The sequence below is a fragment of the Miscanthus floridulus genome, chromosome 8, assembly GCF_019320115.1.
Source record: "Miscanthus floridulus cultivar M001 chromosome 8, ASM1932011v1, whole genome shotgun sequence".
Lineage (NCBI taxonomy): Eukaryota > Viridiplantae > Streptophyta > Magnoliopsida > Poales > Poaceae > Miscanthus > Miscanthus floridulus.
In genome coordinates this window covers 59,445,871-59,517,959 of record NC_089587.1, presented here as the reverse complement: position 1 = coordinate 59,517,959, position 72,089 = coordinate 59,445,871, and the positions used below count along the sequence as shown (strand labels likewise).

Below are 72,089 nucleotides of genomic sequence, written 5' to 3'. Positions count from 1 at the left end.
TACCCTCAACTACTTATGGTTTGTTAACCCCTGTTGTAGGTTCTGACTTGTGCTGCTAGTTGAGGTCATGTTAGTGGGCTCGACATGGTCTAGACATCTCTTCTACCTTAGATGCTCTACCTAAGTCGCTTCCGCAATTCTACTCACATTTTGGAACTTAAGTTAAGTTTGACTTAAATAGGTTTTGTAAACTATTGTTATAAGTCTTTCGCACTCCGATGTAAGTTATTTTTGTACCAAGTGTGTAATGTTATGGTAACTCCATGTTGATCATGTATGAGTTGTAAAATGTGGATGATTCAGGTTTCCCGAGGACACCTGATAGAATACCAAAGTTATATGGCTATCGTGTGCAGACGTCAGAGGTCTTTAGGACAATGGCATGTGCATGTGAGCCTTATAATTTGGGTGGTTCTACCACAGCTGGTATCGGAGCTCATACAGTGGATCTGCTACAACATTACTCTTGAAAACTTCAAAAGGATTTTGCAATTAAAAGTTTTTGAAAGAAACTAATTAAAAATGCTCTTCTAACTAGCAACATATCATGTGCAAACCAACCAACCTATGCAAACTTGGAAACTACTGATTAGGACCACTACATGCTGATCCAATAGATGGGGTGAGGGGGCTTAAGCGCAAAAAAAAGGATGGAGGGTGGGGGGCTTAAGCGCAAAAAAAATCCCACCTCTCACCCCATTCATTGGATTAGTATCTAGTGGTCCTGATTGGTAGTTTCCAAGTTTGCACGGGTTGGTTGGTTTGCACCTGATACGTTGCCCGTCTAACTTCCCTTATGCTTATTGTCGATGTCTCATGGAGATTTTTTGATGACTCAAGTAGAAGGCATCGGAAGGTTTTCAGCTCTTCTTCAGGAAGTCAGGTGGAAAATCAACTTCTCTGATAAATCGGAGTACGCCAACTTCAGTGAAAATAGCATATAAAGTATCGCCCTATGTATAAAATGAGTGTGCTGGCAGTTCTATGTTAAATTATGAGTTTGTGAGTGAGAGGTTATGTAAATGATGGCACCTATGTAAACTAACTCAATAAAGTTATGTATGGGAAGGGTTTACATTTTGCGTTATTTACATTTCAACTTACTATTCTATAACGTCGCACCTATGATAAGGTAAGAAGGTAAGTAACATCGGTTGCATGATGTGGAGATGTAGCCCTCCCTCCATAGATGTGATTCTAGACATCGGCCGCATGATGTGGAGATGTAGCTCTCTTGCCAGTGATGTGAATCTAGACGCTTCCGTCAAGAAGTGGCCTACTTGAGGACATTATGTATGGCAACATACAGAGTGTAAGCATCTACCATGTGATTGTGGTCATGGTCGCATAGCCAGGGTGTGTTTACCCGTGCATGTCCCATAAAGCAAAGGTACGGGAAGTGAATACATGCTAGTCATGTATGCAGCGTTGTCCATGCAGTGTTAATCGCATGAGTGCCACTTCTATATCAAGTGGTGATGTATGTTGGGGTGGGCTATGATGCAATGATTTTCTGTAGGTATACTAACTTGCGAGTAAGAGAGTGTTGAGTGAGCTTATAATAGTAAGAGTGGCTCGTATGTATGTGCCATCATGTATGTTCTTCTTGTTTTGTTTTTGGTGAGGTCGTTCTGTCAAACATAGGATGAACATGCACAAAATCATTCGTATAAGGTTGAAATATAATGGTGTTTAAAAACTCCCTCCTTCCATTCAAGAATGACTAGTAATTATTATAGCGGTTTTATCCCGATAAATCTTGTCATGTACCAGGTTTTTTTCAATAAATTTTCATTTGATAATCTTTGCTCCATAAGTTCCAAATCCTTGGGAACTTCTGGATGCACTTAATTTACTATGCCAACTCAATATGAAAACCAAGGACTAATCCTTGACTCCTCAACTTGTGCTTGTCATGTCTTGGTTTCTTCTGCCATGACACGTGCTATTTCCTTGACTTCGCTACTATAATTGTGCCCTATGATGGTGCCATGGTCCATGATTTATGGTGCCACATCGGAACCTAGGGTTTCTTGTGTCATCCGGGCACACATGATTCTGCTGGGCGCACGCTGGTATCGAGGTTTGTGGTCAAGATCCATTATAGCCCCACAGTTGATGTGCTCTCCCTCATTGCAACTCTCTTTTGAGGATTCAAGTCGGTGCTTCTCCTGAAACTCCTCAATCCCTTATTAGTAGCAGCCTTCCTTCGATCTCGGTTGTAATTCATGAACCAACCCTTGTTGTTTTATGAACTTCTTTCAAGTCAATGTGTTTGACACATTTCCTTTTCCATTACTCAACTCAAGGCTTTTGGCATTCTATAATCTTGGGACGAGATTTCTTTAAGGGGGGAGGATTGTAACACCCTAGGTGTTAAAAGGCTAATTAAAAGCTTGATCATGCCATCATGAAGCATAATCATCAAGCATTGTGTCATAAATGCATTTCATGTTGCAATAATAGCTTTCATATGTTGCATATATGATGTTTCATATGTTGCATGAAATGTTAACAACATTAATGATTAAGGGTTTTCTGAATTTATATATGTGAATTTGCTTAAACAAATAAAATTTTGTTAATATACACTTTGTTGTTTAAAGTATGCTCATGAATATAGAAGCAAAATAATGAAATGTTTTCAAGTCAAATATGTTAAATTTGAGCACCAAAAATTTAATTAATGCTAGTTTCCATACTCATTTTGATGGCTAAGTCCCTGCACATCAGTTAATAAGTTCAATATTTAGAGATTTAATAAATGAATTTTTATAAATAAAAGTGTTGCAAGTTTTGTTTTGTTGATTGGTGTGATGTTTGGGCTTTGTTAATGTGTAATTGGTTAAGATTATTGGTTATTGGTTGACCACTAATTCAAGAACCAAACTTAGATAATCAAAACAATTTTTGAAAAAATTGAAACTGAATTTAGTTTTAGTTTCATTATACCTGTGTTCAACATTCCAAATCTCAAAATTCTATGATCTTATGGGGTTGATCCTTAAAGCAATGTTGGAGAGCTCACATCAGAGAACAACTTTTGTTACTGGAGTTGATCAAGTTCCTGCATGGAATCGAGACGAAAATGGAGGAGAATATGGATGTTTCAGTCTGCTACAATAAACTCGACGAGCTGCCTACTGTCGCGTCACCACCATGCACGATTTGGCCACGCCTTCATGGTGTTTCCCACGTGGATGCCTACGTGTCGAGCTCACGAAGGCGCTATCAAGGTCACGACGTTGCCCTAGCCTATAAAAGCTAAGCGCCGGCCATTGTTTCTTCTTTTCGTCCTCTCTGCCGCCATCGCGTTCCTCCAGTCGCCGGTGAAATTCATCGCCGACGTAGCATCTCAGCCCAATTGCTCGTGCTCAAAGCTTCTACTGCTCCTTGCTCTCCTCCTTGACCCGCTAGCGTCGTCTCTCTCGGCTAGAATCCACCATGCGCCAGATTCTCACTACGGCCGTGCCGCCATGGCCGTCGCATGCTCCTTAATGTGGTCAGCTGTCTCGGGTTGCTCTCTCGTTCTCTTTTCCTTTGCGATGTGTTCTTCATGGCCCCTTGATGCCATTTGGCTAGCTCGTTGCTTCGTTCTTCCTCAGGTTTCACCAGAGCGTAGCTTGCCGCAGCGTCCGTCACTGCAAGTCCGCCGACGTGCGTGGCTAGTCTTTCACGGTTGCGTACGGGCATGGAGATGCCCCAACACCTCTCCCTCGCCACCGACGAGCATCAAACGGCTAGAAATCGAGCCTCTCTGTGGCACCTACTCTGCTCAAATCGCAACCAGGGACTTCGCGCAACAATAGAAACTTTTCCAGGGGGTTTTCTGCATAAACTGTGACCTATATGAATAGTGCACTATAGGGTTTCTTTTTCCTTTTTGTTCTTTCAGCTGAAACTCTTGAATTTCATAACTAAATATAGAAGCATGATAAAAATATGAAACATTTTGTGTAGCCTCTTCATGTTGTGATATATCTAGGAAAAATATGAAATAGTGAAAACAAATAGTTTCTACATGCTTTAAAATTTACTCTTTCAATTAATAAATGGACCATCCATGATTTTTATAGGTTAAAATAATTATTTTTTAATCTTGAAACTTTTTTATATGCTTTACATGCTAATATATACTCTGATAAAAAGTTTGGTGCTGTTTTTATAATTCTTATTTGGTTAATTAATTTAAGTGTGTTTAAATGCCTTTTATGGATTAATAAAAATAACAAAATGGTTTCTATAAATTCCTAAATGACTTTGTTATGATTTTGGGGTTGTTTGTGGACCTTGGAACACTCAAACCCCTGTTGTTCCTTGGCAATGGAATTACTTGCTTGACATGTTTTGAATCAACATGTTATATAATAAATAAAATGGTTTAATTAAATGTTTAGTTTTATAATTCTTTATAATGATCATGAGTTAAGGAAAATGTAACCACTTCTTGTTGGTCCATGCTAAGTTAATCCTTCCATGATAAATAACTAATTAACTTGTTAGTTAAATAAATAAAAATGCTTTGTGAAGTATAACCCTAGTTGTACCGCGAAGGAAAGTTGTATTCAACTTCCTTAGATTAGTTTAAGTTCTGCTATGCACTTGAATGTCTTTCATCATACATCATGGCATGTAATCCATCATGTTAAGCAAAGCATCATTTATTACGTGTAGTATACGAGAGTGAGAAGGCTCGTGTCAATCAAGTTTTGAAGGAGGTCCATCCACCAGTGGTGTTGGTGTTAAGTCTAACTATTGTGATTCTCTGTGGAACTAACCTTCTCTGCAACACAGGCAAGCCTCGGTGCATACCACCCTTCTCTAGTATTTATAAATCTTTATTACACTTTTAGTCTAGTGAGATGTGCATTATGTAATTAGGAGTTGGTCGAATATCGTTGCTGCATGATTACCTTGATAATTAGGTATCTTTAGTTATACCCTGCTAGTATGAATAGGTCGGTACCTCTTATGCTTAGTAATGCTTAGACTTTGTTAGAAGTCGAATGATGGTTTCATCGTTCGAGAGAAACATGTTTACCTTACTCTTCTCGGCTCTGTCGATGGATCATGAGAATACCATGATTATGTTAATGTTTAAATTAAGACCAGGAGGGAAGCTTGCATCATGAAATGATTTAGTGTAGTGCTCCGCCTGTGTCGATTGAGGACCGTTCGTTGTAGACCTATCATGTTCGAGACCTTACAGTACTAGCCACATACTTCGGTAAGCCCAAGACCTCGGCTATTCCATTATTTGAAAAGGTAACTGCGCACTAGGAGTGGGAGATGGCGAGAGTAGCATGTACCCACCTTACGAAAACATCATGGATGACGTAGGACGGTGGAGTACTGTATTCTTGGGTAGCGCAGACCAGTTCATGTTTTGGAGGATCCGAGTGAAGGTTGATATATGTAGGTCTTGGACATACATATGTCATGTGGTAAGGAAACCCTAGCTAGGACAAATCGATTCGATTCACCATGCTTCTCTAGTGGGCATAGCATTGTTTATTTGGGAGGAATCCAGGACAGCACTGTTCTGAGTACTTGTTCTTGGTGTACAAAGGGTGGTTTAGAGCATAATGAACTACTCGCATCCTCTGCCTCTCTAGTGGGCATAGCATGTACAACTTTCTATAAGGGATGAGATCATAGACGGGGTAAACATCTTCTGAGGCGGTGAAAAATCGACTAATCCAATAGACAATGTCTATGCCGGTTAGAATTGCCCACTCCCTCAAATGTTAACTGATGGAAAGCTACATATTGTTCCATGTGTGCAGTTCTCTTTCTCTGATAACAATACTATATTATCTAAGTCCGTTGGGTGAGTGGTGAATGTGATAGCTGACTCTGTCGGCTCAGCATTTTCAACAATCATTATTTATGGAGATCTTCGTATCCAAACGATAATAGTTATATGGGTTGTAACCTAATGCAACCTCTTGAGTAAAAACACATGGAACGTACCAAATGACAAGTCCGCATTGGAAATCATTACTGAAGAAGGATGATAGCGAGGCCTGGAGGACAACGAAAGTTGCAAGTATACACCAACTGGAAAAACAGTACACTACCAAACATGTTGAGCACAATTTGCCTTCATGGTGCAGTGGCACAGTAAGTTGGGTTGACTTGCACTGTAGCAAAATTAGCCTGGTTAGACTACTTTTGACATTGAGGCTTCCTGTAACATCTAGTCCCGACATACATGGCCCCAGCCCACTCTTCCTAGGAGTGATCCGACCCGCGTAGCAACCCACTTGAACTTTCATCCTCGCTTCGTTCAAAACGGTTAACTGAAGGTTACTACGAGTCCCTGGCCCTGGTATTTAAGTTGATCCGGCGAATTCAGAGTTTCCAGCATGGTACTAAACTTTGGGTGCATAGTGTTTTCGCGGTGCTACAGTAACCCGTGAACAGTACCGGCGAAATCGATCGCCCCCTTTTCGGATGAATAGTGCTCGGTCTACAGTACCCGGAGTTCGGATGCTGCAGTAACCGGCCCATGTTCTGCTGCAGTGTCACCGGCCCATACTAGATTAATTTTGGGCCCACTTTGGCCCATTAGGATGTTACACTTCCTTTCTAATGTCAATCAACAACTGAAAATCATAATCTAAAATCTGTTGTTTGACACTTTTCAAATTGTTTTCGACTCGCAAAGGCACAAATTGACTTGTAGAACACCTTAACTGCTCAAGCATTGTTGATATGAGAGGGCAAAAGCAAGGAACAAATAGGCGCAAGAAGTTCTCTCTAGGGCATCTAAAGGATTATCTAACGGCAAAACATTGACCATGTTGCTAATCTTGACATCAATTACAAACACAACCTTCTAACAGGAGGGATGATAGCAGTCAACAGAGAAATCATAGATTCTGTACACCTTGGTTTTTAGTTAATATCTCACAAACTACTGCCCCATTCTACACGAATTTTGGTAGGCATGTATACCCACGAGTCCTCTAACAACTGACCAAAATTCAGCTCAAACGGACACTGTTTGACTATCCAAACGAATCATCTACCAAAACTGCTCTGTCCTAAAATTTTTTAGCATCCCCAAACTAGCAAAATATCTCTCAACTTTGATGCTTTACACAACCAATGCTCAAACCAACTTCAGACATTGAAGTACCCCAAGCGAAGAATGATCTCACCAAGTTTTGTGATGATCCAACCATGTTTGTGCCTCTAATCGTCGGCTTAAAGATAACTGGTTTGGTGCCATGAAATTTAGACATATTTCATGTTCTTCTTTTTATTTGCATCACATATAATGGAGTGTGTTCCGCACTCTCTAACTCTTCCTATAGAAGCAATAGTAGCTTCTCACTGAGGATGGAGGCTAGGATTTTTTCCTACATGCCTCTTACGAAACAACCTCAACCGCTGATTTAGACACCAACTCAAGATACAAAAGCACTAGACTTGTGGGTTGTTTTTGTAGGGCACAATGCATACTACATGTAGAGGGGCAGTCTGGCAAAGATAAGGGACCGTTTCTAACTACCCTTCTATGCTTCATCTAATAGAGTCCTGAACAAATCCTTTGATAGCACCATATACATAACGATTTTGACCGAAACTAGGGACATGCTTTCTCTAGCTCTTTACTTAGTTGATACAGCATCTTGCACTTCCTGTGTGATTGTCCAAGATGGAATTGACTTGATGACATAGCGTCTGGAGAAGAAAGCAGTATTTGCATTGTTGATCGGCTTTGTTGTTTCTTCGCTTAACATTGTTCTATGAGACATAGCCTTCAGGGCTACCAAAGAGTCATTACCTAGCTAGAGATTAACTTTTCTACTAGTAACTGATTAATTGTCTCTCAACACTTAAAAAGCTTCAAAACTTCCTTTTTGATGGCAACAATCATAGTGGATGCGCAAACTGACAATCAATATCAAAGTTAGCAGAAAAGGGTCACATCGAAGAAGGTCGGTTGATCATCTTGCACATAAAGATCAAGACTTGGACAGAAAGCTCATAAGCACCAGGTGACCTATTATAGGACATAATATCCTAGCCCATTTATCATCCGACTAATAACTTGTCCAACTTTAAGTATTGTGTACCTTTCTGATCTAACGTGGATGACATAAGTTGCTCACTAGATGATCGACATCATTACAGGGACAACCAAGTAGAATCACTCGTCTACCACCTCTTGTAGTCTATTAATGTTTATGTCGATGACATGTTCTTCAAAGGTTATCTTCTTTGCTACTTCAGAAGGAAGCTTTACTACTTTTGGTCTGATATATGGACCTTCTGATAGGATTAGGAGAGATAATCGAGGAAAAGCTCACGACGAGATGACACATCGACATAGTTCCATAATGGATCATGATTAGAAACCTCGATACCAACGCGCACCCAGCAACACAACCATGTGCCAGTCGGCCACAAGGAGGCCCTAGGTTCAATCGTGGCACCGTCAGTCATTAACCAAGACACCATTATCAAACCTACAACCTACAAGAAATCTCACATGGCACAAATTGGGTTGCATAGGAGCAAGCACTATGCGAAGGAGGGATAGCAAGCAAAGGTAGTCATAAGGTTATGAGTCAACAAGGAGTGGTCCAAGGTAAAGACATGGCACATGAGAAACATAAATTAACTAACGAAGACAACTGAGCGTGAGACTCTGGCGTAAATTTTCCATGCATGCCTTGTTTTTACCAAGGAGATTACTAGATAAAAGAGTAATACGAGATGCGGTCTTGTTGGGCAGCAATATGAGATCAAGACCGATAAACATTCAGAGACTTGAGATATTTGGAGACAAAACAAATGAGATTCGAGGGACAGAGCCGATACACTGACTAGGGATTAGTTAATAAAGCAATGACATGATCTACTACGAAAAGGTTCCAAAGCCAGGGCAATAGAGATTAGCGTTGCACCAGACCATCTTTAGGATAAGGGCAGAGATATCTGTCAGGGATTTTTGGGTAGGGTCAAGACATCCATGACATATGCAAGCATTTAATGGAACTAAGCTTGGGCTCATGGGTCAAGCCAAAGGCATAGACACACAAACATTCAAGGGCTCACAATCGCACACATAGGCTCAAGCTCCTAAGCAAGGGAATCTACTTGGAGACAACCATGAGATTAACATAACTTGAGTGTTGTTCTAGGATAAGGTTGTTCACACTCACATGCTTACCGAGGACAAAAAGGGTGACAACTATGGTACCACCTAGATCACAACACATTCACACATACATCAAGGTAATACCTAGAAAGCAAGCAACCACATGTCTAAAGAACTAATGTGAAGATAACTTGAAAGGAAGAACCTGACATTATATTTAAAAGAAAAGCATGTGCAGGCTTCTAACAAGGTATCACTACTAGTTTTAGTTTTTGAAAGGGTGAAGTTTTTGCTAACTACTAACTTGTCATCTATTTCCTTTGGAAGCAAACATACAAGATATTCAAGCTAATCACACACTAACTTCAAGCACAACTATTCAAGCGGCATGGAACAAGGCATTTTGCCTAGCTTCACACAGGGAAGATAGTAACATCACATTAACCACAAGTTACTTATTATTAGAACAAAAGTGAGGGAAGCATATTTATGCACAAGCACAATCATGATGCATGACCGTCCTATTCATCCTCACAAAATTACCAGCCTAAGGTGGCAATCATGTTCTATTTTGGTGGCATAACACTTACTCTCTCGACATATAGCTAGTCATCGGCTACATTCAATCTACACATTTGTGGTTAGCGTACCTGCAGAAGAATTTCATTTTAGCCCAACCCCACAATTATATATATGCGGAAATGAAAATCTGGTCTCTAAGTTGTAAGCTAAATACTTCCATATATATATACCCAACATATATATACTTTCGTACCAAAGCTACCCATATGTAAATTCATCCATACATACATATAAATATGCATATACAGTCGTATCAAAACTAACCCACAATTAAATACCTCAATATATATAGGATATATATACTTTAGTATCAAAGCTACCTCTCCCCTTTGATCGCACGCTCATATCTTGCGGTCATGCCACTCACAACTCACCTTCTTACCTGGGCGTAGGGGTATATTGATCCATACATTACCACTCAAGTGAATGGCATCCATACAATAACACGTCGTATGGACGACGAAATCAAAATTGCAAGAAAGTGAACCCGCCATAGTTAGTGTTAGTTTACTTAGCCACCTAGTAGTCCTTAATTGGGATTAACTTGAAGTTGTCACTAGCATAGTTTTGCAAATTTGCCTGTAGCTAAAGTTTTAGTCCAAATAGGCTTTTAAAATCAAAACTTTGTTTTTTTAAAACTATGTACATGATAGTATTATGCTTAATCTTACTCCGATACTAGCTGTGACAGAACTGCCCAATTCATACAAGCGCAAGTACGGCTGCCCCCGTTTAACACGTAGACGCACACATACTTTCACTTATATAAACCCGGTAGTCCGATGAGTGTCACGAAGGACCTCAGTAAATCAACATCACAACCAAGATCTCACGATTAAGCAAATACACATCATATACATGGAGTTGCAGTAGAAATAATGTTTATAATGAGTTCACAAATAATAATACAAGTTTGGGTTTCAAAACCGATTAGTGAAAACAACATAGCTTTCAAATGATTACAATAATATAAGTTCTAAATATATTGCTAGCATACATGACATACTCTAACAAAAGCATATAGATAAGAACACTATATAGAGTCACCGAGCCCACCGGTGGTTAGCCACCATCTTCAGCAGGTCGAGAACTTCACCTGCAATATGGTGGGATAAACCCTGAGTACTCGAATGTACTCAGCTAGACTTACCGTCATAAACCAAAAATAAAGTGACACCAAGGATCATGCAAGGCTTTATAAGTGGAGCTGGCTTGACAACATTTTGCATAAAAAGCCACTAGTTGAGCTATACATTTTATAATTTGATTCCAAGTTAATTGTAGCTATTCATCTCTAGATTAGCATCTAACCTGTGTCAAACATGTGATGTATGATTATGTAGCATAACAATAATAACCATAGCCAGTGTAACATTCCCATGTTCATCATAACCATCAAATTTCATAGTTCAATTACTACGATGTCGGAGCTAGTCGAGTTTCTCATTATCCGAGAGAGACGACAATTCGAATCGGTTGCAACTAGCTGGGTAGTTATTCCTAACACAAACCCAGACATACATATGCCAAAGTAGTCTTAGGTCACCTTTGGTACAACTCAGGTCCAATTCATGGGTTTGATCAGCGCCGCACAATCAGGGACACTACCGGATGCTAGGTCGATCAGGACTCTAACCTGCCCTTGGCCTCACACTGGCTCCCCGCACATCCTTACTACCTCTAGTGTGCGCACTCTAATAGAACGAGGCTCGACCTGAGTTGAGCTACTTAGCTTCATGGTCGGAATGAGTTATTCGGCCAGCTAAGTGAGAGGCATGTGTTCAATCTCGGTAGAAGTGCCAGCAACGGTACAGTCCTTAATCGACACAGACAGGATCATCATAGCCAACCCAACACCATTGCATATGAAATCCCGCCCAATCTCCACTTAGATTACATCCCATGGTTATTTTTCCATGATAGCAAATATAACCAATCGTGCTTCGGTATCCACCTATATCTCATAGGTGACAGGAAATCACCTGACTTCTACCGGTCTAAGCATGACTAAGCATATATTCGATCCTGGACCTACACAGGGTTCAAGGTATATGTCTGGACAAGAAAATTATATACATCAAGAGTTTCCAATCAACTCCTATAACCTAATGCATCAAACATAAAAGGACTCAAGTTAATATTTGTAAAACATAGGAGGCTTAGAATGCTCCGGGGCTTGCCTAGGATCCGACACAAGTCAGTTTAGTTAGCCTACACCATCTTAGTGGCATCTCTGCTCTAGGCATGCACTCCAGGGGTCCTTCCATCTTCGGGATAGGTCCACCAAATACCATCTTCGGGTTTGGCTCCAACATCATGTCCTTTGGTTCCCTGCATGGTTCATCTAGCATACCTAAATGAGATGCAAGATACAAGTGAATGAATGCGAAGAATGGTAACATAAGATGCATCATATAAAAGTATTCAAGGCAAGTATAAGGTTATACCTCAAGACATATGCACTTGGAGAGCAAGTCATTTAACTAACTATCACTCAAGTCTAGCATAGGGATAACAAGCATAACAAGCATGGCACACCAGTTAACTCAAGTCAAACTATCACAAGCATTTAACAATCAAGAACTAATTAAGCCTAGCATCACATAAGAACTAGGGCTGCGGTGAACGATACCAACATAATTAAAGCTCTAGCAAAACATGCATCAAGATCATTTTGTGTCAACATGCATATATGACCATTTATTAGTTGCGTGCTTGACCAACATTATATAACACATTTATAAGATACCTCAGGTAGGTCAATTTAACTCTAGTAGGGTCATGAGCTAATACTAACAAGCATACAAAACAATGCAAAGTGAAGCAAACAACTTTAGGTACATGCTCAGATTCTGGGCAGCAACATAATAGCCACTTGTTTCAACCATAACTAGAGCTATAGGCATCTGTAACACCCTAAAATTTACATTGTTTTAAAATAGTAAATTTGATTTATTTATGTTATTTTGTGTGCATTCAAATATAGGAAAAATAATATTTTTGGTGAAATTAAAATAAATAATAAGGAATAGATACAAGTTGAGGCATTCATGCTGCTGCACATTGTTTTTGTAGTGATTAGCTTTGACTAAAATTTGAATTGAATTCAAATTTACCTTGAAAATGAGATTTGAAAAATTTATTTATAAAAAGAAAAAGGAAATTTCTTTCTCTCCACTCCCTTCCTCGGTTTCGGCCTGCAGGCCCTTTCTTCCGCGGCCCGTTCACCCTCCTCTCCCCTTCCCCGCTCAGCCCAGCCGCCGCTCTCGGCCCAGCAGCCGCGTGCCTCAGCGTCGCCAGCCCAGCAGCCGCGCCCAGCCCAGCAGCCATGCCTGCGCCCGCACCAGGCAACCGCCCACGCCCCGCGTCCAACCGCTGACCGCCCGGGCCCGCTTGTCGGCGCCGTCTTCACCCCCGCGCTCCTTGGAACCGCCCGGCCAGGCCGCATGCCGCAACCGCCCCACTCCGCGTCGAGGGAGCGTGCCCCTCCCTCGTGCCCGGCCGCTTTAAATCGGCACCGAGCCGTCTCCGCCCCTCCCTGCTGCCCCCCGCTCTCACTTTCGCGTTTGCTGTGCACCGAGGAAGCCCGCAGCCGTCGCCCCGAGGTCTCCGAGCTCCGTCGACCGCCCCTCCACGCGGACAGCCTCCTCCGAGCCGCCTCCGTCTCCTTTTTCCCCTTGGTGAGCTTCGCCGTCCTCCCCTCTATCTCCCGGTATCTCTTTTTCTCGTTTTTTTGGCTTCCCGAGCCTTGGCCGCGAGCTCCGCGGGCCATGGTCGCTGGCCATGGCGGCCACCGCGCTAGCCCCCGTTTCCGGCCGCCGCAACGGCATGGCCGCGACCCCCCCTTCTCCCCCCGAGCTCACGGGTGCCCTCGGTGGTCAATTTGGTGAACCCTAGCCCCTAATCTGCACGCGACCGAGTCCTTCACGCCGCCGGCCATGGCGCCTGGCCGCCGGTGTTACTGTTCCGGCCGGCCGACCCCCCTAGGCCGATCCTAGCCGCCCATCGCGAGATCAACGGCCAGGAATAGAAGATACCCCTTTGCGGGTGATTTTGCATAAGAGCCCCTGGACTTTTCTAAGTCTTAACCCGCAGCCCAAAACGTATTTTCCCCGAATGCGCAATCTCGATTAGAAAGCGTAAACTCCACGGCTTAAGTCAAAAGTACGCTTTCAGAATTTACAGAAATGCCATTTGAACTGTTTCGCTTATAAAATTGTCGTTTTAGCTCCGAATTGATCCATTCAAATCGCGTTAGCTTCGTAATTTCATAAGCTACATGTTGGAGCTACTGTTAGTCAAGTTTAGAACTTTTTAATTTCATGATTAGATTTAATTAAATATATGGCTATAGGAAAAACCCGTTTAAATCATAACTTTCGTATTTTAGCTCTGTTTTTCGTGAACTTCGCATTAACGTGATCGTAGCGAGACGTAGAATAGTTTTACAAACTTTTTATCTTGATTTCAATACTATTGGTGTACTGTTCTAATGATAGGAATGTTTGCTTTGCATGAATGCTTTTGGAATGTTGTATGTTGCTGTGTTGGTCGCGTTTAGACGGTGAGAAAAACGTTGGAGACCCAGAACTCTTCGATGACCAGCAGGACCAGCACGAGTTTGTGAACCAAGGCAAGTATAACATGGGCCTTCCTTGATGTCCTATTTCACTTTAATCAATTACTCATTTGCATGTGTCTAATTTTGATACCCGTAAGGACATCCTAGTGATTGTTATCCTGTTCCTTGTCTCCTATGGGTTAAATGCATATGGGTAGATTGCTAGTGCTCTAACTGAACTTGATATACATGTTGATGAATAATACTATGGAACAAAGTGAGTAACATGATTTATAACGACTGTTCCATAGGGCAAAAGTGCAAATGATCTTTGTTCATGTTGCTCCCGGCCCTCCATAAGGACTTATCTGTCGGCAAAAGCTGGGACTGATAGTGCAACCGGGAGAGTCATATGGCTCTGACTTTAGCTCAGTAATAGTATCTTTCCTAACTAGTTAGCGGTTACCTTTTTGGCGCAAATGGGGCTTGCCACTTTGGGTATAGGGCTGCCTCTGTTCCTATGAGTATAGCCGCGATGGATTTGTGCCATAGGAAAGAGGGGTCCCTACATCTGCCTGCCAAGGAAACCTAGCGGCCCTAACTTGTTAGGGAAACCTATGAAATGGCTTCATAGTGTACCCTGCCCGCTCACCTTGGTAGTGACATGGGAGTAATTAACCCGGGCATATGGGGATCACGACTCGCGGTGAATGTGCACCACCTCTGCAGAGTGTAACAAACTATTATAACAGCTGTGCTCACGGTCACGAGCGGCCCGGAAAACTCACAGAATAACTGGATACTTGATGATGATCATTTAAGTTGTTCTTTGATGGATATATGATACACTTGACTCTGATAATTGTTCATATGGGATTAAATGGGAGCTTAAGCATGACTTGATAATATCTGATAATAAAAGCTTGACGTACTAAAAATGCTAACTGCAGTAAACCAGAGTCAACCCTTTTTGAGCTTCATAACCCAATGTTAGCTTGTTAAGTACGGGATGTACTTACACTTGTTTATTTTCTTTATTTGGATAAAAATCCCGGATGGGTAACAGATGACAACGGGTATGAGGATTTCTCGGAGGATTATTAGGCTTGTGGTCAACCAGTTGACCTTCCTTGTGATGACGGCCACGAGAGTTTTATTATCTTTTTATTATTCCACTGTGATGTATAAGACTAAGTTTTATTATAACTCTGATGTATGAGACACCGTGATGATACTTTATGTAATTTGTCAGCTTGTGTGTGTGATTGATTCCTGGGCACACATGAGTTTTGATGCATTCAATTTTATCCTTAAAATTGGGTGTGACAAATTGGTATCAGAGCCAGGTTGACTGTAGGACGCAAGCCTAGTTAGAAAATGGTCGTTTTAGCATCTTTGCTCCTCTGGTTTCTTGCTTACTGACTTATCCTTGTTATTTTATTAAAATGTTTATGCTTTTCATACCTTAATCTATTATTTAAAATTGTTGATTCTAATTTCATCTCACTTTAAATCTATAGATGTCTCATAATCCGAAGACTGCTCGACTCAGCACCGCCGGCTATCGTGCCATGTTCACCCCGCGTGCCCCACAGGCGGAGAGGGAGATTGTGATCATCTCCGACGATGAGGAGATGGCTACACCGATGCCTACCTCTACTCCTACACCAGTCGCCATGCCCGTCTACCCTGTGGTAGCTACACCTGTGGAGTCGACGGCTACTTCCCCTACACCTGCACCCTCCCCAGCTACCCCCGTGGAGGACGATGAGATTGGTTGGAAGTGCAAGTACTACTTCAAGCCAGCTCCAGAGACAGCCTACTACCACACTCTCCTCACCCACGTGCTGGACGACTACTTCCCCGACTTGCACGCCTCCATCAGCTACCACTGCGCCGAGTAAAAGCACCCACTAGAGGCTACCTTCTGGAAGGTAGAGCTGGTGATCACCGCATGGAATGATATCATCAATGGACATGAGGTGGAGACTGTCCACAGTGCCCCTGCCAGGAGAGCCCATGCTTTGGATGGCATGGAGGATGCAGCACAGAATGCCTACATCCACTACCATGGTCGTCGCTTCGAGGCCATGAGGGAGGATCGCTTCAGGTTCCTTCCTCGAAATGATCATGAGGGTGTTTGGCAAGTTTTGGCTCCACCAGAGAATGACCCAACTCTGGAGGCAACGGTGCAGCATGTCCACGCTATACAGGGAGTGGATGATGAGGTCAAAGGAGAACTACGTGCATCTCAGAGGGCGCAGAGACATCTTCAGAAATAAGTGGATGAACTTAGAGCACAACTGGGACAGCCATCCATCTACAAGAAGAAGCGTCGTTCCTTTACCATGATTGACACCGCTCCATAGGTGTTAGGTGCCTTGATCTAGATTATCATGTCGTTAGTTCGTGTCCTTATTTAGTCTTGTTGGTCTTGTGAACTTGGTTGATTAGATGTTTGATTTGTGAACTTGGTTGATTTGGTATTTTGCTTGATTTCTGGAAGTTTGTGGGCATGTCCACAACTTCCTTAGAAGGGAACTTTAAATTTAGAATGAAATCTTAATGCAGATGTTTCGTTTTATCTTATCTCTGCTGTGCTGATTTCTGGAGCAGCCTGTGTTCTTTATCTGGTATCTCGAAATCTAGGATGATAAAAATTCTGAAATTTTTGTGGAGATAACTAGACCTCTGTATCTTTCAAGTGTCTTTGGACTCACATCAATAGCTGTTCAGGTTTGGGAGATCTAGCTGACACAAGTTGATGTTCCTGCGCTGTCTGGAACTCAGAACAGTTTCGGTTTAGCTCTACTTTTTACTATGTGTGAGTCCGAATCTGTAAAAGTGGTCTAAATGAAAGTTGTAGCTGATGTCCTAAGCTTTCTAACGAATCTTTGTGCACCTCTGTTGGATCTCTGAAACTCGAGTTATAACCGTTTTACTGAACTGCTGAATTTGAACATTGTCCAGAAAATTCTCAGCATTGTTTCTTATCTTTTGTAAGCTCTCTATAATTAGAAAAAAATCCCTAAATTTTGCACATTTGTTGGAAAACAGATGGCCACAAGAGGAGGAAGAGGCAGAGGCCGTGGTCGTGGGCGTGATGCTCTTATAAATCCACCACCGCCACCTGTGACCATGGAACAGATATTGGGAATGCAAGCGCAGCTGATGCAAGCTATGATGCAACGCTTGGACAATGAACCTGCAAGAGGGCCACCGCCCGTCCAGGTTAGAGATAAGCGTGGAGAGTTTATGAAAGGTCGTCCACCGGTGTTCACCCATGCCACAGACCCTATGGAGGCCGATGATTGGTTGCGTGCTGTGGAGAAACAACTGAACATAGCACAATGCAACGACCTTGAGAAGGTGTTGTACGCCTCTGGGCAACTCCAAGGAGCTGCTCAGGATTGGTGGGAATCATTCTAGTTTGGACGTCCTAACAATGCTCCTGCTATCACTTGGCAGGAATTCAAGGACAGTTTCCGGTCATACCATATTCCTGATGGACTAGTGGAACTGAAGCAGGAAGAATTCAGATCTCTCAAGCAAGGATCAATGACTGTGGCGGAATATCGGGACAAGTTCGCACAACTATCACGCTACGCTCCTAATGATGTAGTGAATGACAAAGATAAGCAACGTCGTTTCCTCAAGGGACTCTATGATAGGCTACAACTCCAGCTGATGTCTAATACTTATCCTAACTTCCAGTCTTTGGTGAATCGCGCAATCGTGATTGATGATAAGCGCAAGGAAATGGAAGCTAAGAAGAGAAGGCTCCAAGGGCAAGCTTCTGGAAGCAACACTCGCCCACGTGCTTATCCCCAGCAAGGTTTCCAGCAGAGGAATCAAGGACCAACTCACCAGGGAAACCGTGGTCAGTATCCTCAGCGGAACCAGTTCCAGCAACGCCCTTAGTATCAGCAACAGTTTGGAAATCAGCGTCCCCCGCAACAGACTAGCAATCCTGCAACACGCCAGGGAGTGCCTAATAATGCTCCTGTGAAGAGTGGTGCACCCAACAATCCCAATGCCTGTTACCGATGTGGAGAAGTAGGTCACTATGCTCATTAGTGTCCTAAGAAGCAGAACCAACAAGCACCTCAGAACCAGACCAACAATCAGAAGTTCAACGCCCGACCACCTCTCACAGCGAAGGTGAACTATGTGTCATCGGATGCAGCTCAGGAGACGCCTGAGGTCATGTTGGGTACGTTCAGCGTCAACTCTGTTTCTGCTACCGTACTTTTTGATTCTGGTGCTTCGCATTCTTTTATCTCCCAAGCTTTTGTTAGAATGCATAGCATACCTTTGTGTGCCATGAAAAATCCTATACTAGCGAATTCCCCAGGAGGTAGTATGCCCACTTCTTATTGGAGCCCCTCAACTAGCATTTCCTTAAGGGGGGTAGACTTCAAGGTGAAACCTATCGTGTTGAGAACAGCGGGAATTGATCTTATCCTGGGAATGGATTGGATGAAACAACACCGGGCAGTGATTCAGTGTTAGGAGAAATCTGTGGTTGTGACATCACTCAATGGGGATAGAATCTGTGTAGAAGTAGTAGTGCAAGCTCAGCCTACAGCCATAGTGAATCAGCTAGATGGTGAAGTCAATGAACAAGATCGTGTCGTGGAGGAATTCCCGGATGTCTTCCCTGATGACTTGCCAGGTATGCCACCTGACCGAGACATTGAATTCATTATTGAATTATTACCTGGAACTGCACCAATAGCTAAACGTCCATATAGAATGGGAGTTAATGAATTAGAAGAGCTTAAAAAACAACTAAAAGAGTTGCAAGAAAAAGGTTTCATACGCCCCAGTTCTTCCCCGTGGGGGGCACCTGTGATCTTTGTGGATAAGAAGGATGGTAGTCAACGGATGTGTGTGGATTACCGCTCACTTAATGAGGTTACCATCAAGAATAAATACCCTTTGCCTAGGATTGATGATTTATTTGATCAGTTGAGAGGAGCGCATGTGTTCTCCAAGATTGATCTCTGATCTGGTTATCATCAGCTTAAGATTCGGAACTTGGATATACCCAAGACAGCATTCACTACACGGTATGGATTGTATGAGTACACCGTTATGTCTTTTGGATTGACCAATGCCCCTGCATACTTCATGTATTTGATGAATAAGGTGTTCATGGAGTTTCTAGATAAATTTGTGGTAGTATTCATAGATGACATACTAATATTCTCCAAGACTAAAGAAGAACATGCGGAACACATAAGGATGGTCTTGCAGAAGCTTAGAGAGCATAAGTTGTACGCTAAGTAGAGCAAGTGTGAGTTTTGGTTAAAGGAGGTCTCTTTTCTGGGTCATGTTGTCTCCAATGGTGGAATAGCAGTGGATCCAGGCAAAGTGCAAGATGTACTGAATTGGAAACCACCAACTACTGTAAGTGAGATTCGTAGCTTTTTGGGATTAGCTGGTTATTACCGAAGGTTCATTGAAGGTTTTTCCAAGCTAGCCAAGCCCATGACAGCTCTGTTGGAAAAGAGTGCTAAGTATGTATGGTCGGATAAATGCCAGGCAAATTTTGAAGAGCTAAAGAAGAGATTGACTACAGCTCCAGTATTAATTTTGCCCAATTTAAACAAGAACTTCTCTATATATTGTGATGCATCCCGTTTGGGTCTTGGATGTGTGCTTATGCAAGAAGGAAGAGTGGTTGCATATGCATCTAGACAACTAAGGAAGCATGAGTTGAATTATCCTACTCATGACTTGGAATTGGCAGCTGTGATTTATGCTTTAAAGATCTGGAGACATTATCTGATTGGACATAAGAGTGATATCTATACTGATCATAAGAGTTTGAAATATATCTTCACCCAGTCAGATCTGAATCTAAGACAACGTCGTTGGTTGGAATTGATCAAAGACTATGATTTGGAAGTGCATTATCACCCGGGAAAGGCAAACGTTGTAGCTGATGCACTTAGCAGAAAGAGCTATGCCAATGGAATTTAGACAACATCTATGTCAGTAGAGTTGTGTGCTGAAATGGAGTATCTCAACTTGAGCCTGGTCACTAATGCAATGGAATTGGTGATAGAGCCTACATTGGAGCAGGAGATACGCAAAGGACAATTGGAGGATGAAAAACTTAAGGAGATAGCAGAGAATGTAGTGCTTGGAAAGGCACCCGGATTCAGAATGGATGAGAATGGAACTCTTTGGTTCAGAAAAAGGATATGTGTACCGGAAGTGAAAGCTATCCGAGATGCAATTCTACAAGAGGCCCATGAGTCTGCTTATTCTATACATCCCGGAAGTACCAAGATGTACTTGGATCTCAAAGAAAAGTATTGGTGGTATGGTTTGAAGAGAGATGTGGCAGAATATGTGGCTTTGTGTGACACTTGTCAAAGAGTGAAAGCTGAGCATCAAAGACCTACAGGGTTACTACAACCAATGAAGATCCCTGAATGGAAATGGGAAGAAGTTGGTATGGATTTTATTGTAGGACTGCCCCACACTCAAAGAGATTATGATTCAATATGAGTAATAGTGGATTGACTTACCAAGGTTGCTCACTTTTTACCAGTCAAGACTACCTATAATGGTGCAAGATTAGCAGAGTTATACATGGAAAGAATAGTGTGCTTACATGGTGTTCCCAAGAAAATTGTGTCGGATAGAGGCACCCAATTTACATCGCAATTCTGGCATAAAGTACATAGATCTTTGGGAACAAAGTTGAATTTTAGTTCTGCTTACCACCCGCAAACTAATGGACAGATGGAAAGGATCAACCAGATTTTGGAAGATATGTTGAGAGCCTGTGCACTTTAGTATGGTGATAGTTGGGATAAGAGTCTGCCTTACGCAGAGTTCTCATACAACAACAGTTATCAAAAGAGCCTCAAGATGGCACCTTTCGAGGCGTTGTATGGACGTAAGTGTAGAACACCTTTGTTCTAGAATCAGACTGGAGAAACTCAAGTGTTTGGTCCCGATGTCCTTAGAGACGTGGAAGAACAAGTGAGAATGATTAGAGACAATTTGAGAGTAGCTCAGTCTCGACAGAAAAGTTACGCTGATACCCGCAGAAGAGAGCTGACATTCGAGATTGATGATTATGTGTACCTGAAAGTGTCACCAATGAGAAGTGTGAGAAGATTCAATATGAAGGGAAAATTAGCACCAAGGTATATAGGACCTTTTAAGATCATAGAGAGACGTGGAGAAGTAGCTTATCAGTTGGAACTGCCTGAGAGCTTGTCTGGTGTGCACGACGTGTTCCATGTTTCCCAGTTGAAAAAGTGTCTGAGGGTACCAGAAGAACAAATTCCTTTGGAAGAACTTGTTGTCAAGGAAGATCTTACTTATGAAGAGTATCCGATAAAGATTTTGGAAACTGCTGAAAGAGTTACGAGAAGCCGAACAGTAAAGATGTGCAAGGTGCAGTGGAATCGTTATACAGAGGATGAGGCTACTTGGGAAAGAGAAGAGGATCTGAGAAAGACTTATCCCCAACTGTTTGAGTAAGCAATCACCCAAATCTCGAGGACGAGATTCATCTTAAGGGGGGTAGAATTGTAACACCCTAAAATTTACATTGTTTTAAAATAGTAAATTTGATTTATTTATGTTATTTTGTGTGCATTCAAATATAGGAAAAATAATATTTTTGGTGAAATTAAAATAAATAATAAGGAATAGATACAAGTTGAGGCATTCATGCTGCTGCACATTGTTTTTGTAGTGATTAGCTTTGACTAAAATTTGAATTGAATTCAAATTTACCTTGAAAATGAGATTTGAAAATTTTATTTATAAAAAGAAAAAGGAAATTTCTTTCTCTCCACTCCCTTCCTCGGTTTCGGCCTGCAGGCCCTTTCTTCCGTGGCCCATTCACCCTCCTCTCCCCTTCCCCGCTCAGCCCAGCCACCGCTCTCGGCCCAGCAGCCGCGCGCCTCGGCGTCGCCAGCCTAGCAGCCGCGCCCAGCCCAGCAGCCGTGCCTGCGCCCGCACCAGGCAACCGCCCATGCCCCGCGCCCAGCCGCTGACCGCCCGGGCCCACTTGTCGGTGCCGTCTTCACCCCCGCGCTCCTCGAAACCGCCCGGCCAGGCCGCATGCCGCAACCGCCCCACTCCGCGTCGTGGGAGCGTGCCCCTCCCTCGCGCCCGGCCGCTTTAAATCAGCACCGAGCCGTCTCCGCCCCTCCCTGCTGCCCCCCGCTCTCACTTTCGCGTTTGCCGTGCACCGAGGAAGCCCGCAGCCGTTGCCCCGAGGTCTCCGAGCTCCGTCGACCGCCCCTCCGCGCGGACAGCCTCCTCCGAGCCGCCTCCGTCTCCTTTTTCCCCTTGGTGAGCTTCGCCGTCCTCCCCTCTATCTCCCAGTATCTCTTTTTCTCGTTTTTGTTGGCTTCCCGAGCCTTGGCCACGAGCTCCGCGGGCCATGGTCGCCGGCCATGGCGGCCACCGTGCTAGCCCCCGTTTCCGGCCGCCGCAACGGCATGGCCGCGACCCCCCCCTTCTCCCCCCGAGCTCACGAGTGCCCTCGGTGGTCAATTTGGTGAACCCTAGCCCCTAATCCGCGCGCGACCGAGTCCTTCGCGCCGCCGGCCATGGCGCCTGGCCGTCGGTGTTACTGTTCCGGCCGGCCGACCCCCCCCCAGGCCGATCCTAGACGCCCATCGCGAGATCAACGGCCAGGAATAGAAGATACCCCTTCGCGGGTGATTTTGCATAAGAGCCCCTAGACTTTTCTAAGTCTTAACCCGCAGCCCAAAACGTATTTTCCCCGAATGCGCAATCTCGATTAGAAAGCGTAAACTCCACGGCTTAAGTCAAAAGTACGCTTTCAGAATTTACAGAAATGCCATTTGAACTGTTTCGCTTATAAAATTGTCGTTTTAGCTCCGAATTGATCCATTCAAATCGCGTTAGCTTCGTAATTTCATAAGCTACATGTTGGAGCTACTGTTAGTCAAGTTTAAAACTTTTTAATTTCATGATTAGATTTAATTAAATATATGGCTATAGGAAAAACCCGTTTAAATCATAACTTTCGCATTTTAGCTCTGTTTTTCGTGAACTTCGCGTTGACGTGATCATAGCGAGACGTAGAATAGTTTTACAAACTTTTTATCTTGATTTCAATACTATTGGTGTACTGTTCTAATGATAGGAATGTTTGCTTTGCATGAATGCTTTTGGAATGTTGTATGTTGCTGTGTTGGTCGCGTTCAGACGGTGAGGAAAACGTTGGAGACCCAGAACTCTTCGACGACCAGCAGGACCAGCACGAGTTTGTGAACCAAGGCAAGTATAACATGGGTCTTCCTTGATGTCCTATTTCACTTTAATCAATTACTCATTTGCATGTGTCTAATTTTGATACCCGTAAGGACATCCTAGTGATTGTTATCCTGTTCCTTGTCTCCTATGGGTTAAATGCATATGGGTAGATTGCTAGTGCTCTAACTGAACTTGATATACATGTTGATGAATAATACTATGGAACAAAGTGAGTAACATGATTTATAACGACTGTTCCATAGGGCAAAAGTGCAAATGACCTTTGTTCATGTTGCTCCCAGCCCTCCATAAGGACTTATCTATCGGCAAAAGCTGGGACTGACAGTGCAACCGGGAGAGTCATATGGCTCTGACTTTAGCTCAGTAATAGGATCTTTCCTAACTAGTTAGCGGTTACCTTTTTGGCGCAAATGGGGCTTGCCACTTTGGGTATAGGGCTGCCTCTGTTCCTATGAGTATAGCCGCGATGGATTTGTGCCATAGGAAAGGGGGGTCCCTACATCTACCTGCCAAGGCCCTAACTTGTTAGGGAAACCTATGAAATGGCTTCATAGTGTACCCTGCCCGCTCACCTTGGTAGTGACATGGGAGTAATTAACCCGGGCATATGGGGATCACGACTCGCGGTGAATGTGCACCACCTCTGCAGAGTGTAACAAACTGTTATAACAGCCGTGCTCACGGTCACGAGCGGCCCGGAAAACTCACAGAATAACTGGATACTTGATGATGATCATTTAAGTTGTTCTTTGATGGATATATGATACACTTGACTCTGATAATTGTTCATATGGGATTAAATGGGAGCTTAAGCATGACTTGATAATATCTGATAATAAAAGCTTGACGTACTAAAAATGCTAACTGCAGTAAACCAGAGTCAACCCTTTTTGAGCTTCATAACCCCATGTTAGCTTGTTAAGTACGGGATGTACTTACACTTGTTTATTTTCTTTATTTGGATAAAAATCCTGGATGGGTAACAGATGACAACGGGTATGAGGATTTCCCGGAGGATTATTAGGCTTGTGGTCAACCAGTTGACCTTCCCTGTGATGACGGCCACGAGAGTTTTATTATCTTTTTATTATTCTGCTGTGATGTATAAGACTAAGTTTTATTATAACTCTGATGTATGAGACACCGTGATGATACTTTATGTAATTTGTCAGCTTGTGTGTGTGATTGATTCCTGGGCACACATGAGTTTTGGTGCATTCAATTTTATCCTTAAAATTGGGTGTGACAGCATCAAACGAGGTGATCCTAGACTTTCTGGAAAGCTTAGGAAATTGTATACAACTTTGTTATTTACACCTAGAGCTAATTCAAAGGTTAACAAGGGTGAAAAACACTAACAAGTCGATCTTCTCAAACTAGGACAGAAAACTGACATAAACTTCATAAATGCATAACTAGAGTTTTAATCATCCAACAAACATGATTCTTAACTTTATGCAAATATTATTAAGTTATATATAACTTTTTTATTATCATCTGAATATGGTTCTACAGCTAACAAGGTTAAACAATACCAAGAAGGCATCTCTATCCAGATTTGGACAGAAATTTGTCGTTCCACTTTGAACAGCTATAACTAGAGTTCTAGATCACCAAAAAGAGTGTGCTCTAACATTTTGGAAAGCTTGCGAAAAGCAATACAACTTATTTATTATCCTCAAGAGGTGATTCAAAGTTTATCTAAGTCAAACAACACAACCTTTTAGATTTGAACAGAGCATATGCAAAAGCTGATAGCAAACTTATAAAATCTATAACTCCTAAACCATCAGGACTAAAATCATAAAATTTTAGGACAATTATGATAAGAAAATTATCTATAACTTTTTGTATTCAACATATCTACAGCAGAGATACAACTATATGTATTTACCATTTATGTTGTTAACAACTAATATTTTGTTGCTATATATGCAGCTCCATGTAACTCCTAACTATAACCAAGAAATCACATTACCTAGCACCAATGATTAGAAGTATTACATGGCATAAACACAAGCATCTACTAACAAACTTTTATTATCTTTTCTATATATAAAAACCTATATATTAATTATAGGTGATGTTGCAAACATCTCATTTGGATCTCAAATTTTTATGAGAGATAGATGATGACAAAAAATGATTATTGTATAAATCTTACATGCTCAGGTTAAAAGACAAATTGCTAATACAAGAAAACATGTGAGAGCAAGATAAATCTAAAACACACTATTTTATGAAAACACATAGCCATATTATATGTTATTATGGTAGCACAAAATCATACAAAGGTAGAGGAACAACATTTTTCATTTTTACACCTTCATAAAAATTATAACTTATTTAAAACCATTTATCAAGCACTAAACAAGTTAAATTAATAACTCAGTGACACATGAACTAATAAACCTGAACTTTTTACCACAGCACACATATAACATCAATAGCCTACTATAAAAATTTCACATCATTTGGAGCACCACAACTATATATATGAATTTATTCCTAGAAAACCCTAATGTACAATGATAATTATGTGCAGTAAAAACTTTCTACTAAAACATATGATATTATGGAACTAATGCATAGAGCTACTCACAAAGATTTCAAAACATGTTCATTTTCTATTTTATGATTTTTTCTGCAATTTACTACAAATTTTCAAAGTTTTAGCCGATTTATATGCATATAAGAAAAAATAAAAGGAAAAACACTTTTGCATCTGGAACCCTGGACTTTCCTCCAATCAGGCAAGCCCGGATCTAAAAACTCTTCTCTTTAGCACTTTTGCATCTGGAATCACAAAAGAGTTTCTATTTCCTTTTTCACTCCCTTCTCTTCTTCTTCATCACAGAGCCAAGCAGGGGATCGACGAGGAGGAGGCCAATTGGGTCAACGGGGAGCTCGTTGGCTGCGGCAGCGGCATCCCCAGGGCCATGCGCACCCATGGAGGGACGTAGCTCGGGCGAAGATGGCCTGACGAGGCCGGGCCACGAGCAGCAACGGCTCCAAGCCATAGGGTCCGGCGTCCGGAGGAAAATGGCAACGAGCGGCCATGGCGAGGAGTGCAGAAGGTGAGGCATGCCAAGGGAAAGGAGGTGTGGCTGCTAGTTGGGTGGAGGGAAGATGGAGGAGGTAGGAGCAGCGGTGGTGCAGCAGCTCCACTCGCCGGCAATGGCGGCCATGGCGAGTGAAACAGAGAGGGAGAGAGTGTGAAAGGGGGAGACAGAGAATGAGAGCAAGAGGAGAAAGGGAGGGCGCTCAGCTTCTCCAAATCAATGAATGTGGGCCATGTGGCGATCATGCGGGCAGCGAGGGCACCACGCGGCGTTGAGACCCTGCGCATGGTCGGCCATGACGAGCTCCAGTTCGAAATCAGCTAAAGAGCTGATAATACCACCTCAAAAATATGACTGAAACTCCATATTTTCCCCTTCATATCTCTCAAATTATTTAGTGATTTGTTCAACCAATTGCACCATGTGATAGAGCTACATGAGTACTACAACTTTGATTAAAAGAGTTTGGTCCAAATCAAAATGGATTGCGAGTATTAATTCCCAAAGTGGGGTACTTGCAAACTGTAAACTGAAAAAGTTCAGTCCCAGACTTAGTCGATTTTTGTAACCTGATAAATAGCATTGGATTCAAACTTTGGTCCACTATTTGGCTATGCTAGAGGCCGAACTAGGTCTTGATACTTAAACAAAAGTTGTTCTACTTAAACTAAACTACAACTTTGCTTAAAGGATCTAGGATTGGTTCAGCTTAGTTTGAAAGATACAAGGCTCCAAAATGGGGTACATGAAACTGAAATTCGGAGTTCAGACATTTAGTCCAGTCAGGAACAAAACAGTGCGAAGTTCTGTTTTTGAAATTCAATTTGAACATCCAAACGAGCACCAAAAGTGATGAGAAGTGTTTAGTTGTTTCCTCTACATAGTGTACTCCAACTCATATTAAAGAATCCAGTTGGGTTACCATATGAATTTGGAAGATAAAAATGTCACAACATGTCAACTCGTTGTTGCTGATCAGGGACTTAGATTTCTGAGAGCCCAAAAGAGCACTACATTCAAACTTGAGACCACTGTTTGAGCCACTTAGGAGTTGAATCAGGGCTTGGTCTAAAAATAAAGTTTGTTGTACTCCACTCAAAGTTCAACTTTTATTAAATGTCAAACTTCATATCTGGTCCTAAAATCATAGTTTTGTCTTAGTCAAAGTAGCACCTCGTTAAACCCTGGAATTAGGATTTTCGACCAATTGAGGCATTTTCTTGACATTTACTCAACACGAACCCTTCATGAATTTTGTTTTGGAGTTCAATTAGAGTCATTTGGTCAAGGTATCAAGGTTTGGTTGACATCCCATATTCCCATTCACCTGATGAAGCAATTCAAGAAAGGTTATAACTTATCATTTTATGTGACTTTTTTATTCCAAACTTCATGAAACTTTTCTAAAGTTCACTATGGATGCATGTTGATGCAATGTACATGAAATAAGCATGTTTAACATTACTCATGCCTAATCTTAACAAGGGTCCAAATGTAAGCAAAGGTGTGTTGTCCAAGTTTAAGTTAGACTCAATTTCATAGATTTGACCTCAACACCTTCATCATCACTTCAAAATTATGAACTAGAGATCATGATCATTGCTTGACATATCCTACTTAAGTCCAAATCTACTGCTTAACTTGTGACTAACAACCGAGGTGTTATAGTTCTACCACAAAACCCTAACTGAATGTTCTGAATCTAGTTTTAATCTACCTCTATTTTTCTCTCTTGATCTCTCTAACCAATTAGAACTAGGAGATGGCGTTTAAAGCAAAGATGGAGAGCAGATTAAGGTGAACAACTTTTGTTTTTGGAGCTTAGCGAGTTGCCACATGAAATCGGAAGAAAATGAAGGAAGAAGGGTTGTACTCACTTCTATCTTAGGTACTTCACTTAAGTTACTTCCATAGTTCTACTCAACTTTTAGAACTCAAGTGTTACTTAAAGGTACATAACATGTTTTGTAACCTAATGTTGTAAATCTTCCGCAACTCTGATGTATAAATTTTTTGTTTCAATGTTGTAATGTTGTGGTAACTCCATTGTGGATCCTGTATGAGTTGTAAAATATGGATGATTCATGGTTCTCCAAGGACACCGGGCAGACTACCAGATTATCTAGCTTTCGTGTACAGTAGTCAGAGGTCTTCAGGACAATGATGGGTACACGTGGGCTAGCATAATTTGGGTGGTTCTACCATAGAAAGCTACAGCGGTATCCGTGCGCTTAGGATTTATCTGTGTGTATTAATTTATACCAACAGTAGCCATTAAAAATGTTAGATTTCTACTAAACACTGTATGATCTGATGATAGGGCTTAGTGACTGGCACATCATCTAGTGATCCTTGCATATGCATATTTTTGTCCAATGATTATTAGCTGCTCTCCTAGGTCTATATATATATATATATATATATATATATATATATATATATATATATATATATATATATATATATATATATATATATATATATGGGTTCAACAACTCTTTTGGGTCTCTCTTTGACTAGGTCGTCACATACATATATCTAAAAAGCTATTTGGGAGATTGGAGAGCATTTGCATGTCAAGTTTAATGATTTGCTAGTTGGAGTGGTGATTTTGCGTGCATGTCTTTAGGTTCTTTGCTTGGGATCAGTTCAGGTGAAGGTTGAGGTTTATTATATTACTTTTGGTCTTTGCCACCACCTAGATGACTCAGAGGTGTTCTTGGTGACCTTCCATTGGAGGAGATTGTTGGAAGACTCTAGGATGATTTTGCTTGGTTTATGACTCACCAATCCAGAGTGGAGAATGGGTACGGTACTCCTAGATCTTGAGCCTTTTGTGAATCAAGGGAGTCTAATCACCCTTAGTAGGTGATCCAGCTTACATTAGATTGTAGCAAGAATACCACAAAAAAAATTAGTTGTCTCTTGTCCATTTACTTGCTGCACTTATATTCGTGTCAATATTGTAGTGTGCTTGAAGTTCTTGGCCACAACTAGACTTGGTTTTGTTTTAGTGTGAGCTCGACGCAGGATCAAAAAATGAGAGTTGAATCACCCAGGGGCTAGGGAAGGGCAGCCGGTAGCGCCCCTGCCCACTCATCGGCAATTCGGGGGGAGCGATCATTGTCAACCACAGCCACGCGTGATCACCACCCGAATGCAACACTCGTATATACTAATAAAGTACCCGAATTAATTATATACGAGCATACTAGATAGTAGCAACACTACCAGATAATAGACTTTCGGTTTTTGGCTTTAGTACTGGCCAGAATTTGGTCTAGGAGTAATAGGAGATTTAGTCCCGGTTGGAACAACCAATCGGGACTAGAATCCCCTGCTCAATGGATAGTTTAGCAGGCTTTTGCAGCAGAGACATTTAGTCCGTGTCTATGATACAAACTAGGAATAAAGGTCACCTTTCAATCTCGGTTGGATCCACCAACCGGGACCAAAGGTCCCGCTGGCCTTTTATCCCGAGTTTTGGCTCCAACCGAGACTAGAGGTTGATCCTTTAATCCCGGTAGACTCCACCAACCGGAATTAAAGGTCCCACCTATATATACCCGCTTCTAGTGTCTATGGGGGTATAACCCTAGGTACCCACGGCAAAGGACATGGGCCACACCACTAGGACAGGTCCAACCCATAAGAAGAAGGTGTGTGATGCAAGACACTGATCGGCATGCATCACACGGTTTTAGGAAGAAATCTTGGAGATAGAGAAGGATCTATTCGGATATGATAGATATCGTATTCCTTGTAAATACATACCATATACCTGAATAGATCTAGATTTAACCGACTTGTAACCCTGCCCTCTAGACTATAAAAGGCGGGTAGGGACACCCCTCGAATTCATCTCATATTCAATACAATCCAACAAAGACATAGGACATAGGGTATTGCGTCGATCAGACGGCCTGAACCTATCTAAATCACTCTCTCTACGCCTTGTGTCACCATCCGGTTCCTATTACACGCACCTCCACCAATTCATCTACTACCGTGGGTATACCACTCTATAGACTGCCGACCAGATTTCATCAACAGTGGCGCGCCAGGTAGGGGTGTGCGTGTGATTCCATGGCCAACCAGATGGTCACTTTCCCAAGCTCCATGGCCTTTCCCGAGCCAGACTAGATCTTCATGGTCAGATCCATGACTTGGATCATCGGCCCTGACAGCAATGGAGAGATCATGGAAGCGGTGCAGGATCACCCTACGCCGATCGTGCCAACATCTACAACATCTCCAATCCTAACACCTAGCTGCTGGGTTAAGAGATCCATCAACAATAATGATCTGATCGAAGCTATCGATCGGGTCATGGACCACTTAGCGGAATGTCAGCTCCTCGTGGATTCGGTCTTAGATCGATCTAGAGCGAGCGACGAACCTCCTGCACTCCAAGGTCACCATGCCACTAACACCGAGCGCCCCACTCGTGCACATCGTCCGAGGTGGCAAGATGAAGATTTGGTGATCACGAGAACTCCCGAAGGGCATACCGTTCAACGCCGACCACTCCCCGTCCCAACAGAGAGCATGCCGAGGCCCTATCCTTTTGGGCTAGTGGTTGCAGATCCAATCTATCAGGACATCGTGCACCATCTTCTCGCCGACCACGCTGAGCGTAGCCACGTCGACGACCTCTATTAGATTGACTTCCTTGAGGCCGACCAGCCTGCGCCAATGATAAACATGGTGCAAATCCGAACAGACCCTCCGGATGACACGCTCCAAACAATCCTGGAGGAAAGCCCGGAGCCAAACTTCGAAGGCTCTACCAGGACCTGCCCACCTTTCCCTCCAGGCTTTGGGAGAGAGCTCTTCATGGTTAGCCATGATAGCATCGCTATCGATGGAGAAACCAGTGTCCGGCGACGTGAGCATGAAACTAGGAACGCTGATCGCCAGCGACGTCGCAACAAAGAAGCAGAAAATGCCACCCAAGCTACTGGAGGTGGCACGTTGCCTCTCGCTTGTAATCTTCAACAAGAGTTCCTCATGGTGGACAACCAGCAAGTAGAGCAGACACCGAGTGTCAATCTGGCTGTGGCTACCCACGAGTTGGCTAGACTCCCACCAACGCTGGAGGTACTCAAGATTCAAGCACTACTTAAAGCAGTTTAGGTCCAAGTCAACAACATCCAGAACCCGGCTTTGTCTTATTCGACCGCAACCGCACGCAGTTGTAATCCCCATAGTTTTCACCGTGATGTGGGGAGCCATTACCATAGCGGCCAGATCGTCCAAGGGGGGTTCAGGGGCAATGTTGCCATCAATCCTGGATCACAAGGACCACAAAATCAATGACCAGCTCATAACGCCAACCAAGAGGTTAATCAACCCATGCATGGTGATGCCTACGACCACATCAACACCAATCTCGATGCCTGCAATCGCATCGAGAACAGTCGTGCCCAGCGACATCAGGCATAATTCCAATGTCGACAGGAGTACGACGACCAACACGGTGACCCCGTCGGCCTTCGACCACTCCCCGCTATCGAGCCGATGGGACCTCACCCCTTCACAGCAAGGCTGCGAGCAGTATAGTGGCCCATAGGCTTCAAGGTCTTCGGGGTCGATCCCTACGACGGCAAGGCTAATCCCGAGCAGTGGATGCACCTCTACGAGATCGTCATACGTGCCGCCGAGGGAAACAGCGACGTAATGACTGTAAGGAAAATGGACCCTAGGCCCATTTACTTTGGATTTTAGTATTTGATGACCAACACAACCAAATTAGACTAATGAATTTGCAAGTGATTGTTTTGTAGTTCAATAGGGCGCAAGACGTGACTTCCACGAAGGCGACATGATGATCCCACGATCAACACCATAAGCAAGACTCTAGAAGCACAAGAGAAGACCCAATATATCAAGCAAAGTCCAAGCACGAAGATGAGAACCAAGCCTGACGCAAGATCGCGAAGAAATGAGCTCGGCAGAGGTGACCGGACACGGCCCTAACAAGGACCGGATGTGTCCGATCAGTTGCTTGGCAACACCAGGCATTGACAGTTGTGACCAGACGCTGAGCAGCAGTGACCGGACGCTGAGCAAAGCAGTGACCGGACGCACCGGTGACACTGTTTATTGTCATGGCAATGTTTTCAGTGTGACCGGATGCAGCGGCACTAGATGACCAGACGCATGAAGTGCAGCGTCCGATCATTTCCAGAGAGGTTCCAGAGCGGCGCCAGCACGACCGGACACATCCGAATGATGATGACCGGACTTAGCCTAGCGTCCGATCAATGAGCACGCTCCAACGGTCGGGACGACCGGACGCGTCCAGTCAGAATGAAAGCAGCGTCCGGTCAGTACCAGAAAAGTGGGTTTCATCCCCAACGGCTACTTTTTCAGTAGGGCTTATAAATAGACCCCCAAACGACCATTTGAGTATAGTGGAGCTGAGGAAATATACCAAGGGTGTTGATACACCATTTTAGTGATCTCTACTTGTATAGTGCTTAGTGATTCATTAGGTAATTAGCGTAGGTGCTTTGCGAAGTGCTTAGGTTGATTAGACCACCGCTTATGCGCTTGCTCTAGGTTTAGGCCTAGTGTTTAGTGAGGTTTACATACCTCTTACCACTCGGTGCTTGCGCACACCATTGTTGTACATCGGAGGGGCTTGTAGTCTTGCGAGATCACACCAACCGCGTTTGTGGTGTGGCCGCCACCGTGTACCGAAGGGAACAAGGCCCGTGGCGGTTCGGCCGGAAGCTTGATAGTGAAGACGGCGGGGAGCGGTCCGGAAGATGCTTGCCGGAAGGCACACCGGAGACCCACTTGCGCGTGGGGAAGGCCCGGGGCTATCCACGGAGTTACCCAACCGGGAGCTTGACCCTTGCGAGGGGCTTCAACGAGGACTAGGGGGAAGCTTGCGCGCTTCTCGATACCTCGGTAAAAATACCGGAGTTGTCGACGACTAGTTAGGCAAGGCGTGGTGAAGTAGTGTTTAATTATGTTAAGATTGCTTTAAATTTTTTAGAGCGAATTTGAACCCCCACTTGGGCCATTCTATCCTTACAGCAACTCAAAAATATCTTATATCCTTTCAAGAAATTGATTTAAAAACTGCTATAAATAGCAAAATTATTAATTTTTAGATAAAATTTACCGCATGTAATCATCACGATAAAATCAGAGATAATCAGGTAATGTGTATATACATGTTTGTATTGAATTCGTGCATGGTTTCCAATATAGCATGCATGTGTCATCACTCATCTCAACTTAAAGCATGCAAAAAAATTCACGTACTTGTAAGTCAACAACTGAAATATACACAATTACTTTGGATCAAGCTAGTACACGAATAAAAAAATTGGAAAATGAACTTTTCACAATTTGATTGAGAAAAACTTTTGAGGTGACTTTGGATGCATATGGCACACAAATATTCTATGAGCAGACATATGCTAATTAATAGGTATATACTAGATAAATCAATGTGGACATACTGTTCAGATGTAATTATCATCATCCAATAGTTATAGTCAGCGCATATTCAAACCTCACCCCATATATGCAATGTTAGGGTTTATTTGTTGCTAAATAGCAAAGCATTGGAACATAGGAAACAAAAAATATATTTGTAATTTTATCTGTAACTCTAATCATCACATTCAGATGTACACACAGCACGGTAAATATATCAACAGTCTAGATGTTGTTTACATTTAATGTTCTTATTGCAGTCATTTTGTAAGCCAATGGAACATACATATAAAACCATAGGAGGTTTGAGACCTAGCATTACTACCGCTAATGAAACAACAGTAGGCATATCTACCGCGCGCTAATAGAATGTAATTTTTGTAGCAATATGTTTCTAGTGACATATTGAGGTATATCTCACTAGCAGAATTGTGTGTGATTTGACTGATTTGTTGCTTTAATCAACACAAGAACATGAACTATATATGGTATATAAGTATCTTCTTCCCACAAGAAACACACAACAGTGTTGCTAGCAAAAATTTTATCTGCCTCAGTAACTCCTATAATATAAATGTGTATGCAACACAACGACTAAAAAAACTTGTAGAAGAAGATATATCAAATCAGGTATCAACTCAAAAATACATACATTAAGAGTGAATTGCATTGTATCCTTAGACTATATCCTGGATTCTCATTTAGGCCCATAAACTCTCATAGTGAAGATTTAGACCCTTTCTAATGGTTCACTAAGCCCTTATTAGTAAATTACTAAAAAGTTTACGGTTCAGATCCTCACTTTGAGATTTGTGGGCCTATCTATATGAAAGTCTAGGAAAAATATAAAATTAAATTTGCTGTGTTGCATGTATTACCGATCGAAAGGTATATGAGTATATATAATCATTGATTTGAATAATTGTATCATCTTTAGGGGATATAAACTGCAAATGATGGATTGCAACAGGATATATAAGATATATCATATAGACCTTTTTTTAGCTTCAGCTGCTGGTCCAGCTCCTGTAGCCTGGTGTTCAGCACCCTGTTCTGAGATGCAATCTCAGCTAATCCTTCCTGCATTACTCAACACGTATTTGCATTGTCAGTTGTCACTCACAGAAATGCTCACCATCTTGTAGATGACATGTGAGAAGTAAGAATCAACCAAACCTTCTGTAGTTTTGCTTGTCTTGATAATGTTTCGTGCTTCATCTCCAACGCCCTTAGCCGGCCCTCCAGGCCAACTCTGTGGTTTTCTTTGCGCTCTTTTGACTTCTTTGCACTTTCACGGTTCTTTAGCATCCTACAAAATTTATTTGACAATGCAAGAGGAAACAAAGCTGATCGATCTCCAGTTTCAATATGCCAGGGTAGTAAAGCACCCATGCATCTCTGGTTTCCACGTACAGGCTTGTTTAGATGCACATGTATCCACCTTAATCTATGTGTGCAGGAGTAGTTTGGTGTAGAATTTTAACTAAATTCCACATCAAACCACTCTCATACACATAGATTGAGGTAGATACATGTACATCCAAAGCCTACAATGGTGAAGGAAATTAACACATATACCTGACCCTCTTAGGATCCGTCTTCATAAGATGGCTAAGGCGCTCCTCTTTTCTGATCTTCTCCATCTCGGCATCAGTGAATAATAAGCTCCCACTAGAACCACTAGCTCCAATGCTCAGCTTTGGCATTGAGACCATGGAGCTGTCCATGAACGAACTACAGCTCAGCTGAAACCTTTCCCTCGAAGCAGAGTCCAGCAGGGGCTGCCCCGCCATGTCTTCAAACGGCGTCCCCATGAACAACGCTGCTTCCTGCCCTGGCTTCTCGCTACAGGTGAGCGCTTGCTTCACCGGTGGTGATGGAGGCTTATGCAGGCTTGGTGGCAGCGGAGGCAGAGCTACCCTCGAATTTGAAGAGGGCGGCTGCACGTACCCAAAGGTGGTGCTGTCTATGCGCGAGCGCGACGGCCGCCACCGGGCGGCAGACCAGCCAGCCGAGACGATGACCTGGTCCTGCCCTGCTGCGGCGCCTGGTGCTCCGAAGTCGACTGCGTAAACCCGGCGAACCTATCGCTCTGTCCTAATAAGCTTAGGCTGGGTGCCAGCGACGAGGGACGCGCCGGCTGCTGCTGCTGGCTTCCAAGGCTCTGGAGTGGCGTGGCGAGCTGGGATTGGGGCACAGCCAGCGCTTCTTCCAGATCGGAAACGCCATGTATCGGGCCAAACGAGGAGTGGGAGGACAAAGGCTGCATCGATGTGTCCTGCGCCAAGCTGAAGAAGTTATCTGTCTGCCCTAAAAGCATTCCGGCGACGTCGTCGACGCGGGCTGTGCTTGCTGCGGCGGCTGGCCTTCGAGGCTCGAGAGCGGGGACAACACTGGCACATCATCCAGATCGGTGTAAACAATTTTAGCTGACGTGTTGAACGAAGGCTGCGAGTGCGAGATCCCGCGCGCGTGGAGCGAGCTTCCATCAAACGCGGGCACTGGCGGGATCTGCTGGTAGCTAGGAATCATGGAGCTAGCAGAGGTTGAGCCTGATTCGCTGAAGCAGAGTGTGGGTGTGGACAAGACGGAGGCGAGGATTGGAACTCGGGTTGCCCGTAGCCGTAGGACGTTGCAATACAGGCGGCAGCAGAGGAGGAGGACATGCACGGCGGGGTAAGCGCCAGAGGAGAGAAGAGAGAAGGCGAGGAATGGAGCTCAGGTTGCGTGGTGGAGGGCGTCATCATGCAGCGGAGCGCGTGGTCTGATGAGGAAGAAGGGTCGTCTCCAACTCCAGCGGTGGTGGTGTCGACGATGGTGGTGCTGCACCGCTGCGGTGCCCGTGACGGCGCTTCCTGCTCCATGTGTCGCTAGGGTTTGGGTGCGAATTGAACGACGGCGAGGAGGCGATGAGATAGTCAGATAGATAGGAGCTAGCGAATGAAGATGCTGAAATGGAAAGGGCAGAGGGTTATTGCTGCTCAAAGCTTTCCCCTTTGAGCACCAACGGCACATTAATGCCATGGAGTTTAGGAGTCGGAATGAGATCGGCAATATAATATCATTTGACCAATTCCCAACCGTGATCACACGTGGAGATGTCCTGGTTTGTAAGCATGGTACATGACAACATGTTCGAAACTTTCTCAAATTTTTACCACAGCCTACGCATACGATAACACGGCATCTCCACAAGTTTCATGTTTTTTCGATTTCGTTTGCATTTTATGGAATTAAAAAACAACTCGCACGCAATTTGGTGGCGTTGCCCCGTGAGCAAGTTGATAGAAATTTTGGGTCAGTTCCTGGATTTGGCCTAACCTTACACTCACAAACATGAATGTCATTTTTCGAATCATTCAAATCCAATATTCGATGCACCTGCAGTTCAAACTCGCATTTTCCGAAAAAAACAACAAAATGGAATAAACTAATGAAATATAGAAAAAATCAGTCAAAATGTGCCAAATTTGAATATGTGGTTCCTGGTACTGTTTTAGGGCTACCAAAAAAATTGGTGGCCAAAATAAAAAAAATAGTTTGCCGAGTGCCAATCCCTGGCACTCGGCAAACTTAATTATTTGCCAAGTGCCTAACGCCTGGCACTCGGCAAAGATTTTGAAATAAAAAAAATGGGAATCTTCTTTGCCGAGTGCCGTAGATCTTGGCACTCGGCAAAGCTGTTGTGGGTTAAAAAAATACATCGGCCTTATCTCCCTCCACAGACACACTCACACACACATTCTCGCACAGCGCCGCCGCCGCCGCCGTCGACGTTGGCCCGCATGCGCCGCCGGATCCGCGCTCCCTGCCGGCCGCTGCTCCATTGCGCGCGCGCAGCCGGCCCGCCGTCGCCCCGCGCAGCCGCCCGCGCCGCCGCCATGGGCCCATGCCGCCGGCCCACGCCGTCGCTAGGCAGCGCCGTCGTCCTGGCGCCGTAGAAGCAAGAGGAGGAAGGAAGGGGAGGGAGGAAGAGAGAAGGGGAGAAGGGAAGAGATGGGGAGAAGGAAGAGGAGGGAGGAAGAGAGAAGGGGAGAAGGAAGAAAGGGAAGAAGGGAAGAGAAGGGGAGGAGAAGGAGGAGCCCGGCCGGGAAGAGAAGGGAAGGAAGGGAGAAGGGAGAAGGGAAGGAAGGGAGAAGGGAGAAGGGAGAAGGAAGAGGGAAGAGGAGAAGGAGAGAGGAGGAGAAGGAGAAGGGGGAGAAGGAGAGGAGGAAGAGAGGAGGAGGCGGACATGCCGAGCATGACCCGCCCACCCGAGGAGGAGTGCCCTTCCGTCCGCCCTCGCCGACGACCGCACACGCTAGGTATGCCCTTCTCTCACCTTTTTTTCTCCCGTGTTGTTATGTTGTGATGTGCAAGGTGACCGTGGAGGTGGCGGTGGAGGTGGAGGAGGAGATAGGTGGCGGTGGCGGTGGTGGAGGTGGTGGAGGTGTTGGAGGTGGTTGTGGATGTTTATATGGTTGCCGACCATCGTGCCGTTGATTTTTGTAGGTTTTGGAAATCTCACCGTGCAGGGGAGGTTCTGCCAATTTTTTTAAAAAATGACAGACTTTTGTTCCTTGTTTTGCAGAGAAGAGCCGATCCAGAGTAGCCCCGCGCCGAGCCGGTCTGCCTGCACAGCGTCGACTCGCCATAGCTTCGACTCGCCACCGCCCCGCTAGCCTGACTGCACCACCACCCTAGGTATAACTCCTGTACCCGTATCATGCATGGTCGTAGATAACGTCACCCAGTCAGGCGTCTCCCGTCCAAAAGAGATACGATTGGAAGTATTTCATACTTCCAATCGTATCTATTTCGGATTGTCCATGTTTTTCGGACAGTCCGCGGATGCGTAGATGGGTTAGTTTCCATGTTCTGCTCCGGTCCGAGGCCGAGTTTCGGCAGCACCTCCCCGTTGTTCTCTGGATACACACTCTCCCTGCCAGGACGTGTATCGGGAGAACAGCGGGGAGGTGCTACCGAAATTCTATCTCGGATAGGAGTAGAGCATGGAGACTAACCTCATCTATGCATCCGCGGGTGGGATTAGGACCTATCCTTCACCTATTAGATAGTAGGAACGCCGTGTAGATGCAATTGCTGGTTTTATTACTCGCTATATATATATGTCAGAGGATGGATAACCGTGACTGGATGTACATGGGCCATGCAGAGATGACCCCAGAATGGATGTGCAATACCTCTGCTTTCTTAGACCATGCATTTGGCCCGGCTACTCAAGGGGCGAGTCGGATGTCGTGTCCCTGTAGCAAATGTGACAACAGGAAAAGAAAAAATAGGAAGAAGGTGGGGGAAGATCTTTGCAAGTTTGGATTCACGCCAAACTATACCCGCTGGATCTTCCATGGTGAAGCGGATCGTATGAGAGAGGAGGTGGTGAGACAACACCTCGAGGATTTTGATGGTGATGCCAGGGTACCAGACATGATGGATGACTTTCATGAGGCACAGTTTGGTGAAGGAATGGAGGAGGAACCAGAGGAAACCGCAAAGACGTTCTATGACATGATGTCTTCGACATAGAAGCCCCTTCACGAAAAGACCGAGGTTTCGCGACTGGATGTCGTTGGATGCCTAATGGGGTTCAAGTCGTAGTATAGCCTGAGTCGAGACGCCTTCGATGCTATGTTGGCAGTTGTTGGGACCCTGCTTCCGGAGGGTCACATTCTGACGAAGAACATGTACGAGTCACAGAAACTTCTTCGTGCACTGAAGATGCCGTCAGCAGATCCATGCTTGTCCGAATGGTTGCGTCCTATTTAGGAAACAACACGAGAAAGCAACGCACTGTCCAAAGTGCAAATCCTCTAGGTTTCTGGAGGTAGACTCTAGTGATGGCCAGAAGAAGCAGCTTGATATCCCCGTGAAGGTCCTACGGTACCTTCCTTTCATACCGAGGATCCAACGGCTATTCATGATAGAGGAGTCCGCCAAATAGATGACATGGCACAAAAATGGCAAAAGATACAATTCTGAGAAGATGGTACATCCATCCGATGGTGATGCATGGGTCCACTTTGATGGTAAACATCCTGGTAAAGCTAAGGAGGCTTGGAATGTACGTGTAGCGCTGGCAACAGACGTGTTCAATCCGTATGGAATGATGGTGGCCCCATACACTTGTTGGCCCGTGTTCATGATCCCCCTAAATCTTCCCCCCCCCCCCGGCGTCATGTTTCAACCCAAGAACGTATTCCTGTCGCTCATAATTCCCGGACACCCGGGGAACAATATGGGAGTGTTCATGGAGCCTCTGTTTGACGAATTGATTGATACTTGGGAAAACAGGGTACTGACATACGACCGAGCTACAAAGAGGAACTTCAAAATGCATGTCTGGTACCAGTACTCTCTGCATGACTTCCTAGCGTATGGCATATTCTGTGGGTGGTGTGTTCACGGGAAGTTCCCATGCCCAGTATGCAAGGAAGCTGTGAGGTTCAATTGGTTGAAGAAGGGTGGCAAGTTCTCTTTGTTCGACCAACATCGTCGATTCCTCCCTTCTAACCATCCATTCAGATGAGACATCAAGAACTTCACAAAAGGTGTTCGAGTCACTGACCCTGCACCTCAGATGATGACCAACGCCGAGGTCCGTGCTCAGATAGAGGCTCTCAAAATTGATGACAACAAAGGTGGATTTATTGGATATGGTCAGGATCACATGTGGACTCATATATCGGGCTTGACTAGGCTCCCCTATTTCAATGACCTCCTTCTTCCACACAACATTGATGTAATGCACACTGAAAAGAATGTCGCCGAGGCACTTTGGGCAACACTCATGGACATTCCTGATAAGACAAAGGACAATGTTAAGGCTAGACTAGACCTGGCGACGTTGTGCGATAGACCAAAGCTAGTGATGAAGTCTCCTACGCCCGACAAGAAATGGAAAAAGGCCTAATGCCGATTTTGTCTTGAAAAAGGATGAAAGGAAGGAGGTATTGCGGTGGATCCAGACGTTAATATTCCCTGATGGGTATGCAGCGAATCTGAGGAGGGGGGTGAACTTGTCTACTATGTGAGTCTTAGGGATGAAGAGTTATGACTACCACATATGGATTGAGCGGCTTCTTCCTGCCATGACCTAGGGATATGTCCCCGAGAATGTCTGGCGCGTGCTGGCAGAGTTGAGCTATTTCTTTCGCTAGCTTTGTGCCAAGGAGTTATCTTGAGCCGTGGTTGTTGACTTAGAGAAAGTGGCACCTGTGTTGCTCTGTAAGTTGGAGAAGATCTTTCCACCTGGCTTCTTCCTGCCGATGCAGCATTTGATTTTGCACCTACCGTACGAGGCACGAATGGGGGGTCCCGTGCAGGCCCATTGGTGCTATCCAATCGAGAGATGTCTAAAGGTTTTTCGCAAAAAGTGTAGAAATAAAGCCAAAATTGAGGCGTCCGTGGTAGCGGCATTCATTATGGAGGAGGTGTCAAACTTCACAACAGTATATTATAAGGACAACCTTCCAAGTGTGCACAATCCACCCCCTCGTTACAACACCGACAAGAGTTCATCGAACCTCAGCCTTTTCAAAGGGCAACTCGGAAGCGCAAGCGCGTCGAGCACCAAGACCTTGCAGTATGATGAGTGGCGCACTATCATGCTGTATGTGTTGTTGAACCTTGACAAAGTGAACCCGTATTTGCGGTAAGTTCTCAATGAGCTTGTTACATACACCGTCACTATCCTCCATCCATCCAACCCCCTTGTCTCTCGTTTTTTCAGGGAATTTCTAGATAAGTACTGGCAAGAGGATTGGGCTCCTTCCCCTCAAGAACAAGATAGCCTTCTCAAAGTTGGTGTGCCCGATTTCATTTTCTGGTTTAGTAAGAAGGTACCGTCCAATTTACCTCGTTCTATCTTTGACTCACCACTTTGCTCGTACGAGCGAGTAATGTAACAATTTATCCAGCCTCACCTTGCAGGCCAGCACGGATGCGGAAATGAGTGATGAGTTGAGACAGGTTGCCAATGGCTTCGCCTATAAGGTCAAGTCATTTACCGTTTATGATGTGAATGGATATCGCTTTCACACAACAAGACACGAGTAGAGTCGCCCAAACTGAAGAACCACGAATACCGGAGTTTGTACGCCTGGCACCGATGACCACGACTACTACGGCATATTCAAAGAAATATATGATCTCAGATTTGAGGGTCGCAAACCTCTTAATCCAGTCGTATTCAAATGCCATTGGTTCGATCCTGATGTAACGAGAACGACCCTTGAGCTTGGGCAATTCGAAATTTGACAGGATTCCATCTATCAAGGCGACGATGTCTATATTGTGGCTCAACAGGCCATGCAAGTTTATTATCTCCCATGGGCGTGCCAAAAAGACCTCAATCTTACGGGCTGGTACCTTGTGCACAAGGTATCGCCGCACGGTAAAGTGCCTGTCCCGAACGATGAGGATTACATCTTTGACCCAAACACATACGATGGAGAGTTCTATCAACCAGAGGGGCTAGAAGGGAGGTTTGACATGGACATGTCTTCGCTGATGGGCATGGAAGTAGACAATGACATTGATGAGGACGATGGAGATGAGGTGCAAAATGCCAACGACTTACAAATGCTTGAGCGGTTACGTTTAGGCGATGACAATGATGACAACGTTGGAGATGAGGCCGATTTTTTCGACAATATTGATAGTGATGCCGATGACAACGAGGGAGATGATGACAACGAGGGAGATGATGACGAGGGAGATTATTTCTAATTCATGTAATACTATATTATTATTATTATTAACTTGCAATTATGTTTCGTTCATTTTGCATCTCTTTATAAGGACTTACAAATTCATTTTGCATCTTTGTAATTGTAGGCACTCGACAAAATGCCTAGGGGAAGGCAGAGGCTGATCCACTCGCTCTACGCGACACCCCCTACTCAGGAGGACGAGGAGCCACCGGCGGAGACATCAATGAGGAGGACTAGGACCGGCCGCCCCCACAGCCGTCTGAGGATGAGGCCTACGCCTCGCGCCCCGTCGCCCAAGGAGGACCAGGTGGTGGCCTCCAGGGACGAGGGTGACCAGGGGGCAGCCGTGGGGGACGAGGACGACCAGGTGGCGACAGCATGGTGTTCTGCTTCGTCTGGCCACGAGGAGGCGGCGATAGCAGGGGGTTCCTCTTCCTCTGGTGGGTCGACCGTCTACTTGCGCGGGCCGTCGACCCTCCCATGGAGGCCGATCCTAGTTCACCAGCGCCCGCTGATTTGACCCGTGGGCGACGGGTATGTAACCATTCATATTTTCTCTACTTGTTCATATGACATGTTGACAATCAAAATGGAGACTAATAATTCTTCTTAATGACTCGTGTAGCAACTGGGAAGTTGTGTCTAGAGCTGGCCAGGTACGCCAGATCAATGGCATCCTAAGCCTTCTAATTCGGGAGCACTACCCTGGCATGGTCACCGTCGCAGGCACCAATGGCAACGTGACTACGCCGCCCTAGACGTGGGACCACTTTGCCCTCGCCACAGACAACATCGTAGGCACCAAGGCGGCGTGGATTAAGTAGGAGCACTGGGTAAGTCTTCATCGCACTACATTGGTCAATTTATCGTATTCATTGGTCATTCCTAAAATAATGAAATGATACATGATGCATGTATGCAGGACTTCTTCAAGTGCGCCCCAGGGTACGAGGGCCGGGCGGAGCGAGTGCAGGACAAGGTCTGCAGGCACCGACTCTCAGACCTGTACCACGAGACGCGGCTCCAGTGCATCATCAACTACAACGGGAATGTCCTTGGTGAGGTGGTGAGGAAGCAGGAGGCCAGGACCATGATGCTCACCAGGGAGCAATACCTCCAGGTTAGTATGAAACATTAATACTGATTCCTTCCATGAAGAATAGGTAGGCTTCATTTCATCTTTTGACATGTTATATACTTGATGGTCTGCAGATGTGTCCTGATTGGTGCGCCAAGGACCGAGCCTGCTAGGCGGCCATTGTGGACAGGTGGTGCTCAAATGAGTGGATGGAAAAGCACAACATCTGTCGGGACTGCCGCCTACAGATGGGTGGTGTACCACACCACCAAGGCAACCGCCACCTCGGCGTGTATGCCTAGACATAGGTAACGCTCTTTATATTTATTTCTTTATTCATTCGAACGCTCAATTCTCATTACTTGTAATCATCTTGGTGTTTTCCTCACAGTCCCAGTCGCATGGTGGCCAGGAGTGCAACGAGTTCATGGCGTATGCCCTAGCACACAAGGGCAAGGCGACAGCCCTAGACCTCACCTACAACCTGGAGGACCCACCCGAGGCGTACACCAACACGAGCGTCCATAGCAAGCTCAGCAAGTACTCCTCGGTGGCTCGCAGGTGCCATGGGGAGGACTTCGATCCGGCCTCCCAGCCTCTGGATGCGGACCTCGTGATGAGGCTTGGAGGAGGGAAGCAGCACGGCCGGTACTGGATGGTGGACAGCCAAGTTGACACAGCCTCTACTCCCACCCTCTCCCAGATTCGAGCAACGAGCACGAGCTCCTCCCTCCCTATACGACCTCGGCAGCAGAGTTCACAGCAGCAGGTGGCGGAACTCCAAGTTAGTCCTGTTTTATTCGTCGTTCATTGCTTTTACATATATCTTGCCTTTGCATTGTTGAAACATTGCGAGTGAAATATTGCAGGCCCAGGTGTATAGGCTAGAGGCCACGTAGGCGGCCTCGCAGGTGGAACAAGAGCTAAGGAGGCAGGCTGAGGAGAAGAGGCTGTAGGACCTTTATGTGTTCATGGCGAACCTTCAGGCCACGACGGGTATAGCCGTGCCACCTTCGCTCCTCGCTCTAGTGCTTCGTACTCCTGAACCTAGTCCGGTGAGTATGGTTGTTTATTGCTTTAGCTTGTGCGACCCTCCTATAGAAACTCATGAATTCGCTTTTCCTTTGTGCAGCCACCATCCACGGGTTCGAACCCGACTCCTCAAGGGCACCACTCGACGCATCCAAGTGAAGCTGGCCCTTCTCCACAGTCTGGGTGGCTAGCTGGCCCTCCTCCACAGCCTAGGTGCCTAGGTGGCCCTTCTTCATAGCCCGGGTGGCCAGGGTGGTAGTAGGTGCCTTTGATTTGTCTCTTTTCATGTTTCATGGACTTATGTTGCACTTAGACTTGTGTTGGATCAAATACTTGTGACATATATGTATTGTGATGGATATTGTGATGGATGTGATATATATTGTCATGGATGTGTATGTGATGGAGGCATGTGATGGAGGGATGTGATGGAGGCATGTGTGGTATATATTATGATGCATGTGTGATATATATTGTGAGAATATATGTGAATTGCTTGTCTGTGACAATAATGTGAGAATATATGTGATGGAAAGCAAAAATAAAAAAATTGAATTTTCTGCAGATTTGCCGAGTGTTGCACTCGGCAAAGGACTCTTTGCCGAGTGCCACAACCATAGCACTCGGCAAAACTGGGCACAATTGAGCAAAACTGGCTCAGGTCCCAGATTTGCCGAGTGCTATGGTCACGGCACTCGGCGAAACTGGGCACTTTGCCGAGTGCTAGAACCGTGGCACTCGGCAAAGATTTTTTGAAAAAAAAATAAAAAAAAAATTTGCCGAGTACCGGCCATGTCACCACTCGGCGAAGATTTTTTTTAAAAAAATAGGAAAACTTTGCCGAGTGTCGGCCACGTCACCACTCGGCAAAGGCGCCGTCAGACGGGCCTTTCCGTTAACGGTGACTTTTCAGTGCCGAGTGTTGACGTGGCATTCGGCAAAGGCTTTGTCGAGTGCCCGATATATTGCACTCGGCAAAGAACCCTTTGCCGACAAAAGCTATGCCGACGGGTCTTTGCCGAGTGTAACACTCGGCAAACTCTTTGCCGAGTGCAAACTTGGGTTTGCCGAGTGTTTAGGGCACTCGGCAAAGAACCCGTGTCCAGTAGTGGACTTTCATTTTTTGCACAAAATGGCCTATGATCGGATGGTTGTAGGATTTTCTATTCTAGTCACAAAATGGTCCAGCTGATAGGGAATCAATGTGCTGATTCCGTCATTAACAATCAAGATATACTCATTAGGATAGGAATAGTTGCCGCGTTTGACTTGGTATGCTCTTCAATGCGTATATTGGACTGCTTTTTTTGTCGACGCGAATTCCGGTCACACATCAGCTAGGGACCTAGCTAGGATTAGATCATCCGAGGCCGCACACACGGTGAGACACGCAACGGAAGAGGTAAAAGAAAACAAGGCCAACCAGCTGGTTGGCTATGCAGATTCAATGCTTGTTTTTGCACGAAAATCTCACAAACACCTCCCGAGAAGACCCATAGGGTAGAAGCACAACAAGGTTGATTTAGGGTCAGTAAGGCAACCTAAAACACGCCAACGACTCTCGTCAAGAGATGTGCTAGATAGTAGAAGGTTAGAAGAGCTAAAGGTAGGAGAATAGGGTAGTAGTAGATTCATTTTTTGATCGATTGTATATATATTATCTCAATCGGTCGTAATTCTTTGATATATATATATAAGGGGTGGTATTATCCTAGTAATGAACCTTTTCCAAACAAGGTCTGCAAGTTTCCACGATATTGGACAAGTTCCCGTCGAGTTAGGATTGAAACTAGCTCGAACAGCGGAAACCAGCTCAAGTTGGTTTACATGGGGGTGCGGCCGAAGGCTAGAGAAAACAGCCTAGGTCGGTTTTGTTTGTTGCCGGTCGTTGAATAGGTAAACCGATCTAGGCCCGTTTACTGGGCTGTCTTTTTAGCCCAAATCTATTCCTTTTCAATGTATTTAAATCTCTAATCCGATTTTCAACTTCCCAATCACCTGTTGATGTCAACAGCAACTATGACATGACATGATGACACGGAGGCAGTGAACAAGATAGAAAAGAACCCTTCCTACTTAAAAAAAAAGCCATAACAACGGGTCACAACCCCTTTAAGAACCAGTTTTTGTTCCGGGTTTAAGCATGTTGTGTTGTTGTAACTCCTAGAGTATCACGTCTGGTTAAAATTTTGAGAGTGACAATATATATGAATTACCCCTGTGTATCATAAACACACTACTAAAAATCGATTTTTGGAGACAACCTCTGGATTAGCAGAGGTTGAATATATCATTGTGTCCAAAAATACACATTAATTTTCACAGATGGTCTATCCATTTACGAAGACACTACCATCTCTAAATGGATTAACAATGGGAACCATTTTCAGGTGATGGGGCCCTTAAAAGGCTCGCCTCTGTTAATTTAGTCGAACTTGAGACTTCCTCAATTGACCATGGTTGTATCTAAAATAGCTTAACGACAGTACCACGAGTACAAAAGTTGAAGTTGAGACTTGATATTATGCTCTGCTTGCCGTTTTTAGGCTGCTCTTGTTCTAGTAAAATTAAATTACCCATCAGGTTATCCTTTGTTGGTAGATACTCCGAACAGTTGCCTTGGTTACATTGCATCTGGCACTTGATCCTTTCTTGCTCTTGAAGTTGAGATCTTATGACAAGTCTCTGCACGCTTCATTGTGGCTTGAACTTGTGGGCTACTAAACATCTTATTAGGGCGATTAGGGTTCCATTTGGGGTTTCTATGTTTGATGATTGGATAGATTAAAATCAAAACGACTTAGGACAGCCATCTCGGAACAATGGGTGGTTGGTGATCACATCTTGTTTGATTTAGAGACAAAGAAGTCTTTTCCATATTGCAACTAGGATTGCAGCTTGAAAGTTTAGGGCCAAAACACAATTTACGCTTTCATAAGGGTGTTAGCAAAGGTTTTAACAAGTGTGGTTTTCGGATTGTGATAATTTATAATTTGATACAAGTTTAGTATATGTTGTATTATAAATGCGGATTCAAAACTACGGAGTACTCTATTATTGCATCCGTCTCCATGCTCAAAGGATCGATTTGCGAAACATTTTTGTTCGCTATACTCGTAAAATCGCGGAGAAAATTCGACAGAACATACGTTTTTTCCAGTTATGTTACAAAGTCCTTCCTCCGAAATTTATCTCACCACAGAAGCAGTCATGGGCTCATGGGAATAAGGCCCATCCAGGCCCACTTCAGGCCTGCCCCAGGCCCACTTCAGGCCTGCCCCAGGCCCAGGCAAAGTCCTACTGCCCAGTGCCTTCTCTTCTCCCGTACACGCCGCGTGCGCGCGCCGTGCTCTCTCTCGCTCGTGGGGACAACTGCGCGACCGCCGCCGCCCTACGCCAGGCGCCCAGGTCTCCGCTGGCCCCTTCGCCGGCGACGAACGAGCACCCACAGGTACGCGCACCCCTTATCCTCCCTTCCTGCTGTGCGAAACCGAGCTCCCCAACCCTAGCTTGAGCTATTTGTCTATCTGTATGTACTCGGATCTGATTTTGATCTAATTACAAGTCTATACATGTGTTATGCCTACCAACTTCGAGAAATTCATGTCTGGGGTCCCTATGTTTCTTTCTTACTGAACAAACCACTGTGAGAAATTTGTGTCCTGAATTAGCTTTTGACAGTTCCCACTTGCATCCAGAATAGTCCTGCTTTGAGGTGATGCTAGTGCTTGTGTCTGGGAGGAAGAATTGTTTTTTCTTTCCCGGATTATCGATCGTGTGCCAGTAAAGTTGCATCAGTAGTAACGGAGAATGGTGCTAGGAGATGCTAGGCTGAAGAATTGCTCTGCTATGCAAGTTTTCTCTCTTTCTTGGCAAGTTTGTGTTATGTAGTAGTATTTCTATTACTGATTTCTGGGCTCACTTAACTCTAATAGGATTTGCTATGCTCATTAAATGTTGATGTTAGCAAATTGTCCTTTTTCGGTACGTTACTCTTTTGTCATTTCTCATTTCTGTTAGAGCAGGGAGCATGAAGCCAGTGTTTGAATGCTTATTATACCATTATATACTCATAAAACGGTTGACAGCTAGGATGTGCATCGTTAACTTATAACGTATTCCTCCTTACATCTTGAACAAGCTGTAAATCTACTTACTTCTTTTTGCGAGGACAAATTTACTCACTTAATAGGCAGGACTGTTATTTAGTTGTGCACAGCCAAATACTGCCTGCAAAAAATGAGGCAAATTCTGATAGTATGATTTATGAGAGGCAGGTAACCAAGATTGCTCAAATAGTTGTTGAGGTGATTACAAAGTGCTGAACATTACTTTTGGCAGCATAGCGTATAAATTCTTTTCCCCCTTTGCTCATATTTCTTAAACTATAACACTATTTTTTAAAAAAACTTCCTTATCCTTGGTTTCTGCTTGTTTGATTATATTGCTTCCTTGGTGATGTTTATGATAGATTTCTATTTAGTGCTACAGGAATGTCTTTCTTCTATGTCAATGTGTTTGGCTTTAACTGTTTTATTTTGTGCCTCCAACGCTGTGATGAACTCTTAGCAAGCACCTGTGCTTAAAAGATGCTTGTCTCTTCACAAGTTTTGTCATTAGTGATTTTGTTCTCCGGTTATCTGCATCACTAGGGAAATGGCAAGCAGAACAGGTGGTGAAGGCAAAGAAGCCATAAATGAACAAGTAATCGCCAACACTTACGCCAACATGCGTACCGAAATGAACCAGCTATACACGAAGATCACAGAGCTGGAGATGGAGGTCAGTGAGCACTCCCTTGTGATCGGTGCGATCGAGCCGCTGGATCCCTCAAGGCGGTGCTACAGGATGATTGGTGGCGTCCTGGTAGAGCGGACCATCAAGGAGGTCCTGCCTGCTGTGAAGCGCAATAAGGAGGGCCTTGAAGAGGTGATTGCTCGCATGCATGAGGCACTGGAGAGGAAGAAGAAAGAGATCACCGAGTTTGAGCTCAAATACAAGATCAGGATCCGGAAGGCTGACAATGACGCTGAGGATGAAGGTGGCAAGAAGGAAGGCACTGCGCAGGGAGTCCTTGTTGGTCCTGCCGGACAGTAATAGAAGTTAATTAGAGAGACCTGCATGCTACAAGTTATTATGCTTAGACCACAGTAAGGTGGTTGCTCCTCTTTGCTAGATGTGTATGTTTCGGGGTGACATGCTTCTGTAGAACCAACGATTTTGTGTTAACCTGGTACTATGCTCGGATGAGGACCTCTTGGGAGCTGGAATAGTTTGACAAGGTGTGATATGTTTCTGCATCTGTTATTCACGAGGAGTAGCTGCTGCTACTGCTGCTAAGGGCGTTTCATATTCCATGTCTGGATTAATTGAGTTTCGGTAATTTCTGGGTCACTGGGTACCGGTGAAATCGATGTGTAATTAAGTTGAATAACAATACAAATTAATGTTTCGGCTGGCCCGTCATGCTGCAATTCCTCTGTATTCGTCTCGTGCAACTCTGATATGTGCGAGTTAAAAATCACAAAAAGGCTGGCTGCCATGATGGGCCTAAGCTTCAGTGGGCTTAATCCATTGACTCTTGTAGCTTATCTCTTGGGCCACTTAAAGGCCTGACTGACTCTCGTGCTCAGCTCCTCCCGTGTTGGACTTTCGATGGGTTCCATTTGCCTCCCTACTGAAAGCAGAAGCGTTGGATTTTTTATTTTATAAGAAAAATAAACAGCAACCACGTGAGCACAAGCACGTACGTGCACTGCGCAACGCCATAGAAGTACGAGTATCTTTGTGCTAGCAGCAGTACCTGTCATTTGTCAAAATTGACGTGGATCATTTTGCGCCAGTAAACACACCTGGCCAGGTACGCCCTGTAATCTACCGCCTGTCGCCGTCGGCCGAGACAGATATAGGGCAGGGAAAAAAGACCAAAGAAAGAAAAACCACATCTTCGGTGATCTTCGTGGTTGTAAATACTTTAGTATGTTATATAGTACGGTCATAGCTTCTGCTATACTATTGTTACAGCTTTTTCAAGGATCTACCACTATAATATTGCTGATTATTCCACTGTTATCACTAAAAACGTTTTAGCTCCGCCAAACATCGCTATTTAACTCAGCCACAAAATATTTTAGCACGGCTAATCGTGTCCAGGGCAAATGTCCGTGTTCTTTACTTTAAAAAAAACTAATAAATAATTATTGAACCATTGAATACTAAGTACTAAATGAATATGAATGTTGGTCGTAGCCGTGAGTATATTGATTGATTTAGTGAATACTCCTAGAATCAAGTAATTAACGTGGAGACATGTTCTCCTACAGTGTATACATGTATTTGAGTATTGCATTTATGATTTTTTTTCTCAATCAAATGTTTTTGTGCATAATTAATTAAGAATATCCATATTTTTATAAAAAAAAACACTAAATTAAATAGCCTCCGCTATATTTTTTATAGTTTTTAGAGAAGAAGGCCACTAAAAGCCATAGCCCGCTATGTACAACATTAGTGGTCTCCTTTCCCACTCCCAATAGGAAAATTAGTTGTTTTGGACACTCAAGATTGGGATGGATCTAGATGCTAAAACTAGAAAAGATTCGATATATTTTCTATGATTTTTCTCTATTTAATTCCATACTTGTATTCAAGAAAAAATGTGAAATATTCCGAATTCATCCCTAGCTCGAGGTGCACCGGCAGTTCTCCAATACTATTCCAATGAGAAAAAAAATTAAGCCCCTCACCTGAACTGCCCACCTTGCTCCTTCACCATTGTGAACCAATTGTAGCTACGAGAGACTAGCTACCACGAGTAGATATCGGCTCCCAGATAAGGAGTGGTGGGACGACTATTGCTAGAGGAGGAGAGGGTGGGGAGGGCGCTACTGGCCGAAGGGAGGGACAAGAAGCGGCGCCATGGTGGAGGAGAGGAAGTGGTGCGGCACTGGCAAAGGAAAAGAAGAGAGGCGTCGACAAAGGGTGAGAGGAGGGAGGAGGGAGATTGGTGGAGTGAGAACAGAATTCAGGATAGGGAGACCATGAGCACATGGCTAGTGGAGAAAAAGAGGATGGGAAACAAAAAAAACACTGACAAACGGAGCTTACAACTAAGGAGAGTTAGGCCTGTTCACTTGAACTTATCAGCCGGCTTATCAGTTAGAATCTACAGTATTTTTCTCTCACAACAAATCAGCTTTAGCCGACTTATCAGCCGCCTAAAATACCAGTCGAACAGGCCCTTAAGGAGAATAAGTTTTTGCATTCTCTGTGATCTCTTGGACCCCAAAAGATCTTTTGAGGTTCCCTTGGAACTCTTTTTTTCTTTTTCTTTTCTTTTTTTGGATGGAGCATTCTCCTTGTGCTAGAGATGCTCTAAGGTCCCTTTGGATTGGAGGGAAAGTGAATGCTCTAAGGCCTTTTAGAAATGGAGGAAGAGTGGAGAAATTTTGGATTATTAAATTTCTATCTAGGAAATTTTCCTATAAGAGGCCATTCCTTTAAAATTCCTATGTAATGAGCTATTCACAAGAAGTTTGAAGAAAAATGAGCATTCTCCTGTGTTTTCCTCGTGCACCGTACCATCTGAACGGTATTTATATCTTTTTCTGCATTCCAGATTCTTGCAGGATTTTAATGGAACGGGTATTATAATCCTGCGTCTTTCGGGCGTGTTCGGCTGGCTTAAAGCCAGCCGGCTGGCTTATTTTTCCTCTCACAGAATCACTGTTCACGTCCTGCCAGAACAGTATTTTTCTCTCACAACAATCAGCCGGAACAGTATTTTTCAGTCCTGCCGAACAAGCCCTTCGATTTCTTTTTCCTGCGTCTTTCGTGGGAGAGGACAGATTGAATCTGGATAAGACGCAGGGCGGCGGCTGGTTCGGTGGTTTTGGTTTGGTGGTGAGCGTGCAACCGCAGCTGCAGTTGGCGCGCCGTGGCAAATAAAGCGCGCAGGATCCAGGATGGGTCCGGATCGAAATCCTGGTCGGCGGTCGCCCCCATTCCATCGAAACAGTCCGGTGGGCGGCAGGGGACCAGTGCCGGCAGCCGCTATTCCGCTCGGCTCGTCAGCTCGTGGATGGAAACGGGAAAGCAGCGGATGGGAGCGGAGGGAGGGAGGGAGGGAGCACGACGACAGCAACCGCCGCTCGAAAAGGAGAGCGCCAGGAGGACCACCGGTGCGCGTCGCTTCACGTCACGGTCAGGCTCACGCATCCGATCCATCGCCTTGGTTTGTTTTGTCCGGTCCCCGGCCGCCGGCCACCCTACGCCATCCATGCCCCGCGCGCTTCCTGTCCACGGCCACTTGCGGCCGTAGCGTCTCCTACTCCTCGCTTTCCTGCTGCTTTGCTTTGCTACTACTAGGGTCTAGGTTCCGTCCCGTGTGTTCCTTTCTTCACTCAGTTCCGTCAGGAAACGCAACCGACCGGCCGGGCACTGGGACCATATGCATGCATCCATGTTCCTCTTGCCTGTGCTTCTTATTAGCCTACTCTCGACCGGGTTGAAAAAGCTCGATCCATGAAATGGAATGGAAACCCTTGGGTTTGTTTAATTGCTTTACTTCTCCAATCGACGGCGACTGCAGATGGCCTATAACCATGGAAAGCAAAGCACCAAATAAGCAAGTGGAGGTGAAGGTGACCTCCACGGCAGGATCGGAAGCACACAGACGCCACTATAGCGGATTACTTTAACCATCCATCCATCCATCCGGTGAATCCAGCCGAATCCAGGAAATCAAAAGGGGCCGGGGTAGATTGCAGCAGTGCTGAGCTCGACGCAGGATCAAAAAACGAGAGCTGAATCACCCAGGGGCCAGGGCAGGGCAGCCGGCAGCGCCCCCTGCCCACTCATCGGCGATCCGGGGGAGCGGTCATCGTCAACCAAAGCCACGCGTGATCACCACCGGAACGCAGCACTCGTATATACTAATAAAGTACCCGAATTAATTATATACGAGCATACTAGATAGTAGCAACACCGCCAGAGAACATACTTTCGGGTTTTTTTTAGTCCGGGTCGGAATTTAGTCAATGAGTAATAAGAGATTTAGTCCCGGTGAGAACACTAATTGGGACTAGAATTCTCTGCTCAACGGATAGTGTAGCAGGCTTTTTGTAGCAGAGACATTTAGTTCCGGTCTGTGATACAGACCAGGAATAAAGGTCGTCTTTATCCTGAGTTTTGGCTTCAACCGAGACTAGAGGTTAATCCTTTAGTTCCGATAGACTCCACCAACCGAAAATAAATGTCACACCTATATATACCCACTTCCAGTATCTGTGGGGGATATAAATCTAGGTACCCTTGGCAAGAACATGGGCCGCACCACCAGGGGAGGTCTAGCCCATAAGAAGAAGACGTGTGATGCAAGACACTGATCGACATGCATCACACGATTTTAGGAAGGAATCTTGGAGATAGATAAGGATCTATTCGGATATGATAGATATCGTATTCCTTGTAAATACTTACCATATACCTGAATAGATCTAGATCTAACCGACTTGTAACCCTGCCCCCAAACTATATAAGGCGGGAAAGGACCCCCCTCGAATTCATCTCATATTCAATACAATCCAACAAAGATACAGGACGTAGGGTATTGCGTCAATCAGACGGCCCGAACCTGTCTAAATCGTTGTCTCTGCGCCTTGTGTCACCATCCGATTCCTATTACGCGCACCTCCACCGATTCATCTACTACCATGGGTATACCCCTCGGTAGACTGCCGACTAGATTTCGTCGACAGTGGCGCGCCAGATAGGGGGTGTGCGTGCGATTCCATGGCCAACCAGATGGTCACTTTTCCAAGCTCCATGGCTTTTTCTGATCCGGGCCAGATCTTCACGGTCGGATCCATGACTTGGATCATCGGCCCCAACAGCAATGGGGAGATTGTGAAGCGGTGCAGGATCACCCTACGCCGATCGTGTCAACATCTACAATGACATCTCCAATCATGACGCCACGTTGCTGGGTTAAGAGATCCATCAACAATAACGATCTAATTGAAGCTATCGATCGGGTCACGGACCGCTTAGCGGAATGTCAGCTCCTTGTGGATTCGGTCTTAGATCGATCTAGAGCAAGCGACGAACCTCCTGCACTCCAAGGTCACCATGCCACTAACATCGAGCGCCCCGCTCGTGCATGTCGTCCGAGGTGGCAAGATGAAGATTTGGTGATCACGACAACTCCGGAAGGGCGTACCGTTCAATGCCGACCACTCCTCGCCCCAACGGAGAGCATGCCGAGGCCCTATCCTTTTGGGCTAGTGGGTGTAGATCTGATCTGTCAGGACACTGTCACCATCTTCTCGCCGACCACGTCGAGCGCAGCCACATCAACGACCTCTATCAAATCGACTTCCTTGAGGCTGACCAGCCTGCGCCAATGATAAACATGGTGCAAATCCAAACAGACCCTCTGGATGACACGCTCCAAACAATCCTAGAGGAAAGCCCCGAGCCATACTCCGAAGGCTCTACCAGGACCTACCCACCTTTTCCTCCAGGCTTTGGGAGAGAGCTCTTCATGGTTAGCCACGATAGCATCGCTATCGATGGAGAAACCAGTGTCCAGCGCCATGAGCGCGAAACCAGGAACGTTGATCGCCAGCGATGTTGCAACGAAGAAGCAGAAAATGCCATCCAAGCTACTGGAGATGGCACGCTGCCTCTCCCCCGTAATCTTCAATAAGAGTTCCTCATAGTGGACAACCAACAAGTAGAGTAGACATCGAGCGCTAATCTGGTTGTGGCTACCCACGAGTTGGCTAGACTCCCACCAACGTCGGAGGTACTCAAGATTCAAGCACTGCTTAAAGCAGCTCAGGTCCAAGTCAACGACATCTGGAACCCGGTTCCGTCTTATTCGACAGCGACCGCACGCAGTTGTAATCCCCGAAGTTTTCGCCGTGATGGGGGGAGTCGTTACCATAGCAGCCAGATCGTCCAAGAGGGGTCCAGGGGCAATGTTGCCATCAATCCCGGATCACAAGGACCATGAAATCAGTGACCAGCTCATAACACCAACTAGGAGGTTAATCAACCCATGCACGGTGATGCCCATGACCGCATCAACGCCAATCTCGATGCCCGCAATCGCATCGAGAACAGTCGGGCCCAGCGACATCAAGTAGAACTCCAACGCCGACAGGAGTACGATGACCAACACGGTGACCCCATCGGCCTCCGACCACTCCCCGCTATCGAGCCGACGGGACCCTACCCCTTCACAGCAAGGTTGCGAGTCATATAGTGGCCCGTAGGCTTCAAGGTCTTCGGGGTCGATCCCTGCGACGGCAAGGCTAATCCCGAGCAGTGGATGCAGCTCTACGAGATCGACGTATGCGCCGCTGGGGGAAACAGCGATGTAATGGCAAATTATTTGCATGTCATGCTCTCCCAGACAGCCAATAATTGGCTTATGGGCCTAAGGGAGGATTCCATCGAATCTTGGGATGATCTCAAGAAAGTCTTCATCGAGAATTACATGGCAACGTGCCAGCAGCTTGGCACAAAATATGATTTGGAGAAACTCCATCAGACCTCTGGGGAACCTCTGTGAAGCTACATCAGGCGCTTCTCCGAAACAAGGAACACCATCCCCAACATCGGGGACAGCGAGGCCATCTCCGCTTTCACAAGAGGACTCCATCACCATCAGGAGCTGCATTCCAAACTTTACTGCAAGAGGCCCCAGACCATCGACGAACTCCTTAAGGTTGCAAACTCATACGTAGATTGTGAGGAAGCTGATTCGGCAGTTCAAGGACGACGTTGCTCGTGCTTCCCGCTCGCATCGTCACCCACATCGCGATGATGATCGCCGCGAAGAATAGCGTTATGAAGATCGAGACAGATGTTACGACGATCATAAATGCCAGTATAATGATCGGCCAGAGGGATCGAGGACTGCACAGCCACATCACCGCCAATCGGAAAACTTCATCAACAACATAGAGTAGCCACGTGCTAAGCGCAATTTTAATGCTACCTACAAAAAGCTCCTTGACGGTCCGTGCCCAATTCACAAGAACAGCAAGCACACCATGCGACAATGCTATGGCATGGCCAAAGCTTTCCGCGATGAATAGCAGAAACAGCAGACGCGCAAGGACGATGAGTTCGATGACGGCAAGGAGGCGAAGCGTCCTAAGGATGCATGACTTGCTTTCCAAGATGCCAACAAGATGGTCGTCACAATCTTCAGAGGATGCGCCGCCTCCAAAAGCAAACACCAACAGAAGCTCACCACTTGGTGGGTCATGTCGATCACCAAGTATGACATGGTCACCGATCTCAAATATTTGGACTGGTCGGAGCATCATATCATGTTCAGTAGGGCCAACCAGTGGGCAGATATCCCATACCCTAGGCATTTCCCACTCGTGCTGGATCCAACCATCCACAATGTGCCGTTCAAGAAGGTCCTCATCGACGGTGGGAGTGCCCTCAATATCCTCTTCGTCGGAGCCCTAACTAAGTTATGCCTCACAAAGGACAATCTCGTCCATATTAATTCTCCATTTTGGGGTATTGTACCTGGCAGAGCATCTCAACCTTTGGGGTAGATCACCTTGCTAGTCTAGTTTGGCAGCACCGACCACTTCCATACTGAGTACGTGAATTTCTTTGTGGTAGACTTCGACACTGCCTACCATGCCATCCTTGGCCGACCAGCTCTCGCCAAGTTCATGGTCATGCCCCATTATGTTTATCTGGTGTTGAAGATTCCAACAGAGCAAGGAGTCCACACCCTACACACCAATGTCTCCACCGCCTATGAATGCGAAAGAGAAGGACTCACCATTGCCAAAGCGATGGACCTCTCGGCTAGAATGGAGGCTTGCATCACCGATTCTAAGAAGGTCCATGCATATAAAAGCTATGACCTGACTAGTGTCATATAGGCTCTGCGATCAAGATGGAGTCGACACCCCTAATTCATGCCCATTAAACACCTTAGGCGTTTCTATCCTTGAGACGTTCTACTAAAGTTATGTACCTTTTTCTATGTATTTTAATAATAATTATATCTGTTATGTTTTCTCTATTTGTTTTCCATAATTTTTCTCAAGCTACTTATTTCTCCATACTAAACATCTTTAAGATGACATATACTATCACCCTTTGATTCGCCGACCAGCCACGTTCTCCTTCATGTTATCCAGAAGAAGTCATGTTCTCGGTCTAGCACCTAAACGTGCAAGGGCAATAGCGCTCTGCGTCATGTGCAGTCGGCAGTGGCTCCTCGGCGATACCTATATTCCTAAGCACGCACAGGAGCTAAGCTCTTAACGCCATGGGGTGTGGAATAGCCAGGGCAGATAACAAGATAAAGGACTAACAATGCATTGTTAATATTAAATATTAACATTTCATACATCTTAAACATAATGTTTCATACATAGTTGTTCGACATAACGTAGATAAATTTGTTACATGTCATCATGGTTGAGGATCAGCATCGCCGAACAAACCCAAGTCGTCCGCCAGCTTGATTGCCGAATCAGACACCTCCTCCTCCAGCACGGTGATTTGCTCATCGCTTAGATTTTGGGCAAAGCCACCATCGATTCATTCGAGCTTCATCGAGGGGTAGAATGACCAGACAACCGCTAGTGCATGGCCCGCGGTAGAACAAGCGATGCCACGAGCGTAATGCTTGAAGTTCTCCAGCGCCGACCTGCACCTCTCCACGATGACATCTGACTACGGTCGCCTATCGGGCTCCGGCAACTATGGGTCGATGAGGTCCAGCATGGGCTTTATCTTGTCGGTCATGGCCTTCATCGTGTCTTTACTAGCCTCTAGCCAGAGCATGAAGTCATGGAACTGCGCCTGACTACTGGTTCGGATCACTATAGACAAGGATGGCAATCGTCTTAAAAAGCTTCTCATAGCAAGAGTATTAACATGAAGAATAACTCACGTTGTAGTTCGCCGACGAGTCATTTTTCCGCCATCTGAGCTTCATCCCTTTGTTTCTCCACTAGCGTTATGGTTTCCCACGCTAGCAGAGCTTGGGTCTCCACCTCCACCTTGCCCTCACGCGCTAAGCACATTTTGGTTTCTGCCTCCACCTTGGCAACATGCGCCAAACCTGCTTCGGCCTCCGCCTGCCTCAGAGCTTCAACAAGCTCTACACCAATAAAAGATTTTTGTTAGCATGGGCAAAGTGAAGATATGAAAGCAACACATCGAAGGGCCTAAGGCCTTACTTTTTCTCGACTTACGCCATCACCTAGCTGATTCTTTAGCTCCTAGTTCTCCGCTTCAAGTTGTGTCTTCTCTGCTCATAGCCTATCCTGGTCGACGTGTGCTTCAGCCAGCATCTTCTCTAGAGTCTTCACAGACTCGTGTAACCTCTGGTTTTTGGTAACCGACAGAGCCGCCCATTCTAGCTAGTGTTTGCGGCTCTCAGAGATCTTCATTAACTCCAGCGATGACAAGCAAAATCTATAATCTCAATTGGTTGCGTAGACTGACTTACTTCAATTTGGTCAGACACCGACGCTAGTCCATCCCTGAGCTTCTTCACCTACTCACTCGCCTCCTTGTCCTCCACCACCTCCATCGTATCTCCACGGCATACGAAGGTCCGCAAAAGCTGAGGAGGAGGATCCTAGGTATTTGGCGCTTCACGCTCAATTTCTTCAATCACCTCAGGCGACTCCCTCGCCTACCTCGACGCTCAGCCGACTTGTGGTCAGACGGAGGGGATAAATTCCATCCATAGCGTCTGAGCCTAGGGACTGGCCCTTAGCTTAGGGTGATTGCTCGGCTCAGTAGCAACATCTTCGTTCATTCGCTCTGGGTGCTCAGGGACTTTGTCCTAGGGACCAGCCTAATCTATAGGTGCCTCTCATGTTTCTTCTGGCTGTCTCACCTCAGCAACCTGAGAAGCAGCTATCATGGCACTTGGCTCGATCGCCCACCGAGTAGCACTGACGTCGACTGAGTGAAGCTCCTCGGCCAATGTTTCCCTGCAACATGATGTCTTATCATCGATACTTCTACACTGGTTTTGCTTAGACTAAGTCTAGAGCAGAAACACTTACTCGTTGGATCGCCTGCGTGCAGCTCTAAATGGCCAAGGCTTTTTGGAGGTCCCCTACCCTCCAGTTGCAAGTACAAATCTTGAGAACACCGGAGGCTGCCGGTTCACCTCCGGTGCTTCTGTCCTCGCCACGGTGGCCCTCTTAGCCAAAGCCTCTCGTTAAGGCTCGGGGACTTCGCCCTGAGCGAATCTCTAGCCAGAGGCGCCTTGGCCTAGCCGGTCGAAGGCTCTAACAGTCGATGCCGGAGTGGCCATCCGCATAGCTCGCCACTGTAGCATCTCGCCTACGTCTTCATCATCGTCCGATTAGTCCGCGATGACTAGTCGGCGGCCAAAGGCTTTATCATTGAGATTCCACCCTTGGGTGTTAGAGGATTGTTCATTTTCTTCTTCTTCGCTGACTCTTCTAGGGCCGGCTCTTTCCCGTGTGATGGTTGCCGACGCCTGAGAGGTTTCTCCACCACGTCCTCGGATGAGGATGATGAACTGCTCTCCGATGACAGAATGACAGGAGCCTGGGTCAGACGGGCATCTACGCCCTTCGGCCAGGTGCCATCCAGCTTGTTAGAGACATACATAGCATGATCCTGCCCACAAGTTTTCAAGAAGACATTTTAACATCATCAAGATTTGACATTATAAGGACTTTAAATAGTACACTCTTACCCGTGGTGGTGGATTCGTGATGTTGTATGCCTTTTGCTGCCCCACATTGTTCAGTTGGGTGTTAGTTGAAAAAAGCTCCAGGAGGCGAGCATAGGCAACGTCCAAACTTATCCTCTCGGGGGCTTCCCGAGTGGTATCTTCATCACCAGTGCATTCATATGTAGGGTGGACTCTCCCCTTGCTCGGCTGAATCCGGCAGCAGACGAAGTTGATGGCTACACCAACTCCATTAAGATTATTTCACATCTGACCCAGAATCTATAGAAGCTCAGCGACCTGGGTCATCTCCTCACCGTTCGGTCTTGCCGGCCAGTTTGCGCTTGGCACTGCTAAGTGGTCTATGCCAACAGACAGGCTTGGTACAACATTTCTAATATAAAACCACTTAGCATTCCATCCTTTCAATGACGTGTTGAGAGGCACTTGTATGTATTCTCTAACCATTCCATCCCTCAGCTGCAGATAAACACCGCTGACCACTTTGGGGGGCCCAGATCTAGAAAAGGGTTTGAGGCAGAAGAAATAGCAAAAAAGATAGAAGTGCGGAGTGATTCCAATGAACGCTTTGCATAGATTAATGAAGAGGGAGATATGAAGGATACTGTTGGGATGGAGATGGCACGTGCTAATGTCATAGTAACCAAGAAGTTTCCGCAAGAAAGGATGAGCAGGAATCCCAAATCCACGAACAAAATAAGCCATGAATACAACGAGTTCACTGGTATCAGGGGTCGGGAACGGTTCACCTACAGGGGGCGCAATCCGGCGGTTGCTTGATCGTGCAGGGTGCCTTCGAACACCATTTTTCCCAGGATCTTCTGGGTGGTCGTAGATTTGACCCACTCCTGGTCACGGTGGACCTCGCCAGTACTCTACACCACCTGCCTCCCTGGCTTCTTTGGGCTCGAGCGGCTGTGTTTCTTCCCACCCTTCGCCATGGATCGGATTTGATTCGATTTGGCTGTGATTTCGATTACGAAGATGCTGTGGTTGCGGCTATAGCAGTGTGCGAGAAGGCGAAGCACCGAGTATTCTACTGTTGCGAGGAAGAAGGTGTGCAATGCGGAATAAGGAGAGTGCGCCACCGTGGGTTGTTTGAAATAGTTCGACCTCGACCCTTTATCTTTAGGGTTTTTTAGAAACCGCGCTGACCCCGCCGCATTGTTCGCCCCCCTCCGCAATATTTGCGCCACCTCCTTTGCGCCCCTCCAACTTCTTCGTCAATTGTTATTTGGGCCGGTATAATGGGCCCCCGGGCATACTGCACGTTTGAGCCTGCTTTGTCGGTTTACATCACCAAATTTTGCCACGATATCCAATTTTCGCCACGGGTCTCCAAATTTCGCCACAGATCTCCAATTTTCGCCACGAGTCTCCAAATTTCTCCATGGTCTCTAAATTTCGCCACGGTTTCCAAATTTCTCCATGGTCTCTAAATTTTGCCACGGTCTCTAATTTTCTCCACAGACTCCAAATTTCTCCACGGTCTCCAAATCTCTCCATGTTGTCCAAATTTCGCCATGCTCGCCAATGTTCATCATGGTATAGTGCTAAGCACTCTCCAAAATTCGCCACGGTTAATTGCTAAGTATTCTCTCTATTTTTAAGTGCTCAGCACTCTCCAAATTTTACTCCTATATCTAGTGCTAAGCACAGAGATTTAGTCCTTTATACAATTATGAATAGACTCCAAATAAACATAAACTTCTCTACATGATATAAAATTCACCGATACATTGCTCTTGATAAACTCCGCTCAGTTTTCTTCATCACCGAGTTCATATATTTTATTTTTAAATCATGTACTACATGTCCTACATATTTGTGTTGCAGGATCATCGTTTGGGTGGTCACACCATCTGGCCTTCATATTTCTCCGCCGATCAACTGGTCGGATCACTAGATTCATGACTTCGTCGTTGACTAGTTGGTCGAACCTTTCGACATTCACTTCTACTCGGCGCTCACTTTGCCACCGATCAGTTGGTTGGGCTGCTCGATACTTGATTCTTCGCCAACCAACTGATCGGATTGTCTGTTGTTTTCATCGTCAGTTACGCTGGGGGCTCGCCAGCTAAGCTGGAGACTTTGTCTGCCGATTCGCTTGTTGGCTTACCATGTTTTGCCGACGCTGCATGTCATGTGTGATATCAAGGTTTTCCATGCTGTCTAGATCAGGGTGCTGATCTTGAGCAGCACGTCAGGGCTTTGATAATTATATCTATCGCAGCAATCCAGTGCTAAGCACTTTCCGTTTTCTCCACGTTTTACCGCTCGGTAGTATTGAATTTTACTCCACGTACCCAGTGCTAAGCACGGGTACTTCGTCCTTTACACTTCATTCTTTGATTCTGCTACAAGATGTTTCTTTATCTTACAGCAGGCTCGGGGATTAAGTGTGTACACTTTACCTTGCGGTGAATGTACTGTTTTTTCTTCTTACTGGTTTTCAGCTAAGCTAGGGACTAGCTGTGCGCTTGGCTAAGTTAGGAGTTGATTACCCTAATTAAGTGTTCCTTGTAATTCTTTGATCCTGACACCAGGTACATTCTTCACCTACTGTTAGGCCTGGGGACTACAATGTATATATTGCACCTTACGGCGCATGTATCAATATTAAGATCCTCTTTGACTAAGTCATGGATGTAGATCATCTGACTTCGCCAATGAATCCTAAGTGTGTACACTTCACCAAAGGTGGAGAATTTTTAAATTTTAAACTTGAGCCCCTTACATCCTTCTGGCAAGCCTTACTTGGTTAAGTCTAAGATCTGCGTACCAGTTAAACTGGCCGGCTTCTACTTCCACCGCTCGGATCACCAGTCAAACTGGTTGGCACTTCATTTTGTTGATTCGATTACCAGTTAGACTGGTCAGATTGTCAGATTAATTGTCTGACTCCAAGTTAAACTGCTCGGTCCTACTCAAGACGGCATTGCTCAGCGGATACAAGGCGCTCGGGGACTAGTTGTGGGGTTATAACCCTAGGTACCCACATCAATGAATATAGGCTACACCACCAGGGGTGGTCCAGCCCATAACAAGAAGGCGTGTGATGTAAGACACTGATCGGCATGCATCACACGGTTTTAGGAAGGAATCTTGGAGATAGAGAAGGATCTGTTCAAATATGATAGATATCGTATTCCTTGTAAATACTTACCATATACCCGAATAGATTTAGATCTAACCGACTTGTAACCCTGCCTCCTAGACTATATAAGGCGGGTAGGGACCCCCTTGAATTCATCTCATATTCAATACGATCCAACAAAGACACAGGACGTAGGGTATTACGTCGATCAGATGGCCCGAACCTATCTAAATCGCTTAATGCGCCTCGTGTCATCATCCGGTTCCTATTACACGCACCTCCACCAATTCATCTACTACCGTGGGTATATCCCTCGGTAGACTGTCGACCAGATTTCGTCAACAGTGTCCCCCCAGCTTGAGACACGGGCGGTCAAATCTTTAGTCTTTGCTTGTGTGCATTTGTTCATTCGTGTTCTTGCTTGGGGGAGCAAGTTCTTACTCTTGACCGCCGGCTTCATCTTCAATCTTCTAAAGGTTAGTGTGGGGGGTATGACCCCGGATACCTATGGCAGGCCACATGGGCTACGCCTCCAGAGGCGGTCCAGCCCACGAGAAGGAGCCTTGCGGGGCACGATTCTGCTCGGCGCCTCCCGCAAGGCATGGGAAGGATATCCGGAAGATGTCACGTAATCTGATAGGATATGTACGATCTCGTGTTTCTTGTAATCTGTTATTACTTTCTGGTTATCTCTCAGATCTAACTGACTTGTAACCTTGCCCCCCGGACTATATAAGGTGGGCAGGGACCCCCTACAAAATCACGGCAAATCATACGATAGCTAATACAAACCAACAGACCACAGGAGTAAGGTATTACGTCATACTGATGGCCTGAACCTGTATAACTCGTGTGTCTCTGTTGCCTTCTTGTTCTTGATTACATGCTCCTCTGCCGATCAATCTACCATCGCGGGATACCCCTCGGTGGACTACCGATGATATTCTGTCGACAGTTGGCGTGCTAGGTAGGGGGGTGTGTGCTGTTTCCTTGTCGAACAAGATGGTTTTTTCCATAGGCTCTTCGTTCCTCCCACGGCCTGGCCAGATCTTCATGGTCAGATCCATCACGTGGGTCATCAACGCCGACGGAGTCGGAGAGCTTCTCGAGCCGGTGCAGATCCGTTATGCGCCGACCACCCTCGCACCTGCGACCACAGATCCAATCTCGGAACCACTTCCGGGGTCGACTTCATCAGCCACTCGTCGCTCACTTCCTTGCTATCAGAGGAGGCACGTCAACAATGATGATCTGATTGAGTCTATCGATCGGGTTGGCCTGAAACTCACCGATTGTCTCTCCATTGCTGAGTCGGCTCTGGACACCCTTGTTCAGCACCGATCACCTTCCGGTCCCGATCTGTTGGTGTCTAGTGCTCGGCAAACCTCAGGGCTCGCCGCCCTACCCTTCGGGCTCGCCAACACCACCGCTACGTATCAGGATGCCCTGAGGGGCAAATTCGCCGACCGGCTCGCCGACCAGCTTCCACCAACCGTCAACATGCTGCACGCCAGCCGGGGTCCCAGAACATCCCTCCAAACTATCCTTGAGGAAAATCCAGACTCCGAGTCTTAAGGCTCCACGGAGTCGCTCACCGAGACCTTCACCAAGCAACCTCCTCTCCTGCCTTTCCGGGGTGGCGCAATCTTCAACGTCAGTATCGACAGCCCCCCTCAGAACGGCGAAACAGATGAGGAACACGCCGCCCGTGAAAACAGGAACGCCAACCGCGCGCAACGCCGTGATAACGAATGCGCCATTGCGATGGTCGAGGCCGCTCGTGATAACCAGTTCGATTCACAAGGAAGGCCCCTCCATCGCAACCTCAACGAAGAATTCCTCCATGTTGACGGCCACGACGTTTTCAAAACTCCGAGCGCCAATCTAGCCGTGGCCGCCAACAAACTTGCACACCTCCCGCAGACGCCCGAGCTCGCCAAGGTCGCCGCTATGCTTAAAGCGGCACACTGTCAAGTTAACAAGATCCGAGAAGTTTAGAGACCTTCATGCTCCACAAGCACGATTCGCCGATCAGTCGAGCCTAGATCTAATCGCCGCCCTAGTCAAAGCCATTTCACCGACCAATCACTACCTCCCTAGGGGGGAGTCGGTGGCCACCATGCCGAGCATCATCGCCAGCACGACCAAGAGGTCGAACAGGACGCCCGAGTGCACCTCAGTAACCTTCGGGATGCATGACGGCGTATCGATCAACGACGTTTCGGGCACCATGAAGATGAAGTACGATGTCGCCAGGAGTACGAGCAAGAGTACGGTAACATGGACTTAGCTCTGGAACCGATCGTCGTCGGCAATACTACCGATATCGGCCCCGACTGCCCGGAAGGGCCCCCAGCGTTCACCAGGGCGCTCCGAACGCTCCAGTGGCCCCATGGTTTCAAAATCACCGGAGTCGAGCCCTATGAAGGGAGGATGAACCCAACCCAGTGGCTGTAGGCTTATGCCACCACCGTCCGCGCCGCCAGAGGAGACGCCAACGTCATGGCAAACTATCTCCCTGTCATGCTCACGCCAGCCATCATGAGCTAGTTCACAAGCCTTGCCCCGGACTCCATCGGATCTTGAGAAGATCTGAAGAGAGTCTTCACCGACAACTACATAGCCACATGTAGGCGACCGGGCACCAAGTACGATCTCAACCGCATCACCCAAAAGCCGTTCGAACTACTCTGCAGCTACATCAAACGATTTTCCGAGATGAGGAACTCTATTCCCAACATCACGGAAGCTGAAGTCATCACCGCCTTCATCCGAGGACTTCATCACCGAGAACTCCGTTCTAAGTTCAACAGGAAGCCACCTACCGGCATCGACGAGATGATCACAACTGCCAACCAGTACGCCGACACCAAGGAAGCGGAGGTGCGTTTTAATGAAGATACGGGCACTAATCGCCCGCCTCGCCGCCACGACGACCGCAACGACGACCGACAGCATAACGATCGTCGCCACGACGACCGCAGTTTCCACTGGGACAGCGGACGAGATCGGCCAGATGGATTCAAACCTGGTCAGAATCACTACCGCCGACCAGATCACTTTGTTGCTAACATCAATGAGCCGCGCGCAAAGCGTAACTATGATGAGCAGTACAAGAAGATCCTTGACGGACCATGCCCCTGCACAAGAACGCCAAACACAAGATGAAGGACTGCCTTGGTTTGGCTAAGGAGTTCCAGGAGAAAAAGTACAACGATGACAATGGCGGAAACGGAGGACGCCGACCACCTAGGGATAATAATAATGCCTTCCAGGACCACGACAAGGTGGTCGCCACCATCTTCGGGGGTTTCGCCTCCAACGAGAGCAGAAGGGAACGGAAGCTCGCCGCCCGATGAGTGCTCGCCGTCGTTTCAGAAGAAACTACCGCCAACCCCAGCTATCGCCCGTGGTCCGAAGTCTCCATCACCTTTAGCAGGGCCAACCAGTGTGCGGACATACCCTACATAGGGCGTTTTCCCCTCGTCCTTGACGCGACTGTCCAGAAGGTGCTCTTCAGAAAAGTCCTCGTCGACGGTGGGAGCGCTTTGAATCTACTCTTCACCGGGGTCCTAAGGGAGCTCGGCCTCGGGTCAACAGATCTCATGCCTTCAGACTCCTCCTTCTAGGGCGTGGTACCTTGCAGGGCATCCAGACCGCTTGGGGAGATTACCCTACCAGTACAGTTTAGCATGGCAACCAACTACCGAGTGGAGCATATCAACTTCTATGTCGCCGACTTCGACACCGCCTATCATGCCATACTAGGGCGACCGGCTCTGGCCAAGTTCATGGCCGTTCCGCACTACGCGTATTTGGTGTTAAAGATGCCTTCGCCCGCAGGGGTCCTGTCTTTGCGCGCCAACCTCTCCGTCGCCTACGCCTGCGAGACAGAAAGTCTCGCCCTCGCCGAAGCCACCGACCTCTCCATCCAGATGGCTAGCGTGGTCGCCGAAGCCAAGATGCCGTCTGCTGACGACATGGAGATCCCAGAACCTCCTCGTGCCTCCGCCAAGTCCAAGGAAGTCAAGGAGATCAGCCTCGGCCTCGCCGACCCTTCTAAGACGGTGAAAATTGGGGCTCACCTTGACCCCAAATAGGAAAGTGCGCTCGTCTCCTTCCTACGTGCCAACGCCGATGTGTTTGCTTGGAAACCTGCAGACATGATGGGGGTACCACGGGAGAAGATCGAGCACTCCTTGAATGTCTCGCCGACCGCCAAACCGATCAAGCAAAAACTTCGCCGATTCACGCCGGACAAAAAGGAGGCTATTAGGGTAGAAATAAAACGGCTCTTAGCTGCTGGATTTATAAAAGAAGTGTATCATCCAGATTGGTTAGCTAATCTTGTTTTTGTTAAGAAAAAGAATAAAGAATGGAGAATGTGTGTTGATTATACTGATCTTAACAAACACTGCCCTAAAGACCCCTTCGGCCTACCTCGGATAGACGAGGTTGTAGACTCCACCGCTGGCTGTGAATTGCTCTTCTTTCTTGACTGTTACTCCGGCTACCACCAGATCTCCCTTAAGAAGGAAGACCAGGTCAAAACGTCTTTCATTACGCCTTTCGGTGCATACTGCTACACCACTATGTCCTTCGGACTAAAGAACGCTGGAGCAACCTACCAAAGGGCTATCCAGACGTGCCTCGACCAATAGATCAGCCGCAACGTCGAGGCCTACATCGACGACGTGGTCGTCAAGACTAAAACCACCGACAATCTCATCGCCGACCTTGAAGAAACTTTCTCAAACTTGAGCAAATACCGAGGAAGCTGAACCCTTCAAAGTGCATCTTTGGAGTTCCATCCGGTATCCTGCTAGGCTACATCGTCAGCACTCGGGGCATTGAACCGAACCCTGATAAGGTCTCTGCCATCACCAACATGAAACGGTCGATGTGTGTCAAGGATATACAGAAGCTTACAGGCTGCATGGCTGCGTTAAGCCGATTTATATCGCGCCTCGGTGAAAAAGGGCTACCTTTCTTCAAGCTCCTCAAGGCTTCCGAGCTTTTTTCTTGGTCAGAGGAGGCAGACACAGCTTTCGAGCAGCTCAAGTTGTTTTTAACAAAACCTCCAATCATGACAGCGCCATGACCAGATGAAACTCTGCTGGTTTACATCGCCGCCACTTCTCGAGTTGTCAGTACGGCTATTGTTGTCGAACGCGAGGAAACTGGACACGCCTACAAGGTACAGTGTCCGATCTATTTCATCAGCGAGGTACTTAATGAGCCCAAAACTCGTTATCCTCAGGTGCAAAAGCTATTATATGCAATTTTGATTACCTCACGCAAGCTCCAACATTACTTCGAATACTACAAGATCGCCGTGGTCACCGAGTTCCCTCTAGGGGATATTCTCCGCAATAAAAAGGCCAATGGCCATATCATCAAGTGGGCTGTTGAGCTCGGCACATACTCCATTGACTTCAGAAGCAGACCGACCGTCAAGTCACAGGTGCTTGCTGATTTCATCGCTGAGTGGACCGAAATCCAAGAACCCATCGCCACCACTTGCCCCGAGCACTGGGTGATGTACTTCGACGGTGCCCTTAATATCAATGGTGCTGGTGCGGGCATTCTGTTCATCACACCGACAAAGCATAAACTCCGATATGTTCTTCGCATACATTTTCCGGTCTCCAACAACGCCACAGAATACGAAGCATGTCTCCATGGCCTCCGTATAGCCGTCGAGCTCGGCGTCAAACGCCTCATGGTATACGGGGATTCCGCGCTGGTTATCAATCAGCTCAATAAAGATTGGTCCTGTTCCAGTGAGAAAATGGACGCATACTGCGCCGAAATCAGGAAGCTTGAAGGGAAATTCTACGGCATCGAGTACCACCACGTGGTACGGGATCAAAACCAACCAGCCGACCAGCTATCAAAGATAGGGTCTTCTCGCACCGCAGTTCCGTCGGGGGTTTTCGTTCAAGACCTCTTGACACCATCCATTAAAGAAGATAAGGAAGTTGTAGAAGTACCCCCTACCGAGCAGTTGGTACTCATGATACCTTCGCCGATCGCCGATTGGAGGGAACAGTTCATCAAATACCTCTCCAACGGCGAAGTACTCACCGACAAAATCAAAACCGAATGACTAATTCGCCGAAGTAAGCATTACGTGTTGGTAGATGGTAGCCTAATGAGGAAAAGTGCCAAGGAAGGGATACTGCAGAAGTGCATCATCCAAGACGACGGCATGAAGCTACTCTCCGAAATTCACTCTGGTTCCTGTGGCAATCATGCGGCTTCGAGAACACTGGTCGGCAAAGCTTTTCGAGCAGGTTTTTACTGGCCCACGGCCATCTTCGATGCGGAAAATCTTGTTCGACGATGTGAGGGTTGTCAGTTTTTTGCCAAGCAAATACATGTACCGGCACAGAAACTACAGACCATTCCAGCTTCCTAGCCATTCTCATGTTGGGGACTGGATATGTTCGGACCTTTCAAACCAGCGCCAGGAGGTTTCCGGTATGTGTACATCGCCATTGATAAATTCTCCAAGTGGATTGAGTACAAACCACTCGTCGCAGCTACTGCTAAGAAAGCAGTCGAGCTCTTTGAAGACATCGTACACAGATTCGGTCTCCCGAACAGCATCATCACCGACCTCAGGACAACTTTTACCGGCCATCATTTTTGGGACTTCTGCGAAGACCGGTGCATCTCTGTTAAATATGTTTCCGTTGCTCATCCTAGAGCTAACGGCCAGGTCGAACGGGCTAATGGTATGATCCTCGACGCCCTCAAAAAAGGCTCTATCAGAAAGAAGAAAAGCATCAGGGCAGATGGCTCAAAGAACTACCAGCTGTGGTCTGGGGACTGCGCACTCAAGCTAGTCGCAGTACCGGCGTATCTCCATATTTTATGGTCTACGGCTCAGAGGCCATACTCCTAGCGGATATCGCATTCCGAGCACCCAGAGTAGAAAATTATGATGAAGAGCAAGCCGCAGCTATTCGAACAGAAGACATTGATCGGGCTGAGGAAGAACGTTTGATTACTTGTGTTCGCACATCCAAGTACCTTGAAGGCCTGCGGAGGTATTACAACCGTAACGTCAAAGGTCGTTCGTTCACGATCGGTGACCTCGTCTTACGTCGGAAACAAAAAACCGAAGGGCTTCGCAAGCTGTCTTCACCTTGGGAGGGCCCTTACGTCGTAAAAGGCGTTACTCGACCAGGGTCTTATCGCTTATGTGACTTAGATGGACTCGATGTTCCCAACTCCTGGCACATAGAGCACCTTATACGTTTCTACCCCTGAAATAACACAGATATGTATTCTTTACTTTCATATTAATAAAGTTCTGGTCTCCATAATTTTCCTCCATTTTTTCCTCCATTATAAGCTTCACTTACCGATATCGGGCTATACGCCACTCCGTGACGACCTCCAATACGCTCGCCAAGTACGCCCAAATCGCCGAGCACGATTCCCCCAAATCGCCGAACACGTTAACTCCATAAATCGCCGAACATGATTACTCCATAAATCGCCGAACACGATTACTCCAAAAATCGCCGAACACGATAACTCCATAAATCGCCGAACACGATAACTCCATAAATCGCCGAACACGATTACTCCATAAATCGCCGAACACGATTACTCCAAAAATCGCCGAACATGATTACTCCAAAAATCGCCGAACACGATAACTCCATAAATCGCCGAACACGATAACTCCATAAATCGATGAACACGATTTCTCCAAAAATCGCCTATTATGTTTTCTCTGAATGACACAAGTTTTTCCTCCTAAAAACGACAACGATTTTTTGCATTCCAAATTTCGTAACATAGCTCGCCAAGCAACACACGTTTGTCTTTTCTATTTTCTATGGGGAAGACCCAGTCTCCGATTACTTCCTACACGCGCTAAGGGGCTCCACGCTCTACGTTTCGGTTGCTCGGCTGCGGTTCCTTGGTCATGCTTGTTAATCCTACACATGTCAGGGTCTTTGCGCTCGACGTTATGGACTATGGGCTAATCAAGGCCTGGATTTTAGGCATAGACTAACTGCTCGGACGCCACTTTAACTATTTTTCTCGGCAAGTTACTCAAATCGGCCGCTGGGTGGCATGAGTTTTGCTTTGATAATTATGGAGGAAACCAAGGCTCTAACACCCCACCACACGTGCTATGGGCTCCGTGCTCTACGTATCGAGCGGTAGGCTACGGTCCTATGGTAACGCTTGTTTTTCCAACATGCACACGGGCTACGTGCCCTGCGAATTAAGGGCTAGCTGAAGCATCAGGTTTAGTTAAAACTAACTGATCAAACACTGCTAATATTATGCATAACGGCGTTGGGTTATTAATACAAACGACTCTTCAGCGCTAAATAAAGTAAGTAGTA

General features: G+C 45.9%; 1 protein-coding gene across 1 annotated transcript; it reads left to right on the top strand.

Annotated features, from left to right (window-relative positions):
* The first annotated feature begins 48,208 nt into the window (after window positions 1-48,208).
* Window positions 48,209-50,233, top strand: LOC136472230 (prefoldin subunit 2-like). Its single transcript, XM_066469958.1, has 2 exons — window positions 48,209-48,332; window positions 49,534-50,233. Exon 2 carries the CDS (start codon window positions 49,538-49,540, stop codon window positions 49,976-49,978), a length of 441 nt encoding a protein of 146 aa, XP_066326055.1. The 5' UTR covers window positions 48,209-48,332; window positions 49,534-49,537; the 3' UTR covers window positions 49,979-50,233.
* The last annotated feature ends 21,856 nt before the right edge of the window (window positions 50,234-72,089 follow it).

Coding starts and splice junctions, on each gene's coding strand:
- LOC136472230 (XM_066469958.1), top strand. CDS start 49,538: ATGGCAAGCAGAACAGGTGGTGAAGGCAAAGAAGCCATAAATGAACAA.